Source organism: Grampus griseus (genome assembly GCF_964374135.1).
Source record: "Grampus griseus genome assembly, chromosome: 8".
Lineage (NCBI taxonomy): Eukaryota > Metazoa > Chordata > Mammalia > Artiodactyla > Delphinidae > Grampus > Grampus griseus.
This window is the reverse complement of record NC_139002.1, coordinates 40534453-40606541: the sequence shown is the minus strand read 5'-3', so window position 1 is coordinate 40606541 and position 72089 is coordinate 40534453. Positions and strand designations below refer to the sequence as shown.

The 72089-nt window shown below is 36.8% G+C and overlaps 1 protein-coding gene across 2 annotated transcripts; it reads right to left on the bottom strand.

Annotated features, from left to right (window-relative positions):
* Window positions 1-22685: 22685 nt before the first annotated feature.
* SLC36A4 (solute carrier family 36 member 4) lies at window positions 22686-68566 on the bottom strand. 2 transcript variants are annotated; one of them, XM_082661160.1, is made up of 11 exons: window positions 68456-68566; window positions 57562-57685; window positions 56306-56396; window positions 54763-54851; window positions 53642-53737; window positions 51503-51587; window positions 46430-46657; window positions 44397-44495; window positions 41218-41387; window positions 32831-33000; window positions 22686-26947 (listed from the first exon to the last, which is right to left on the bottom strand). In XM_082661160.1, exons 1-11 carry the CDS (start codon window positions 68505-68507, stop codon window positions 26640-26642), a joined length of 1512 nt encoding a protein of 503 aa, XP_082517286.1. In that variant the 5' UTR covers window positions 68508-68566; the 3' UTR covers window positions 22686-26639. The 2 variants fall into 2 exon arrangements, with proteins under 2 accessions (XP_082517286.1, XP_082517287.1); XM_082661161.1 differs by lacking the exons at window positions 54763-54851; window positions 57562-57685; window positions 68456-68566 and having other exon boundaries at window positions 56306-56341.
* Window positions 68567-72089: the final 3523 nt, after the last annotated feature.

The window sequence follows — 72089 nt, the reverse complement described above, 5'->3', positions numbered from 1 at the left end:
CAAGAAATCCAACATGCATCCACAAAAAACTGGTACATAAATGTTCACAGCAACATTATTTATAATAGCCAAAAAGTGGGAACAAGCTAAGTGTCATTCAACTGATGAATGGATAAACAAAATGTGGTAATTCATATAAGGGAATATTATTCACCTCTAAAAAGGAATGAAGTACTAATGCATACCACAGCATGAATGACTCTTGAAAACATTATGCTATGTGAAAGAAGCTGGTCATGAAAGACAGTATATTGTAAGAGGTCATTTATATGAAATGTCAGAAAAAAGCAAACTTAGAGAGAGAGAGTAGAATAGTGGTTGCTAGGGGCTTGAAAGGGGAGGGGAGACTGGAAAGGAATGGGGAGTCACTGCCTGGGAGTGTGGGGATTCTTTGTGTGGGGACCAAAATGTTCTACAATTAGATTGTAATTATGGTTGCACCCCCTGTGAATGTACTAAACCCACTGAACTGTATGCTTTAAATAGATTAACTTTATAGTATGTAAATTATATCTCAATAAAGCTATTAAAAGGAATTAAGTAGCATTTTTAAGGGCCCTAGCAGACTGTAAAGCACAGAACAGGCATGCAGTAAATTTTAATTCCTTTCCCCTGGGCTGTTGTAAACCATGTTGGCTTTGCTGATCTAGTCCACTTTTGTTCTATTTCAGTAATTTCTGTTCTTGTCATTATTTCTTTTTTTCTACTTTCTTTAGATTTAATTTGCAGGGTTTTTTTTCAAATTTTTAGATGAATCCTGAGCTCATTAATCTTCAGCTTTACTTCTTTTCAAATATATGCATTTAAGAATAAATATTTTTCTTTAAGCATTGCTTTGAGCTATAGTCCAAGGTACTACATTTCTAACTTATCACTTGACATCTTCTTAAAAATTTAGAAATATATTTATTCATTTCTGAACATAAGAGGGTTTTCTAGTTATATTTTATTATTAATTCCTAACTTAATTTTATTGTGGACAGAAAATATAATGTATGATTTCCACTTTTTGAAGTTTGTTTCACACCTTGCTTTATGACCCACTAGAAGGTCTATTTGTGGCTGTCATGTGCAATGTTCTAGATATGTCCATTAAATCAAGTTTATCATGTTCAAATCTTCTATAGCTTTAATGATTTAGTGTCTTTATTCTAGCTGTTACTGAGAGAGAGATGTTAAATCTCCCATTATATTGTTAACTTGTTGATTTCTCCTTGTCGTTCTGTCAGTGTTTGCTTTATATAGCTTAAGTCCATGTTATTTCATTCGTACAAACTCAGAATTGCTATATTATCCTGTTGAATTGAACCTTCTATAATTACGAAGCATCTCTCATCTCTAGTAATGCTTTCAGACTTAAAACCTGTCTTGTCTGATATTGGTATAGTTGCATTTTTTTCTGTCCTTTTGCAGTCAAAGGTCTGTATCTATTTATTTAAGGCATGTCACTTATAAGCAGCCTGTGTTTAGATTTTGTTTTTAATGTCTGAATTATTTTACCTTTTTTATGATATAAAGCTATTTACATTAAATGTACTTACTGATGTATTTGAATTTATATCTATCTGTTATATATTTGTACATACATTTGTATATACTTTCTATTTGTCTTGCCTATTCTATGTTCCTTTTCCTTTCCTTTTTAGCCTTTTTTCAGATTCTTTTTGATGATTCCTTTTGTTTTCTCATGCTCATGTAGAAGTAATATGTTCTTTTACTAGTCTCTTAGGAACTATAATACTAATTCTAGAATTGTTGAAAACAAATATTAATTTATTACTTCCTCTCACTTCCCCAATAAAGCAAGGAGCTTCAAATAATTTAACTTTATTCACCCTCTCCCAATTTTTACACTTTTGCTGATGTATATGCTGTTATATATTTAAATTCCCCCTCACCTCCATCTCTCTCTCTTACTTTTTTCTTTGTTCTCTTTCTGTTTCCTTTCCCTTTCTGTGTCCTTCTCTTTCTAACATATGGATAAGTCACAATTTATTATTATTATTAGCTTATAGAAACAATATTCATTTAAATTTACTGATATGTTTGCCTTCTTCCATTGTTCATTATTTATTCCAATATTTGTAAACTTCATTCAGGGATAATATCCTTTCTGCCTTCAGAGCCTGCTAGTAATTAATTCTTTCAGTTTTGCATATCTGAAATGCCTTTATTGCACTTTCATTCTTGAAGGAACTTTTTGCTAGGTATTGGATTTTAGACTGACAGCTATTCTCTTTCTACAAAATTCTATACTTTGATTTTGTTGAGAAGTCAATTATCAGTGTAATAGTTCCTCAATGAAGGTAATCTTTTCTGTCTACTTTTTTTATTTTCTTTTTGTCTTTGATTTTCACCAGTTTTATTTTGAGGTGTCTAGGTGTGGATTTGTTTTTACTTATCGTACTTGGGGTTTGCAGAACTTTTTCTTTTATCTGTGAATTGAAGATCATTCATATGTTTGGGAAAGTCTCAGCCATTATCACCTCACACATGGTGTCTGTCCTTTTCTTTCTCTCATTTCCTTCTGGAGATCCATTTAAGCATATAGTACACCTTTTCACTACCTCCTTTATGTCTCATACCCTCTATTTGTACTTTTCATCCTCTTCTTTCCCCATGTTTCATTCTGTATAATTTCCTCTGACCTAACTTCCTGTTCTTCAGTTTTCTATTCAGCTGTGTCTAATCTGTTGTCAAACACAACCCCTGAATTATTAAATTTTGTTATTGTATTTTAAAGTTTAAATTTTTATTTAGTTCTTTTATAATATTTTTTCAGTTCTAGAATTAATTTAATTATTTTATATTCCAGACTCTAATGTAAGTTTATATCTTTGCATCTATTTTACCTATTTCCTCCTCTATTTAAAAAATATATTAATCATGTTTCTTTTTAAATCCTTGTCAGCTAACTCTAATCTTTGGATCACCTGTGGGTCTTCTATAACTATTTTTCTCATGGTTTTAGTCATAGTGTCCTGTCTTTGGCATGCCTAATAATGTTTATTTATTGCCAGGCATCGTGTACAAAACCATGTTTAAGCTCCAGAAGAGGTAACCTTCCTCTAGAAAGAATTTACTCCTCCACTGGGTAGAGTGGTCGTTTATCATTTTAATCCAGTTGTAACAGGGAAGAGCCAATTTTGACTCCATGTTGGATCTGTTTCTTTGACTTTAACCTTTGCTTTTCATTGCTTTTGTTATAATCGGACATAATGGCCTGCCTCAGAGAACCTTGCCCCTCTGCCTGAATGTTAAACCAAAGTGCCTTTGTTCAGCTCACAGGGTGACAATCTGACTGTGCCCACCTGTGTGTGAATGGCTGCAGAAAAGAAGAAATTAACACATCCCCTCCCCTGTGCAGGCCATGCAAGGAGATGTTTTGCAAGATAAATGGCCTTTTTACTTTACTTCCTCACCTCCTCCCTCTCTCTGTTCTATAAAAGAAATTGGCATCCAGACCCAATAAGATGGCTTTTGGAGGACCCTAGTCTGCCATCTTCTTGGTCTGCCGGCTTTCCAAATAAAGTTGTATTCCTTACCTCAGCACCTCGACTGTAAATGAAATTGTAAAGAAAAGAAACCCCTCACCATCCCATTATCTTAACAATTCTTGCATTTTCTTTGTCATTCTTACACATACTAAAAAAATAAACAGGGTTGCCATCATTCCATAGATACATTTATTATTAAATGTATTTTACAACTAATTAGTATTTCTCAAGTTACTGATTAGAAGCCCCCAGAAGAAACTCTGGATGTTCGTGGGACAGTCGTGAGAATTGTTCATTATAAAAGAGTGGATTAAAGCAGGGGAAACGTGAAAGCTGCAATGGAACCAAAAATTACTGAGTCTCCACAGTTTGTTAGAAGCCTAACTTACTTTACCTGGTGATTCTTCAGTCCGGCCCCTGGAACACATAGGATCAAATCTGCCACCCACTCACATTGGCTTTATTTTTTATTCTATTTCATATTTTATTTCAGAACAATGTAACTAATTATCTTATCTAATTATTTTTATTTAATAAGATACTTATTCCCATTTCATAACTTTCATTCAGAAAATTACGTGATTCAAACTTGTTATAAACAGCAAAGCTGATATTTTGACTGAAAGACAAAAAGGTGCTCTTGAAAGATTATCGCTTCCTTGGCCCTTATGGTAGACTCCCTCAGAGTGCCCCCTATAGGGTTGCCAGATTTAGCAAATAAAAATACAGGTCACCCAGTTAAATTTGAATTTCTGGTAAATAAGAAATTAGTTTTTAATATAAACATGCTCCCAATATGCATGACCACCTCATCCCCACAGCCCATACTGAGGGAAGGAGCCTAAGTGGCCACATTTATGCCAAGGGACTCCACCCTGACCACAGAGTTGCTGGCTCTCACTAACTAACTAACTAACTAACTGGCACAGGAAGGGTGGTCACAGGTTCTGAGTATCGGAGCTATAAAGTCTTGTCAAGCTGGGATCAATCAGCACCATGGTACAACAAGCCACATGCAAGTTGAACTTATGGGAAGGTAGACAAAGCTGTTTGCTGAGAGGAGACCAGAGCAGAAGCGTGGAAAGAACCCAAGTTAAGGGCTATGTGGTCAAGAAAAATGAGGTGGAGAGGGCAGCTGCCCAGCAACCTCCCAGACCCCATTAGGCACGGTCGTACATGCTACCCTGGGGTCCACAAAGTTCCCCTTTATCTGCACTAGCTTGAGAGAGTTTCTGTTCTTTGTCACCTGAGTCCTGACTGAACCTCCTCCTTGTATTGGTGGGAGTTCATGGCTGGTAGCAGCACGGTTCATCTTTCTGGCTGGGTCTGAAAGGCGGGCCCCTCCCTGGCTTTGTGCAGTGGCACTGTGTCCATGTGGGTGCCATGTGGGTACTGTGTGGTTTGCTCTATCTGCTCCCTTCCTGCTCACCCTTCTAGCAATTTAATGTCCAGGCGACTCAGACCTACAGACCAGATTCTTCAGACAGACAGAAGAAAACTAAGAGGACACACAGAGTCAGGGAACTTTCTGGGTTGTGTCTAGAGGTAGCCCCCAAGGGCCAATCCACCTCTGCTGGTCCAGTCACATCTCATACACACATGTTCACATGCCCCCACGCTCTCCAGCCATTCTTTCGTCTCCTTTCCGTCATGTTCATTATCATCCCTACTCTCCAGCTCCTCCTTAAATATTGTTGAAGGGCAATGAAGAAACCCAGGACTCATGATAAGTCAAATCCTTCTCAGGGCACGAAGTGGCCCAAAGCAGAGAGGTGTGTGCCAGGCCAATAGAGGTGAAGCCTCTGTAAGCGACCCTTTCCCCATGGTCTGGGCTTCCTTTCCCAGGTCAGAGTATTGCCAGACACTTGGCTTAAGCTCTTTTTTTTTTTTTTTTTTGACTCCTGAGATCTCCTATGAGCTTCCTTGCTACAAAGAAGCAGAAACTCAAGTTGTTATTTTCTCTGTGTGCTGAGAATGCCCATCAGCCCACACAGACAGCATCCCAGGCTGTTCTGACCTCCAGGAAGCCCAGTGATTTTGTTCGTCCTCGCTCTCAGCCAAGTTTCTTACAGCCCAGGAGAAAACTACTCGGCCAAAGGAAGAGCTCATACTCAGCCTGGGCACCATTTCAGATCTAACTCCCCAAATAAGGATTTCTTGCTCTAACTGAACACAAACAGGCCTTCACACTTAGTGACTGCCCTTAACTCTAGAAAGAAATGCTCACTCCAGCTTTCTTTTGACTTCTATTTGCATGGAATACCTTTTTCCTGACCCAGTGATCACACTCCTGAGCATATATTGTAGAAATTATAATTCAAAAAGATACATGCACTCCAATAGCAACACTATTTACAATAGCCAAGACATGGAAGCAGACTAAATGTCCATCAACAGAGGAATGGGTAAAGAAGATGTAGTGTATATATATATATATATATATATATATATATATATATATATATATATATATATATATATATATATATATATATATATATATAAAATAGAACACTACTCCACCATAAAAAAGAATGAAATAATGCCATTTGCAGCAACATGGATGTACCTAAAATTTTTCATATTAAGTGAAATAAGTCAGATGGAGAAAGACAAATAAAATATAATGTCACTTATATGTGGAATCTAAAAAAAAAATCATACAAATGAACTTATTTACAAAACAGAAATAGACTCACAGACATAGAAAACAAACTTATGGTTACAAAAGGGGAAAGGGTGGGGAGCGATAAATTAGAAGTTTGGGATTAAAATATACACATTACTATATGTAAAGTAGACAACCAACAAGACCGACAAGGACCTACTGTATAGCCCAGGGAACTATACACAATATCTTGTAATAACCTATAATGGAAAAGAATCTGAAAATTTATATATATATATGCACACATATTCAGTTATATATATATAACTGGATCACTTTGCTGTACCCCTGAAACTATATTTCAATTAAAATTTTTTTTAAAAAGAAATGCTCACAAAATTCACAGCCAGCATTATTCTATTTCTACTCCTGGTTTCATTCAATCACTCCCAGTGATTGATCGCACTTAAACTCACGGTTCCCATACAGTGTCCTCGGGCGACTTAGTGGACATTTATGGGGGTCTACTCAGCACTGGTCACCCCTCCCCTCTTGCTTACAGTACTCAGGTTTCCATCTCTGCCCCTTGCAGACCCTGTACTTGGGGAGACTAGCCTCCCCTCCAGCCTGCAGTGAGCCCTGATACCGAGGGCTGAGCAGCACTTGTGACCATGAGACTGTCTTCTCCATGATCATCTTCTTGAGACTTGGCACATGATCTAATCTAGTCCAATCAGGACTCCACCTGGAATGCTGGGGCAGAAGATGTACCTTTTCTCCTGCAAGTCTTCATTTGGAAGTCAGGCAGCTTCCAACTTACTGGGATGTGCTTGTAAATGGAACTAACATTCTGGGTGGCAGAGCGAAAGACGTGCGAGCAAACTGCACCCTTGGCAATGACATTGTTAAGCTGCTGGATCAGAAAGGCTAATGCTTGCTCTTCTGCTGGACTTTCCAGGCACACAGACCAACAAATCTTCTTTCTCATTTATCCCAGTTTGGATTGCATTTTCTATTATGTGCCACTCAAGACAGGTGAATGCTCTAGCCAGTATTCTAGTGCGTAATGAGAAGTGGCCATTCCAACATTGTTAGTGTGTGTGCATGGTGCCCCGAATGCTTTGTGCTGGTCTCAGCCCATGGATAGTAACATTATCAGCTAGAAATGCCTGGGGCACCCACCTGGGCCCTAGTGAGGTCCCCACAGTCTTCTCCCCTTTCCAAACCAATTTTACCACTGGACCGGCCCTCGTGGTTCTTATGATTGCAAGACATCCTTCAGCAGTAATCATTAGAAAACTTCCTAATAGAGCATGGGGGTGTCTGGTTTAAGTTTAGTGACAAGACAAAAGGGGCCTCCTGTAGAGAGCTCTTTCTTGCAAAGAGCTCTTTCCTGCCCCAAACTGCTTACAGCGCTAAAAACATTAACTAGGATATCTGCTCCATAGTTTTGCCTTTTACAGAATGTCATACAGTTGGAATCAGACAGTATGTAGCCTTTACAGATTGGTTTCTTTCACTTAGTAATATGCATTTAAAATTCCTCTATGTCTTTTCATGGCCTGAGAGCTCATTTCTTTCTAGCACTGAATAATATTCCATTGTTTGGATGTACCAGTCTATTTATCCACCTACTAGAGGACATCTTGTTTGTGAGATTCAGCATTTTTCATGTCTATAAGTCTACCTGCCCACCCAAGAGAGAAAGAAATGCAGGTGGTGCTGCTGTGAGAGGTGCTAGGAAAGAAGGAGAGGGAACTTGAGGGAGTTCCCCTGTGGTGTCACCGTGCCTTCAGTGATGTTAGAAGCAAGGCTGCCTGTGAGATGCAAGTTGGCAATCTAGTTCAGTTCTCCTCACAGAAAAAGGGGCCCTTTCCTGCAGGGCTGATCCCTGCTCTTCCCAGTGGATAACATTCCCTTACCCAGGAAACAGAAATCATAGGAAGAAGAAGGGTCCAGAGAATCCATTCCTCACCCAGGCTATAAGAACCCTGGTTTTTGCACTGGCCTCCTTGGCCCTCCAAGGTGGGATGATGGGGTTGATGTGTGATGGTGAGCATTCATCAACCCAATCAACTTTTATTACTGCTGTGCACAGGTCTCTATAAAAAGAAATAGTTCCCTAGCAGTTCCCAGGCAAGTAGGTAAGGGGCAGAGCTATGAAGGAAAGGAGATTATTTCTCAAACCTCTCCCATCTCTCGCTGTCTCTCCCAATTCCCGGCACTGTCTTTTCCTTCCTGCCCCAAGCTCAGAAACAACATCTCCATCCTTCCCCAGGCTCTTTCATCAGAACTTCCAACACCTTTTTGTTTACAGCTGGGTATCAGAAAGTAATCAGCTAGGTGTCATTTATTGGTGATCCTGTAATCCTTTAGGAGAAGTTTGAATTTTTATAGAGGATGTTTGATAACTCAGAGAAATCTCTAATTGTTCATTTTTTAACAACTTGTTCTTTCTTCTTTCTTTTAACCTGTTAACAAACTTTTTACTCAAAAAAAATGCCTACTATACGCTAGGCACTCTAGGTGCTAAGAACATGCGTATGGTGCCTACCTAAGTACAAGACACAAATCTTGCCCTAGAAAGAACTCAGTCTAGTATGGAAGGAGGAGATGGGGTGGGATTCCGGTAGTGGAAATTAACATGACAAGGTGTGGAATTCTGTTTTGGTACAATTGTGGAAAAGTGAATGAGCATCCTTTTTGTCTGAACTCTACAAAGAATTCTGTGAGGTCTGTGAATTTGTATGGGGTTGTGGGGGGGAGCTGCAGGAGAAACATACTGCTTAGCTCTTAATGTCTTTTGGAAATCCAAGTTAAAGAAGTGAGCATTTTCCAGTGCTGTCTTACCCACTTAGGTTTCCTACCAGTTGAGTTCAAAAATTTTGCTTTGATCTTAGCCTTCCACTTATGGTTGATTACAATTTGATTTAATAATAACATTTTTTATAGTATTGAATGATAGAAGACAAAACTAGTTCGTATGGCTTTAGGCACTTAGTAAAGATATATAATCAATGTTTGCTGAACAAACTACTGTTTGAAAATTAAAATGCACTGAACTTGTAGACAAAAGAATAAATTAATCTTAAATCAAATAAGTCAACCAAATGCCCATAGTTTAAGGAAATTGCTTCTCAGACTCCTTTTGAGGCAGGAAATAGATGGGCCCCATTCTGAACAGCTGAGGTTTGTCCCCTGTAGACAGATACTCTAAGATAGCAGGAGCAAGAGAGGAGGCTTGGCCCTGCCCACATAAGAGATAAAAGACCACATATTCCTCATTCTCGAAGTCAAGGAGACCTTCCCAACTACACATGTGCAGAAAGGCTCCTTGGTGGTCAAAAAGGGAGGGGACACCACCCCACAGTAAGTGATGTCAACCTACCCATAGACCTCTTCGCTAGTATCCATCTTGGCTAAGAAATGTGCACGCACACATGGGAGGACCCTGAGATAAACCAAATATGGACTCAGAACCAGGCAAAGCAAGATGATGGGCCAACGGAAACCCAGAAGAAATGTCCCATAGAAGTGATTCAAACTACCACGAGGGCACAGCTCTCTCTCTGAGCCCGTCCGTGGATCTATCTACAAGTACCCTTTTTCCTCCTAATAAACACTTTATCTGTTTCACTACTTTCCATCTCTATGTGGAAGTTCATTTCTACACAGCTGACAGGCCAGGGCCTTGTCACTGCCACTGGTCCCTGGTGATCCAGTGGCTAGGATTCAGCACCCTCACTGCCGCGGCCTGACTTCAATCTCTAGCTGGAAACCGAAATCCTGCTTCAAGCCACTGCAGGCTGAGGCCACCTGAGATCACTTTGAATGTCACATTTAGGCTATTTACATTAAGCAAGAAGAACCCATGTTCCCAGCTGACTTACTAACATGGGGGTGCATGTTTTTTCATTAAAAGGAAAAGAATTGATTGGAATAATTCCACATCTTAAAAAAACACAAATCTCTATTTTCATTTGTTAGGGTGTATGCCCTTTGTGCATAAGCAAAACACACATTTACCATGAGTTTCTATTTTGCATTTAGTTAATAGTTATTGCATTTTTTATTCATATTTTGGATGACTAAAGTGAAGTTAGTCTTTACAATGTCTTCACCATAATTATTAATATTTATGCTTGCTTTGTTCTTTTTATCTGTTAAAAAAACTAAGCACAAGACATAAAAGAGATGCAATTTCTTCCTCTGTAGTTTTAGCAAATATGTTTTTTATTCTGCCTTCCATAACTGTGCTAAGGAAAACTATAGCTTTTATCACTATAGAGAAAAATTTAAGACTTTGAAATGGGCGAGAGGTTACTGGATGTCCTTTCAATAAAAGGCTGAAGGCCCCGGGAATTATTGATATTTAATTCCATCACCAGGTGACTTTGACTAGGCTATTTTACAACTCTGTGGAGATAGAAGTTAATTTGTTGCAAACTGACAGCAATGCAAACAATTTTTGTCTATGGAAATGTAAATTAGATGTGCCCTGCTGGGATAAAATTGACTATTGCCCTATGCATAGAATAGTTTTCGTAAATTTATTTCAACATTTTTTTACTGCATTATAATTCATGCATATAATAAGTTGAATAAAATCTTTGTTCATTTTATATCTGAAAGTCATGATCTCTTATCAATTTTTGAAAATTATCCTTTGACATCACATTTAATTTTCACAAACTTTTAGTTAATTAGTAATTGTACCGAATTGTTATTTCAGTAATTAGTAAGATAAGGAATAGAAATGTGACCTTTTGCCATCTTGGTCAACACAGCAAGATGGTCACAAAATATTTGCTGGGCCTAAAATTCAATCCAAGTAGAAACAAGTTCCCTTCACCCAAATTTCTAATTCATTTGACAGTAATTCACATGGTCTTGACCAAACCTATTGACAATGGTTGCAACAGTGATGGTAACAGACAAAGCAGGCAGCAATTGTCATGGGGAACTAGAAGGTAGTTCCATAACAGAAAGATCCAACCAGAATAAGACTGGGCTTTTGGTGAAGAGTTGAATAAGTACAGGACACTGTGACAACCAAAACCAAAACCAAAACCCAACTACAAGGAAAGATTGTTTACGGAACATTAAATAGCAAATACCAAAATGGCTTTCTAACACAAAGAAGATTTTTAGAACTTCAGAAAACAAAACCGAAAAAGACCAACTAGGTCCTCATCAGATTTACAAGCTACACACTGATAAGCTGATGCTGGCCAGTGCCAAGAGGAGACATTTCCTACAGCAGCAGAAAGTGATGGGTCAGCTGCGAAACAGCAGTGTCCAGTGCAGAAATCTCTCTGTAACACTACACTTCCCAGTATGTGGACCAGACTAAGGGAACAGTAAGTATTTGTTGAATGAATGAACAAGTGGATGAACCAGTGACCATCCTTAGAAGTCAGAGTTATGTCATGGGATCTGCAAACGATGGTGTACAACAAGTCTTGTTTGGACGGCTGAGGAAATATTTCACACATACACCCATGCTTGCTAATGTCCAAGGTAATTGTGATAACACAATACAGATTTACTTAAAAGCACCACTAAATTCATTGTAGTTTTTTGCTATTTGTATTTTTCCTATGGATGCATATAAAAAGTGTGGAAACTACCATGGGGAGGCCTCTGAAAATTTTTGCTGTTTTAACTCTACTCAGTAATCTATAATAACCTATGCAAGAAAGGAATCTGAAAAAGAATAGACATATGCATGTGTATAACTGAATCACTTTGCTGTACACCTGAAACTAACACATCATTATAAATCAACTATACTCCAATATAAAATAAAAATTTTTAAATAAAATAAAAGAGGGATCTCTTGCTCAAAAAGGTCTAACTTATTATTATCTCCTTCAAATACTCTGAGCCCCACTCTTCCTCTGCTCCTTCTGTGTCTCTGATTATACAAATGTTAGATCTATTGTTATAGTTTCACAGGTCCCTACCCATTTTCTCTCTGTTGTTCAGATTGGGTCATTTCTGTTTTCATATCTTTATGTTTACTGATTCTTTCCTCTGTCACATTCTTTCTGTTATTGAGTCCATCCAGTGAGGACTCATTCTTTATGTCAGTTTATGGAGGACTTTTTAAAATGTCCAATATTGTATTTTTTCCATTCTATAACTTCTACTTTGTTCTCCTCATATATATCATTTATTTGCTGAGACTTTCTATTTTATCTTTTATTTCAAACATGGTCTTAACTGCTCATTTTATGGTGGCTGCTCTAAAATCCTCGCTAGCTAATGCCAACATCTCTGTCATTGCAGCGTCCATGGATTGTGTTTTCTCATTCACGTTGAGATGATTCTTGTTATAAGTGATTTTTTTGGTTGTACCCCACAGTTTGGATAGTATGTTGTGAGATCCTGAGGCAGGAGATAGATGGGCCCAGGCTGAGCAGCTGGAGTTTGTCCCCTGTGCACAGATTCTCCAAGATGAAGATAATAGCAGGAGCAAGGAGCTGTGCCCTGACCAGATACGAGATCACATATTCCTCATTCTCGAAGTCAAGGAGGCCTTCCCGACTACACATGTGCAGAAAGGCCCCTCGGAGGTCAAAAGGGAGGGGGCACCACCCCACAGTTAGTCATGTCAACCTACCCATAGACTTCCTTGCTAGAATCCTTCTTGGCTAAGAGATGCGCGTGCACACACAGGAGGACCCTGAGCTAAACCAAATACGGACTCAGAACCAGGCAAAGCAAGATGATTGGCCAAAGGAAACCTGGAAGAAATGTCCCATAGAAGTGATTCAAACTACCACAACGGCATGACTCTCTCTGAGCCCGCCCATGTGTCTATCCACACGTAGCCTTTTTCCTCCTAATAAGCACTTTACTTGTTTCACTACTTTCACTTTACTTGTCTCTTTGTGGGAATTCATTTCTACAAAGCCAACAGACCTGGGCCTTGCCACTGGCCACTGGTCTAGTGGCTAGGATTCAGCACTCATTGCCTTGGCCTGATTTCAATCTCTGACAGCAGAACTGAAATCTTGCTTCAAGCTGCTGCAGGCCAAGGCCACCCAAGATCAGTCCTGGATCCTATTTCTCTTCATTTTTGCAGGCAGTCACTCAACTTAGGTGTAGGGTACTGGTCTAGGTGAGAGTGGAAGTTCAGCTCCCAGTTTGACCCCATTGATACATCCTGGTGAAACGGGAGCATTTACTCACAGTCTCATTGCCCTGGAGTGAGGGTATAAGTTCTGCTCCGTCTGGGCTTCCTTGATGGGGGCAAGGAACGAGGGATCAAGAGTGCCAACTAGCACCTGCCTTCTTCATTTCCCCCCTACACCCCGTAGGCCTACAAGGCCTGTCCTTGCGCAGCTTCAAGACCGAAGAAAGAGCCCAGAGTCAGCAATAGAGACATCAATGGTTTAATGCAGCGGTCCCCAACCTTTTTGGCACCAGGGACTTGTTTCGTGGAAGGCAATTTTTCCACGGACGGGGTTGGGGGATGGTTCAGTCAATAATGCCAGTGACGGGGAGCAATGGGGAGCGGGAGATGAAGTTTCGCTCACTTGCCCGCCGCTTACCTCTTGCTGTGCAGCCCAGTTCCTAACAGGTCCTCCGCCCGGGGACTGGGGACCCCTGGTTTAATGGATGGAGGAGCTTACACATCTGAATCAAGGTCCTGGAGTTCAAGTCTCCTTCATTTGTTGCCAACTCTCCTGCGATTCTCTTTGCTATAATGTCTTTATTCCCTTCGTATCTCTTCGCTGTTATTTCAGAGGGGTCTGATGACAGAGGACAGCCCAATATGTGCTGATTCCACCATCATGAGATGAAAATCTTGTACTCAACATAGAGATCAATACTTAGAAGATGCTCCATCAATGTTCATGAAACTGAATTCAGTTAAATCCATAGTGTTGGGATTTCAGCAGTTACAATGTGTTGTTTATAGCACAGCTTTCAATTATTTTTTTTATTTGCAACATTTGGGTGTCAGATGTTTTGCTTTTATATCTCTAAACATGTAACTAAAATAAAAAATATATTTTTTAGAAGTTTTCATTTAATTATATAAATACTTTAGAAGAATTTTAATGACATAGGAGTATACACACATTCATCTGCAACACACTTATGTATGGTATATGAGTGTGTGTGTCCAAAATATTTCAGCCATATTGAAGTAACATTGCAATTCTCATTGCAAAGCCAACTCTTCTTTGGAGGTCTTAATCGGTAATAAAATCTTAATTGTAACATTAATCCAAATTAATTTACTAAATTCATACAAAATCTTAATTGTCTGAATAATCCTCAAATTCAGAGAGATTTGGGATTGTTTGGTCTTGCCTTATTATAACCAAAGAGGTTTTAGACATGTTTTCAAGGATCTGAATTTTGGTTCAGAATTTCCTTAATAATGAAAAGACTTTAAAGACTGTAAAGACTTTCTGAATTAATTTAATCAATTCCTCTTGCTCCAAGCTGAAATCTTTAAATCTTTTGCAGACATCTCAAGATAACGCACTCCATCTTTCAATAAAACATTTCCATGCTTATCACACTTTTGGGAACTTCTTTTTCACATCTGACCTGCTCTAATTTGAGCTTGTCTCCTTTTTTTTGTCTCCTTACATTTTTAAGGAGAGTAAAGCTACCTGGCAGCATTCGTATAATCACCTAAAGAAGTTACTACTTCATTGTCTGACTTTTGAAAAATGCTAAGAGCCATTACCATTAAAGCTGAATAATGTCAGAGGATGATAATTAATTTGATCCCTTAACTGTTCAGTGTCATTGTCCTCCACAAAGAAGTGATAAAATATGATATATAGAGTTGTCCCTCCTTATCCATGGGGGATTTGTTCCAGGTCTCCCCCAACCCCAATACCAAAATCTGGGGATGCTCAAGTCTCTTACATAAATGGTCTAAGTGCCATTTATGAAGTCAAGTGCCCCTAAGCCTTGCTGAGCCCTATTGTGAAAACTCTTTAGATGAAGTGCTTGGGTGGCAACTCTCAGCTACCACTGGCAAAGTGACCATCAGAAATAGCTGAAATAATTCCTAGGTTATTTTATTCTCTGCATTGGACTTCCATTAACGGAGTCTAATAGAGACACAAAGCAGCAGGTTAGAAGTAAGGAGCAAGATGCCAAACCAAGGGGTTAGACAGCACCATACTCAGGATGCCAAGTGAGGCAGATTCTTGGGGGTGAGAAGCTGGTGGAAAGGGAGCATGAGGACCTCCATCTCTTTCTGATGGGAGCTATTCTGTGCTCCCACATAGGCGGACAACTACCAGGCTTGAAGACCTCAGGCTGAAACTGGAATCCTCCAGAAAGAAGGGAACACAATTGATGTGAACATAAAATGATTACACAATGACTTCTCACATTTGTTGTTTTTAAAGTTGTAAGCAAATAACTATGCTAAAAAACAAAACCTACTAAAAGGTTTTTAGTGGATACAGGCGAGATTATCCTAAAATTTATGTGGAAAAGCAAAGGAACTAGAAGAGCTAAAACAATTTTGATAATGAAGAATAAAGTCTACCAAACGTCAAGACTTATTCTATAGCTACAATAATCAGGACAGTGTGATATTGGTGGAGGAATAAATTCATAGATTAGTGGAACAGAATAAAAAACCCAGAAATAGACCCACAAATAACCCCAAATGATTTTTAACAAAGGTGTAAAAACAATTCAATGGAGGAACAATAGCCTTTTTATTGCATGGTGCTGGAGCAATTGGACATCGACAGGGGAAAATGAATCTTGACCTAAGCGTCATATCTTAAACAAAAATTCACTCAAAATGGATCATGGACTTAAATGTAAGAGTTCAAAATGTAAAACTTGTTTTGAAAGTAAGAGAAAATCCTTAGGATCTAGGTCTAGGTGAAGAGTTCTTAGACTTGAAACCAAAAGCATGAGCTATAAAATGAAAACTTTATAAATTGGGCTTTATCAAAATTAAAATATTTGCTTTGCAAAATACCCTGTGAAAAGGATGAAAAGGCAACCTACACTCTGGGAGAAAATATTTGCAAACCACATAGGGTTAATCTGTGATTTGGTAGGGTCTGCACTCATTGTAAAGGTTTGGTTATTTTCATGTTTACCTGTTATCTCCAGATGTATTTATTCTAACTGTATTAAATTATGCTTTTTACTTAACAACATGAAACTTACAGTAACTACTTGAAGTCATGTAATGATTACATGTTTAATGCTATTGAAATTCCAGGCAATTAATTCTCAAAACAGCAAGTTTAATGATTGACTTTACCTTTTTAATGAAAAATGACCGGGTGCTATACTCAGGAGCTGTCAGTACTGCAATCCAATTCTTTACCTCTGTTCCTTAATTCATCAAATGTTTATTGACACCTTGCAGTGTTCAGAAGGGACTTTTAAATTTGGTTCAGTGGCTGCATTCCTTGTTTGATTCTTGTGCAGTTCTAACCATTATTTTGAAGAGAAAAATTACATACAAATTTCAGGAGTAAAGCACGTGTGAAACATCATTCCATATTCCTCTCCACTGTGAAGTTTCTCCTCTCCTTTTTTTAAATTGTTAAAAGTCTGAACAGACTGGATTCCTCCACCCCTTTTATAACAGCAATTAATCTTCAATCACCTCCTCCTTTTAGGTTCCCATGTTGAGATCTCTTTGTTCAGATCACAGTGTTAGTAAGATCAGCACCTCAGCTGTTTCCATCTTTCATGAGTCGGTTATGTCCATTAATGGAATGATGGGAGGGAATGTGTGAGAGGAAGCTTTGTGCTAAGTGTACAGATCATGTACCTGACCCTGACTCTCTGATGTCGATTGATCACCAAGATGAAGATGAAAACATGTGGCTTGCTCAGTCTGAGGACATTGCTAGCAACTTCTCAAACTTCGTTACTGAGATATCTCTTCAAACATCAGTGTGCGAATGTGTTTTCTCAGGGGTCCATAGTTTAACTCCATCGAAACCCTTAAGCTCAAAATTTCTTTAAATTATTGTGCTTTATTTTAAAAATTTACATGATTTTTGGATCTTAGTAGTATAATTGTTTTTTGGTGTAAAATAGTATTTTTATTACCATCTCTAGCTGAGACTTACTACATGATTGCCAACCCCATTCCCTCTTCCTGGGCAAACAGAAAGACTCTCTTAGTCCCTCTTGGAATTAGTAACACAGGCCATGTGATGAGGTTCTAGGCAATGGGACGTGAGTAGAAGCGATGTACCCCACTTCTAGGTCTGGCCACAAAGCTCCACTAAGAGTTGTCCATGCTTTCTCTTTCTCTTCCTTGGTGACCTTGGAGGCCATGAGTTTAATGTGGCAGTGACACAAGATGCAAAGAACTTATTATCACTGTATCCCCACATGGGAGAGGCGGGTCCAACGTACAGCACATTGTGACATGAGCAAGAAATAAAATTTTATAATGAGCAAGAAGTAGTAATTTTGTTTTTAAGAAGTAGTAATTTTATAATGTTTACAGCTCCTAGGAGCACATTTCCCCTCTGCCTAAGACTACAGGAGTGATTTGTTAGAGTAGCTATATTACTTGTCCTGACTAACATACCATTAGAACAATTTTTTCCTACCAGCTATACCCATCATGATGCAATTTCATTGAGTTAATCAATTTTGAAAATGAGGTTGAATTGAAGGGTGATAATATTATGAGATTTATAATATTATATATTATATTATAGTATCTAGGGAGTTTCTCTCTTTCTTGCTGTGACAATATTTCTAGACCTAAGACTAACAAAATATGTGGATACCAAAAATATTTGTTCTTTCACCTGTTTCTTTTTTCCGAAAGCTCAATGAGCTTTTTCACGGTAATTGTTGAGAGAAGATGCCCAGAATACCGTACAAAGAGCAATATTGCATTTTGAAATTTTGGCAAGTGAATCTTCTTGTCAGAGGAAAAATTGTTTGCATCATTTGGCAGATTTAAAGCGTTTCTGATCTATTGTCATTCTATCAGTGTCTCAATTTTTATTGAAAAATGGTGACTAATGATGCAATTTATTTTACAAAAATGTGATCATTTCCATCACTTATATTTTAAGTCTCAAAAGATTCAGTCATCCCCATATTCATTGTCGTCACCAAGGGCAAATGCTGACATTTGCACCCGTTTTCAGCACTGATTCCCAATTTTCCATGTCCACAACCAGGAAAAACCACCTGGGGGCGCTCTTTCATTACTGTCAGGTCTTCTGTAACCTAGCCAATTCCCTTAGCCATTCCTTCCACCAACAATCTCTCACCAGCATTTCTCAAATTTTTGTTATCCCCAAACCACCGAATGGTTTACTCAGTGTGCTCGTGGACCATTAATTTTAATTGACTAGAAAGAGACATGATAAGTATTTAAATTATAAAAAGGGAACATAATATTAATGGTAAGATTAATTATTTCATGTCAGTGGGAGAGGGATGATCTCATTGCTAACCTTTTTCACTTTGGGCTCAATAATTCAAGCATTAGGTTCTACTCTACGTGCATTATGTTTCTTTCCTGCCTCTTTTACTGCTGGTAAATTAGAGGATTAAAATGACAATTATAGGTGACTGGGGATGTAAATGTTTGATGGCTCCATCTGATAAACCTGGATATTCAAGTCAAACATGGACCCAGAATTAATGGAGAGATTTAATGAGTAGTACCTTGAAAACTCTAAGTCCACAATCAAATCGAAAGCTGACAGCTTATTTGGGGTATCGACAAACAAATTCTTAATCTACTCTGGTTGCATTGTCTCTGTTAAGCACTTGTTTATATTGTATTGCTGCAGCTTGATGTGGCTTTTAAACATACCCACGGTTTCTTTGTTTTGTTTTCTCTGAGGCATTTGTACCCTAGCTTGTTTTGTCTTGTTTTTTGTTTTTTCAATGAACAATTTGATTGCTATGTGTCTTGGCATGTTTCTCCTTGGGTTTATCCTGCCTGGGACTCTCTGCACTTCCTGAACTTTGGTGGCTATTTCCTTTCCCATGTTAGGGAAATTTTCGACTATAATCTCTTCAAATATTTTCTCAGGTCCTTTCTCTCTCTCTTCTCCTTCTGGGACCCCTATAATGCGAATGTTGGTACGTTTAATCTTGTCCCAAAGTTCTCTTAAGCTGTCTTCATTTCTTTTTCTTTATTCTGTTCCATGGCAGTGAATTCCACCATTCTGTCTTCCAGGTCACTTATCTGTTCTTCTGCCTCAGTTATTCTGCTATTGATTCCTTCTAGTGTATTTTCCATTTCAGTTATTGTATTGTTCATCTCTGCTTGTTTGTTCTTTAATTCTTCTAGGTGTTTTTTCTTTAATTCTTCCAGGTCTTTGTTAAACATTTCTTGCATCTTCTCTACCTTTGCCTCCATTCTTTTTCTGAGGTCCTGGATCATCTTCACTATCATTATTCTGAATTCTTTTTCTGGAAGGTTGCCTATCTGCACTTCATTTAGTTGCTTTTCTGGATTTTATCTTGTTCCTTCATCTGGTACATAGTCCTCTGCCTCTTCATTTTGTGTATCTTTCTGTGAATGTGGTTTTCCTTCCACAGCCTGAAGAATTGTAGTTCTTCCTTCTGCTGTCTGCCCTCTCTGCTATTCTTCTTAATTTCACTTTCCATTTTTAGGTATTTCTACAAAATGATCACCTTGGCAATCACTTTTCCCAACAGTGATAGTTTCTGATTCTTGATTTGCACTGGGGTCCCTCTCTGGCATATACTGTGATGCACTTTGACAAGAGGTAGCTTCTTGGAACAGCCAGAGAATACTCTACTGCGTGAGAAGATTCCAAGAAACTGAATGTATGAGTCTTAGCAGCAAGGATCCATTAGGCATCAAAAGTTCAGGAAAATACCCTCAGATATCAGGACTAGATATTATATTTTAGACAGATACTTTTTTAGGCAGAAATTGTCCACTTGCATTCTAAGTCAGATGTAATCTTTTGTACAATAGGCAGAAAGTGTAACCTCATTTTTTTTCCTACAGAACAATCTGCTTGTATAAAACATGAAGACATAAAGGCTTGCGAAGAAGGATTTTCAATCTTTTCCTACGTATAGACTTCACATTCATTCCCAGAATCTCCTGAATATGTTTTTAAGGCTTGACTATTTCATAGGGTTTTCTATAAGAGACTCAGACTTGAGTGCTTTATAGTTCTGTAGCTGGCTGAGCTCACATACAAAGTGGGAAAAGAGTGTCGTCGGTCACAGTCATTCAATAAATAGACACAGCGTTGGAGGGGCCAGTACAAAAAACTTGACTTGGCCCCTGCACCTGAAGATTTTATTAAGTGCCAGAACTCTAATATGGGTTTTTCCTTGTTATTTTTGTCATTTCATTCATTCATCCCACAAATATTTTTTGAGCTTCTCCAATGTGACTGACACTCTTCTAAGCACTGGATATTCAGTAGGGAACACAAATGACAAAATTGCCTCCTTCATGGAACTTATATTCTCTAGGGGAGGACAGACAGAGAGGGAACCAAAAAATGAATATATGTATCTATACACACACACACACGGTATGCTTGTAGAACTCCCAATTTAATAGAGAGATGGACACAGAAAATGAATTACCACAGTGTGGAAAGTGGGTTAATGAACCCAAGGTCATTTGCTAGTGTGAAGGAAGGAGTACAGAACTCGTTCTGGCTGGGGGAGAGGATAGATGGAAGGCTTCCTGGTAGAAGGCATGCCTAAACTGTATCTTAACAATAACTAAGGATTGGCCAGGAAACAATGGGGGAGGGAGTAGAAGGAAGTAGTTTCAGCACAAAGACATGATGAAGTCATGCAGATGAAAACCAGATGGTGTATGGTGTGTTTGTGGTGCAACCGGCAATTTGGTGTAATTTGGAGGCTGAGGCAGGGAGTGAGTGAGGCCCTTGATATTTGCACAGCTGAGGTTGGGGAAGGAGAGGAGATTTACGGCAGGGGAGTCTGTAGCACCTAGTCTGTGCCCTCGTGGAGTATTGTTAGGTACTGGAGCTACAGCAGTATGTAAGGCACGGTAGGTCCATGATCTGAAGGCACTTGCTTCTGCACTGCCCATTTTTTGTTCACTTTCTTGTTCTACTGAAGACCTGCTCAGCCTTGATCCACACCCAGCATACCTTTCCTCTCCACTCAGTGCAGGCTGGGTGGTCAGTGTCCAGCCCTCGTCCTGTAGCCCGGATCTAGATCCAGGATGGAGGATGGGGAAGTTACTCCCTAATTCCTTGGCAAGATGAATGTATTAACTTTCATGTGAGAAGCATTCTATTTTCTCGTACAGGTGGTCCTGTGCTTCATGGCACCAGGTTAACAGTGAAGATCAAAGACCTTCATACCATTTAAGCCTTCAAACAAATCTGTCTCCATAGGGGAACTCTGAACCAAACCTGTTCTTCAAAAACTGATGTACCTTTTCTAAGAATTCTTTCCCCTGGGGTCTGTGGACCCCTTGAAATGTGAACCCCATAAATGTATATGCAAAATTTTGAGATAAAGTGCGTATCTGTTAAGAACAAACACTAAACATTTTACATTAAAAAAAAACTAATTTTATAAGGTGGCCATATTTAATTTTTCTCCTCCAGCAAGTATTCCACAGGGTATTTCATTGCATTTATACCTGTATGTTATGTACCCAGTCCTATCCCCACTCTGTATTTTTTTGTTTGGCTGTTTTTATTGTTTTTTTTTTTTTTTTTTGTCTTTATGTTCCTTCTGTTGCTTGACAAGAACATGTACTACTACTACTAAAGCTTTATAAACTCCTTGTTCCTCTCTCAAAATCTTCTTTCTTTTTCTCTCACAGCCTTCCTTTAACTAGTCACTTAAAAACAGTAAAACCCATCTCTTTCTCCTACCACTATGGTTCCACTTTCTGCCAATCCTCCTTTCTTGGTCCAAAAGCATATTTTTACACAGCTGCAGTTAAAAATGAATTGTATGTATTTATTCTTTATCAAATTACTAATCTTCAATATAACATTAGTATAATTAATATGATCCCCATTGTATGCTAGGCTAAGATATCAGAATTTATGATTTCCTTATTGTTGAACATTTAGGTTGTTTTCAGTTTTTCACTATTAAACATAATGTTGCCAATGCACCTTTAGGTATAGGGTCTTTCTCTTCTGATGAACTATAGTATGTCCTTTAATTAAGTTCAAAGAGCAGAATTATTGATGTAAAAGTGTAAATACCTTTATGGTCTCTGACTTGGGGTTGGCATAATGCAAGCAAAATATATTAGTGGGACTGGTACATATTCTTGACCTTAAGAGAGTGGTAAATGACCTCATGGATGCAGCATCTGCAGACTGCCCTCCCTGCATTCACTCTGAAGGAAGTTCTGGTCATGGTTTTGAGTACGACCTTTCATTTTCAGTCAACTTCTGCTCTTAAATCCCAGAGGTGCATAATATCAGCTTCCAAGATTGAGGGTCACATGACAAGGAATTAACCGCAAAGACTTATTAAAATGTTATTATGAGAATATACTAGTGCCTTTTCCAGTTTATGACCTTTTTCAATGTCATTTAACCTTATAAAAGAAAAATTTATTTAAAAAGGTATTTGCAAGCAAAATAATATTTTATTGAAAATTCAGAAGTTACAGTACTTTAAGACATTTTTTCATATTATAAAGAAAAATAAGTTAAAAGAGAAAGAATTAACTCAAGTGCACTGATACTTAGTTTTCATTCAAACAAACAGCATTTTGAAAAACCAAAATCCATAGCTTAATTTATTCACGGTATAAACACATATTTTCCTATTTCTCATCAAGAAAACTAATGGAATAATCTTCAGAGTAATCTTTCAACACATCACCTTCCTGGATCCAATTTAAATGGCAAATTAGTATCTAACTCCACAGACTACTGGAGTGTGTGTATGTGTATACATAAGAACTAGGTAACCTTGATATAAAATTTTAAGAATGAGAGTGATTTGTCACTTCATTTTATCATAGGACAATAAACAGCATTTCTAAAGCATGTTTTCTTATCCCCTAGGTCAAAACCAACCACTTTCAGAAAGGTGTTTAGCCTAGTGAGCACTAGTGGCATAAATAAGATTAATTATGGTTAATCATACTGCCAAAGTGTTAGCTATTACAGTCAGCCATTTAGTATTAAGAAGTATCTTGTTATGACTTTTAGATCAAAGTCTCTCAAATTTTCTTATGAAGGGGAGCTAGTTGAGCCAAAAAGATTAAAAGACTCATTTTTTAAAAACTCACTTTATAGTATCAATGGTCTATATTTTTACCAAATTATTTTCTCAACAGAACTTATTCATTGAGCCACTGGTATCACTTACATAATTTTATTTGTTATTTCCATTAGCTCTATTATGTATCCTCTCCCTTTCAAATGAAGAAAGGAGTGGGTATATACTTTTAGTAAACAAATGCAGTACTAAGCTGCTGTACTGCCATCTCTGGCATGTCAATCCCAGAAGATGCCACGGGGAAGCTACAGTAAGCATGTCCACAGCTGGACACTAATGTAGGACGTCAATTAATATTTGTATAGTACTTTACAGTTAGAGAGCTTTTCTGTAACTACTATGAAAACAGTGAATGAAATCACCCCACGTTAGGACATTTACAACATGCACGTTGCATAAAATGCTTACAAAAATGTTAATTGCATTACATAGGCAAAAGGCAGAAATTGTTTTAATAGAGGAGAATCCAGAGAGGACAGAATTAAAACATAATGTAGCACTTGCTAACACAGTGCTTTTTTTCATTTGGTAACATCATACAAATTTGTCTTTAACTAAGAAAAAACTAGGTCTTCAGTTGTGGAGAAATCTGGCCATGGCGGGACAAGAAAATACTCTGATAAAAAATAAAAAAGTCTGAAAGCCACTGTTTTGACAAGTTGACTCTGAAACTGGTGAAACCCTTTTGGCTGTAAGGGAACAGTGATGACTGACTTAGCTCAGAGGTCATCAGAGGTGAATACAGCTTTCCTTCCCCCACCCCCCCGACTCCACTAGTAGAAAAGGCTCGTAGGCACCTGATTAGCTTTCAGAGAAGAGGATGCTTTACTGTGGTGGCAGATGAAATGCTGAAGTCATTTAAGCAATAATGTAATGGACCAAAGATACTGGATACAAAATTTGACAGGTGCAATCACTCTCATTTTTCCAGGTCCCAAAGTAAAATCAACAGCTGGTTTAATCAAAATATCTTCTCCAAGCATCTTAGAAAATGTTGTGACTCATTAAAACTAAATTTTCAGAGGAAAAATACTGCTTGATTTTTTGCAAATAAAACACATCATTAAAAATCCTTAAGTAAGAGTGCATTTATACATCTAAATAGTATTTCTTGTTAAGAATTAAAACCGCTCTCTCCCTTCTTAGCCCCTCTTCCTTTCTGCAGTTCAACTTTTCTCTTGTATTTAAAGTACTGATAATTTAGTGAATTGAGTACTGTATGTCGAGTCAGCACTCATTGCTTAAGGAAGCCTGGTTGATAATGTACTCAACATTTGTTCATTGAATTTAAAATTTATATATTACTATTATCAGCTATTTGAAATTTCATTAAATGTGATAAATTCCATAAGGAAAATAAACAAAGGCTAAAGTATAAAAATAAAATATCACACATAGACTAGAAATACTATCTGAAGACAGCTGACAAAAACCTAATAGTGCTTTCTATTAAATAATAGTCTTCAAGTCATATTATACCAAGTTATACATTAAAAAACACCTAATTTACTCTTAGATTCAAGATTATATAACATTAGTTTCAATGACAATTACTTTGCCTATAACTTCTTCCGCATTCTCCCGTGACTAAAGGTTCAACATAACAGATTTGACATAAAAGTGTCACAATTATTGGTGATTCTCAATGCAAATGTTTTTTAAAAAGTTTTGATTCTTAAGAATCTGTACCAAAATAAAGCTTCTGATATATCTTTGGATTATACTTGATGACTCAATGATGTAAGCAAAAAAATACTCGAGGTAACATTTACATATAAAAATACAGAATATATACACTACTGTGATCTTGGTGATATCTTACAGTATTACAAATTAGAGTATCACCAACCTGACTAAAAAGTTCGATGAATTTTAAAGTATGAATTAAAAAAAATATATCAAGATTCTTAGTTTTAAACTTAACCATTTTCATATTCCATGCCCACTGAGATTCTTTGTTTTGGTTAATAACTGGGCTTGAAGAATATGGAGGAATAAAAGGTATTTCTCTGGAAGAAGCCTGGAGTGTCTCAGTATCTAGCAGAGTTTATTATTGTCTTGATTTTTTCCTAGGCCTGAATCTTTCTCTTATTCTGCCCATTCAGATCAATGGAAGGCTATGATAAGGAAAGCCATGAGGCCGAAAAGAGTACACAAGTCCTGTATTGTGTCAGATCTCTATTTTTTGCCATTAGGAAAGATAGTGCCTACAAACCTAGAAAGAAACAAACAATAAGGAGAGCTGAATCCACACATAGGACAGCTGGGCACCTTCTACCATCCAGCAGTTAAACCAGCAAGCATTTCTATTCTGTTTAAAAAGCATTGCTTCTTTCCCATGTTGAGGCTTACATGGCCACAGTGCAGGCTTTTTAGAGTTCCCTGACTTTCTGCTCAGGTCACATATACTTGTCAAAGATCATGACTTACAAAATACTGAAATATAATTAAACAGACTTAATACTAAAGTTAAACAACATAATTGATTCTTTTTCTAGGATGTGAAGTGAAAGATAAAAAATCCTGGACTGGGAATCAAAAGATCAGGTTCTCTTCATCTCAAGGCTGAGTGGTCTTGACCAAGTTACTTAGCCATCCTGGCTATTCATTTCCTCAGGTAAAAAAAACAAGGGAATATGTATTGGATAACTTTTAAAGTCTCTCAAATTTGGTTGAAACACTAAGTCAGAATCTTGCACAGTGCCTTTTGGTTTTCAGTATGAAGATCAGCTACCATTAAAGAATAGTGTCAAAATAATTCTGGTTTGGGGGATTTTCTGATTCTTACATTATGGCTAATGAGAGTTTTCTAAACTTCCATGGGGAAAACGTAAGTATTTGGCTCTCTAATAAAAACATAATCGAGATATTTCTACATCATATACAAAGTATACTTTAAAATTATTGGGATGGTCAGATTTTAGTCACCTATACTTCTTTCATTCTCTTATTGTTGAAACCCTGTTCTCTCCTCAACTGGGTGGCAACAGAGTAGCATGGAGGTAAAAGAGAGAATCCTAGTTAAAGTATTTGATTGAGAGAAGAATAACAGAAGCATTTTCATTCTTTAATTTTTTTAACATTTTAATTTTTTCAATTTTCAGAACTAAAATTTTTGAAATTGCTGCTAACACGTAAAACCACAAATCTGTCGTAGTTTATCAGTATTGGTAAAGAATTATAATTTATTGCCAAAATATCAATGTTGTGCCGAAAGAAAACGGTTTTTAAGTGTATGGCAATGTGTTCCAATGTTCTTATTTTCAACATTTTCAGACTTGAGACTCATAATTCTGCTTCTACTATTTCAAACCAGATGTAATGCATGTCGAATTCAAATTTAAAGAGGAACTTTGTGGAGTGCCAGCGAAAACTTTGACAGTAGGATAAATAATTTCTTCAACAGTCACATATGCACCTAACAAGAAACCAACAACTCCAGTGAACGCGATAGAAATATTTTTCAGGATCATCCATATACTGTAGTGCTCCTTAGAAAATGTAAGAATTTCAACCAGAGGCGGCAGGATCAAGGCCAATGTGCTGCTGCTCACAGCTCCGACGAAGGAAATCACAATGTCTAAACGAGGAATCAGAATCGCTCCAGCACCTAGAAAATTGAAAATACAAATTTTCCTTATGTAAATATTTAATACTTATATGAACACTAACTGTAGATACATTCACTACATTAAAATTAATTGATGCAAGTAGGCACTACTAAACTATTGCTTGTGGGAGAATCTGTCACATTCTGTTCTGAGCTAAAAAAGAAAACAAAGAGAGAAACCAAAACAGTGAGTGATATTTCTCGGACTTTGACTTATCAACAGAGTTTCTTACATAAACGACTTTTAATTTTTGCTATGAAGTTCTGGGTGAAGAATGTATTTTCATTACTCTGCCATATAGCTCATTCTATAAAGCACAAAACCTGGGGTGGTGTGATATAAATAAATCATTAAATAAATGAGAGAGAAGAGATAGCTATTCCTTACATTAGACTTCCAATTAACCAAAATAGAAGAAACAATGGAAATAGAAAATCATTATTAAGCAAACACCACGGTAATAACTGTTGCAGGAAAAGTCGCTGAAGGATGCTAAAACTGTATGAGAACAGGATATCTCTCTACAAGATATTTATCAATTATAAAGGGAAAAAGAGTACCTTTACAGTGGAGACATCTGACAGACACCACCTTAACCAAGTGATCAACGTTAACATCACCAGTAATAAGAAATATTGATGCCACGATGTGATGTACTGAGAAGTGCAAAGCATCACCTGTGGCACTCTTGTTAAAAATGCTTAACTTCAACCTAATCATAAGAAAGCATCACACAAATCTATACTGAAGGAAATTCTGTAAAATTACTGACACTTCAAAGACATCAAGGTAAATAAAGAAAGATAAAAGAAGATAACTGTCAAGACTGGAGGAGACTAAGTAGACATGACAACTAAATTCACGTGGGACCTCGGATTGGCTCCTTGATCAGAAAAAGGGTATCAGTGGGAAAACTAGCAAAATCAAAATAAGGTCAATTAGTTAACAGCAGTGTATTAATGTTAATTTCCTTAACTATACTGTGGTATGTAAGCTGATAACATTAGAGGAAATTGAGTAAAGGGCTTATGGTAATTCTACTTTCTTTTACAACTTTTCTAAGTGATTTCAAAATGAAAAGTTAAAAAAAAATAATGTACCATTATTGTCAATAGGATTTTAGTCCAAGCTACCATCAAGTCTTCTGCAAGTTTTGATCTGGAACTTTCTTGATCTTTATCTTTATCTTACCAAATACCGACAGGAGGTTTGCAAAAATGAAGACTTATATTCAGGACTTCCCTGGTGGCTCAGTGGTTAAGAATCCGCTTGCCAATGCAGGGGACATGGGTTCCAGCCCTGGTCTGGGAAGATCCCACATGCCGCGGAGCAACTAAGCCCATGCGCCACAACTACTGACCCTGCGCTCTAGAGCCCACGTGCCACAACTACTGAAGCCCGCATGCCACAACTTCTGAAGCCCACGTGCCTAGAGCCTGTGCTTCACAACAAGAGAAACCACCGCAATGAGAAGCCCGCGCACTGCAACGAAGAGTAGCCCCCGCTCGCCGCAACTAGAGAAAGCCCGCGCACAGCAACGAAGACCCAACGCAGCCAAAAATAAATAAATAAAATAAATAAGTTTTTTTAAAAAGACGCATATTCTTTCTCCAAATTGTCCTTAGATGGTTCATTGAATGATCTGTTGAGGGTTGGAGCTGCCATCAGAAATAACAGCTGAGTTTGCTCACATGAAAGCTGTGACAACTATATCACCACTGCCACCAAAGGTGACTACGTAACCACAGTTCCAGCTGTGAGGACTCTAATTATGTATGTGTTGGCTTTCTTTACTTGTCTTCAAAAGGTATCAGCTTTCTCTCCAATCTTTGTTATCCCTCTTTTATTTCTAAGTGTACCTCCTTTTGCTTTTCTTTTTTCTCTGTCTTTGTCTCTTACTGAACTTTCTGTGGTATATATACAATTTAATTCATGCTCTTTGTAATTAAGTCTTGAGTTTGCAGTCTACTGGCTTCTTTGCTTCTTAATTTTCAGTTTATGGTTTTCTCCCCTCCCCTATTCTCTTTGTGGCCCTCGATGTTTTTCAGGAGGATGTGGGATTAATTTGGAAACACCACATTTCTTAGAACCACAATTATTTACCACTTTTTATTTAAATTATTACAAAAGCTAAAACCCTAAAAATTATTTTGAGATCATAAATCTAGCTGCACACTTACAAGGCTGAAGTACAAGAAACCTTCCTAAGTAAAACAACTGAATTTGAAGAAGTTGGAACTCTAAACTAGAAATACTTTATAAAGTGGACCCCTGTTTAATGGATGCGTGCTACATCCTTTTAACATTTCTCTCAAGGGAACTATAAAGTATAACTCTCAAACACAATTAGAACCTTTTAAAACTCATTGACTATATCCATTTTGTGGAAACATGCTTCACCTACTTATAGTAGGTGGCAGTATTTAAAAGGACAACCATACAAACATGACTACAACCTTGCCATCTGAAGAATGGAACCTATTTTTCATCATTAGTGTCTTCCGATAATCCAATATGTTACTAGTAAATCAAGTGAAATGTTGGAAAACCATGCGGAGGAACACTATAGTATTTTAGAATTTACGCATTCAGACTAAAATTCCACTTATCAAACTTTTAATTTTTTTTTTTTTTTTTTTTTTTGGTGGTACACGGGCCTCTCACTCTTGTGGCCTCTCCCGTTGCGGAGCACAGGCTCCGGACGCGCAGGCTCAGTGGCCATTGCTCACGGGCCTAGCCACTCCGCGGCATGTGGGATCTTCCCAGACCGGAGCACGAACCCGTGTCCCCTGCATCGGCAAGCGGACTCTCAACCACTGCGCCACCAGGGAAGCCCTATCAAACACTTTTAAATCATGAAATTTATTGATTAAAGTCATTCTTTCAATGTTATATAACCATTAGATATCTGCAAGTAAAAAATGGCTTGAAACGTTATTTGATAATGTTATTAGTCAGACAAGGAAGAGAAATATATACACTTTAGGCAAATCCAACATAGAAGAACTCAAAAATCACAAAAACAGTAAGTCAAAGGAAAGTTTGGGATAAGGATAGTTTATGCATTACAAATATTCGCTATAGGATTACTATAAATAGGTTGCCCCATGTCATTTACAGACAGTTGTTATGAATATATCTATTAAGTACTAATTAAGCTTATCCAGTATTTCCCAAAACTATATTATAGAGAAAAAGAATGTATCCTTAAGGTACAAAGTTTCCTCTAACATGAAAAAGAAGCCTATTTAGGTCCATTTTTTTGCATCTAAATGGTGAAAGCAGATATATCAGAAAATAAAATAAAATGCTTGATATTGTAACATCAACAACAAAACTGTGAGAAACACTCTAGCACATAAATTTTAATTACACAAAGAGTGAATGGTCCTCTCCATATACCTACTGGCTCTTAAGATAGAATATTAGGGTACAGAATGGTACTTTTTCTCATCTGCAGTGACAACTAACTTAAATGAAGGATTTTAGTATGTCTTCTTAGTATTCTACAACTACCAAAGATTTATGCTTTATGTCGTCATAGTTTACTAAAAGTAGAAAGCACACTCTCAGATCCAAGGGCTTTTCAAATTAGAAATAGTAGAAGGATCAATGAATTGGACAATAACAGAAATAAGCAGTATTTAACATATTTTGCAGGTTCAATTCAAACAGGGAATCAAAATACTCGTGTCAAATCAAAATTTAACAGCTTTTTCTACAGGTCTGCTTTTAAAATAAAAGGCATTTATTGTAGTCCAAGGTGGCCTCTGGCCAGTTTCTATCCACCCTTCTCCCTCACCTGTGCAATGCCTATCTAGCAGGTAAGTGCCTACAGGGAACATGCAGGAAGAGTCTGACCCATCCTTTCAAGCTTCTGAGTTCCACCAAGAAGATACTGTGAAACAGTGATTCAAATACTAAATGGAGACTTGGACATAACCAGTATAACCCAAGCTGATGAGCCCACTACTTTGAAGACCCATCCTGTAAACGTGGATTCAGTACTTGGAAGGGATTATGGAACGCTGAAACATGCAAACCCAGCTGAGCCTCCACTCTCATTGCTAGTGCTGCACTGCCTGCTCTACAGATATGACAAGGTCCCATCAGCTCTCCACGCATTCATCAATAAAGAGCCTGACCCAGAGTCTTATCAAGTGCTTTGGAGAACAGATTCAAAACAGTCCCGTCATGAATATCACTTGGCTTTTACTTTAATTTGGAAGGATGGGCCAAGACGTGAATGAAGCTCAGTGTCCAATGATGTGTTTCAGTGAAGTAGGACAGAATGTGGCACGCTCTGTGTTCTCTTTGTTCAAAGTATGCTGTAAATATAATCCTCATATATGGTTAAGTAGGTTTACCTACTTTTAACTAAAAGAAAGAAGCAGCAAAGAAGAAGCTGCAATCCTCTGTGACATGAACTCAGCTCCTGAGGAAAAGCCCTGGCTTCTGGGAATAAACCCTGGTAACAGATGTGCAGTATGGTCTGTACCTCAGCAGACAGGCAGCTCAACATAACGACAGCAGCCCATGTGCAGAAACGGATGAAGTTATTAAAATTCAGTAACTAACTCTAAAAGGAGACATACTATCAGAATAGAACGGTCTTACATCTACTGATAAAAGGACTTTGACTGAAATAAGTCTTTGTATTTAGTAGTTGTCAAAATGTCAATAAAAGCAATGTGTAAAAAATATTCCAAAATGTTTTAAAGTAACTTTTTCCTCCTGAATGTTTCATTAGTCGTCAAAGTATGGGCTTATTGACGTCATTCCTCAATGTGATTTCCCTTCTTAGTTTACTTATTTCATTTAAGTGATTACTTTGAAAAATAAGTTTTATCTAATTTTCCCAGTTTTGCTTTTTCTTTGAACACAATGTAATACACCCAATTCTTTAAATCTAGGCATAAGCTCCACCCCAAGCTGCTCAATGTAATTGACAGAGTTGCCCAGAATTTCTAGTTCTACCATTCTCTAACCTTGAGTGGGCCAAGATGGTTATTCACATCTTCTATAGAATTTCCAAAGCCGCTTGTTCCCCAAAATCCCCAGTAATCTGGTCTCTGGTATCATTCTAAGCAATCCCGTTAGTTCAGTGTTGCAGTCATCTTTCTATTTGAGATTATCGTAAAAGTGGTGGCAATAAAACAATTATTTCTAACTACTTTGTTAATATTTTTAAATGTCTTATCTTCATTTCACAGTGGAGGAAAGCAGGACTCAAAGGTGGTTTGTAACTTACCTAAAGACACCAGCAAGTGAGTGGGAGGCCTGAGTTTGAACCGTCAGTTCAGTGTGACTGTAAAACTCATACTCTCTCCACTATCCCAAACTCAAGCTCCCTCTCCACGAGCCTCCATCCTTAATTCTACCTTGTGGAGGCATTCTACAATGTGAAACTTTAATAAAAGATTATACACACTCCTTCAAATAACAAGTAAAATAAGCCACTGAAATTATTAAAGACCAAAACAGAAAAAAACCCATTTGTATAGGTAGACATGGAGAGTTAAAATGTTAAATATACAAAAGTTAACAGATACAAAAAAGTTGAGGAAAACTAGAAAACCAAAGTAAAATGTGTATCAACAATATAAGGGGTCTTTTATGCATATGATTTAAATATACTTATATTTCAATCATGAGTGAGGTCATTTCCAAAATAGTAAGTTCATTAGTTGTTTTAAGTGTGATAGGAGCTAGTTTGTGTTTTTCTTCTATAGATATAGAATAACAGAATTTTAAACCAAAATGTATCCCAGCTAGGTGAACAAAATTGTTTTAAAAATATTAAAAAAATACTTTTAAGTAGCTTCATTATAAGAAATTCAACAATAAAAATCATTATGCTACAAATATGCAGTGATACTTACAAGTAATAGTAACCAAGAAGGACCTTATAGCAAATTCACAGATTTGCTTCCATTTAGCTTGAAATTTGGATGTGATCACAGGGATAATTATCTCTGCTGGAACATAGAACTGAATTGAATATGTCACAAAGATGCCGAAGGAATAGAGAATTTTCACTGATTGATATAACCTGTTAAAAAATTTCAAAATTTAGTCATTCTTTTATTTCCAGCTTTATTGAGGTATGACTGACCAATAAAATTATAATACATTTAAAGTCCACAACATGATGATTTGATATATGTATACATTGTGAAAGAATTCCCACAACTGAGTTAATCAACAAACATATCCATCACCTCACATATTTGCCTTTTTTTTCCGTTTTGGCGATAACACTTTGATTCTGCTCTCTTGGCAATTTCAATTATATAACACATATCAACCACAGTCACCATGTTATACATTACATCCTCAGACCTTATTCATCTTTTAACCGAAAATTTGTACCCTTTTACCAAACTCTCCTCTTCTTCCCCATCCACCAGCCCCTGGCAACCACCAGTCTATTCTCTGTTGATTTGAGTCATTAAAAAGAAAGTTAGATTAAGACAACAACATGCATGAACCTGGCAGGCATTATGCTAAGTGAAATAAGCCACAGAAAGACAAATCCTGCATGGTATCACTTAGATGTCAAGATTATAAACAGTTTCCTAAACTGTCGTCAAGCAAGAAGGAATTCGGTAAGTCTCCTTCTATAATGTATTCATCATACGAGTGAAGGAGGAAGGAAGAAAGCTGAGTAGAAATAGATTTGAGGGAGGGGATATGGGGATATATGTATACATATAGCTGATTCACTTTGTTATACATCAGAAACTAACATAACGTTGTAAAGCAATTATACTCCAATAAAGATGTTAAAAAAAAAATGAAGTCCCCAAAATACAAAGTGAAAAAATTGTAAAAAAAAAAAAAAAGAGAGAGAGAGAAATAGATTTGAAAATACTACAAACAGCATAATTAAGGCAAGAAGGAATGCCTTAGGGCCAGCAACAATACTATCTTAATTTTAAAATGATTCAAGATATATTTCTCAGCTTGATGCTTAAATATAAATGGTCAAGCTACTGAAATGTACAAAATAACCAAAAGATTGCTTCATATACTCTGATACGTAATTGTGGAGAATTAAATGAATATTCTTATCAGTTTATTATTACAACATTTCTTTTTTTCTAATTATATTTTAACTTACATGTTTTAAAAATATGATTACCAATATATCTAAAAATATATCATTATGTATATAAATATAATTACTTTTCTATTTATATAAAACAAATTGTATGGGTTAAGAATCTGGTTATTATTAATACCATTCAGTAATAATTATATGTAATTACTATCACTTGGCGCTACACAGAGTAGAAATGGGAAATAAAATGGTTTGGGTCTTTTAGAAGCTGGTATATTTACTAATCATCCACCAAAGAGTAATATAGAAATGAGTGTTTAAGAGAAGCGCTACAGTCTTTTAAAATCAACTCTTCCACTTTTACTTCTTTTTTAAGAACCCACTAATTTCTATGTTTGATATCTACATTTTCAAGTACTATTTTTCTCTACTCAACTTTTCTATATCTTATCAACCTTTGTTCTCATTTTGGTTTTAAGCATGTATCTGTGGTAATTGTCCATAGGTACTAAGTTTTAGAAATGAAGAGTTGAAAGAAGAATCTACCCAGTAAACTGTCTCTCAAAAGGATAAAAAAAACTTGCTTAAAGTGATAGGAATTTGTTTTGATGATATAGAAGAATATAAAACAACTTTTAAATAACATATGGTACACGTTAAAAGGTATTTTAAAACTCAGTGCCAGGGACTTCCCTGGCGGTCCAGTGGTTAACACTGCCTTCCAATGCAGCAGGTGTAGGTATGATCCCTGGTTGGAGAACTAAGATCCCACATGCTGTGGAGTGCAGCGAAAAATTTAAAAGAAAGAAGAAAGAAAGAAAGAAAGAGAAGAAAGGGAAGGAAGGAAGGAAGGAAGGAAGGAAGGGAGGAAGGGAGGGAGGAAAGAAAAAAACAAAGAAAGAAAGAAAGAAAGAAAGAAAGAAAACAAGTCTTCAAAACAAAACAAAACTCAGTGCCAAAGTTCTTGAAAGTTAGAGGCTATGTTTTATTCTTCTCTGTATAACCCCCCATGCACTTGGCAGGGGATAGATACTCATTAAATGTTAATTAAATTAATATTAATGATCAAAAATGGTTATGGATAGGTGATTCTTAGAAACTACGTCTAATCATTATCACAAATAAAAATACTTCAAAAATGAAATGACTCTTGCTTGAAAACAAAGTCTGTTATACTGGTAGCAAAGAAATGTAGTACCTTAGTAAAGAGCAGAAATATACTTTTTAAATAATTATTTTGCAGTCAATATATAGAATCAGATTATGGGGGAGAAAACAACTCAACAGTCCAGTGAAAACATAAGTTTTGAAAACAGAGGATTTCATAAACTGCAATGTTTCTATTCTTTTCCCCACATTGGCTAAGAAATCAATACCTAAACAAAATTCATAGATAAGAATATCTTAATTTTTTTAAAGCTAACCTGGGAAATAGGTGGCTGACTGATTCTCTTTCTCTCAAGGTTGAATACAGAAGCTACTCTTGGAAAGAATCTAGTAAGTCACTTTCCCTGTTGGACCTTTCATGACTGTCAAGAATCTCGAGGGTTAAGATCTGTCAAGAAGTCTTTGTGAGAACTAGCTACAATCCTGTAGCATGTTCACTAGAATGTAAGCACTACGAGGGAGAGATTTTTTTATCTGTTCACTGCTGTTATCACTAGTGCCTGGGAACACTTCCTAGTACAAAAAACACATACAATAAATATCTGTTAGATGAAAAATGAATTTGATAGACGCCCTACATTTTAAATGTAATAATATTCACTGTGAGGAAGAAAATAACAGACAGAGGAAAGGAGAGGCAGAAGCCGTTTGGGCCAGGATTCCTAGATACAGACAACTTTAATATTGGAAGATCATGAAGACTTACTGAGGGAGAGGACAGAGGGAATAGTCCAGAATATACAAACCTTCTTTTTCCAGTTTCCCTAAATTTACTGCTCTACTTCCTTGTTTACTGTGCCTCTTGGTGAGTCTATTCTTGCCTAAATATTTTCATCTCAGGGGACAAATTCCTCAGAGTTCAGCTCCCTGATTGTGTGGTAGGGTCAGTTAAGGTGTAGTGTGGCTTGATTACCTGCCACTATTTGTGAGTTTTATTTCCCAGAATACTCAGCCTCCTATAGCTCCTATATGCTGCAAGCATGAGCTCAGACTGAAGGTTTGTTCTGTTTTGGGGGGGAAATGAAGTCCCAGTTCAATATTCTAAATAAATTAAAATACCTACTCCATACCTTCCTGGTTCTTACATGCTACTTTCCTATTTTTGGTTGAATCTCCCCTATCCATTGTGTGCTTCACGAAGAATGCCACGTGTGAGGCAGCAGACGTCACCTAACTGCTTCTCAGTGTTTGTCTATATGAAAACCTAATATCCTTGATATCTGTTAGTGGAAGTGTGTCTGCTATTTGGGTTACTTTAGTGGAAACCTTGGAAAACCTCTGCTAAAACATCATTCAACTAAGACTAGTAGTAATAAGAGAAATGCTTTTATGCCTAGAATACTATTTAACAAACGTTTACTAAGTGCCTCTTAAATGCTGAGTTATGCGCTAGATTGTGGAGATGCATCACAAACCCAGAAGATGCAGGGTTCCTGCCCTCAAGGTGCTAATGTTCTAGCTCAGAATTGTGAATTTACTTCATTATCATCTTTAAAATACACCCTTTACTTCAAAAGCTAAATGCAATATATTGAACAATATTATTCGTAACTAGTTTTAAAAAATGATGCCTCACTAAGATTGAGGGTAATAAATAATAATAACTTGGAGCCTCTCTAATCCATACTCGCTTTATTCTGGGGCTGCTTTCTAATTCAATCTTTTCTTGTAGAACTACCCCATATGAACTCTGAGACTTTAAGTCAATGTGGCATCAAAAGCCCTTTACAGCTTCCCATAGCTAGCGGCTATGAGTTCCCTAGGCTCTTGTGACAGTCATTGGATTTCATGCCCAGCCGACAAAGAGTACACTGTATGTTCTCTAAATTGCTAGGCCTATGGCCTGAAGCATGGGTGGGTTGCATTTCAAGAAAGGAACATTAGATATAACCCCATGACTGTTCTAGTCCAAACTTCTCATTTTGGAAGACTATCACTATAACAGACAAGCATCTCCTCTCCAGCATCCCCCAGCCATGGCTAGTATTTTAACTGTCCCAGCTGAAGACCATAAAGAAATAAGACTATAGGCCACAGAAGGCAAATATACACAATGAGAAGGTGTTACAAGTTCTCTAAAGGAGAGTATCTTGACTTGCTTTCCTGTTTTTTCCAGATTTTTGTTTCTTAGGATACAAGGCTCTCCTCTTCTAAATAAAAAAGCAGGTGTCTAGCTAGGCTTTCTTGAATAGAAACTATGCTCTGATAGTCCCTTTTTAATCAAGGCTTGCGACTAGTTCTGTTCTAACTGGGGAGCCACAGCAATTAGGGATAAGGCAAGAGGTGGGAAGGGGATGCAGAAAAAGGGAAGGATTAATTAAAGCTACTGCAGGGACAGTATCACTCGCTCAGGATTTAGTTGTAAATACCAAAAGCACTCCCTCCACAGCCTTGCCCACTGCTCCTTCACCATGTTCTTAATTCCCTGCGGACAGGAACATCTCAACTTGACATGCATGCACTCTCACCTTCGCCCTTAAGACTTTCGGTAAATACTTTCGTGAGTAAGAGTAGGGAAGAATTCTGAGATTGTTTCCCCACCTACATTTTATAGTTGACATTAAAAGTACTTGTCAAATTTATTTATAAATTTGTTTTCAGGATTTAGTCTGAATATTATTCCAAGTGGAGAAAAATACCATCCTATTTTCTAGACATTATATTGTCTTTGAAAGAGGAACTAAGCTACCATAATTTTTAGCCTTGATTCTCTTATATTAAGCTACTTAAGTTTCTACTCCACATTAAACTGTTACCAAAAAAAAGAAGCACATTTGAAGGAAACAAAATTACATAATCAACTATAAAATAGGTTAATGAAATAAATGCTGACCAACCGTATATCTTGTTTGTAGTCATGTCTCCAGCTTGAAACAAATGTATGACATTAAAACATGTTCCATCTTGAAATACCTTTGTAAATATGTCATAGCTAAAGTAAAACTATAATTAAAAATAAATAAATAAACACACTGCATGTATGCCTCTTGTGCAACCTGGAAACTATTCTAGGTACTTTCTCTCTGTCATAAATAGTTCCCTACATACCTTTGTTCTAACAACATTCTGGACTCCAGTGAAGACCCAGGATTCAAATGATTACTGAATAGCAGTCAAACTCTCATTAGGAAGCCAGCCAAAATATATACTATTTATTTTATTTATTTTTTTAATGGGAAACAATGCTTTATTTTTTCTTAACATCTTTATTGGAGTATAATTGCTTTACAATGGTGTGTTAGTTTCTGCTTTATAACAAAGTGAATCAGCTATACATATACATATATCCCCATGTACGTACACCCCCTTGCATCTCCCTCCCACCCTCCCTATCCCACCCCTCTAGGCGGTCACAAAGCACTGTGCTGATCTCCCTGTGCTATGCGGCTGCTTCCCACTAGCTATCTATTTTACAAAATATATACTATTTAAACTTAAGGTTTCACAGACTTCTACCCAAGCAGCTAAAGGAGTGGTGTGATTTCAATTAAATCAGCATTTATTCTTTGCATTTATCAAAACTAAGGAGTTACCTTCCATTTCATAAATAAGGTAGCAAGTCTGCATTGTAATGACTGCCAATATCTTTTTTAAATCTCCAAAGACCAATCTCTGGAAGAAGAAAAAACCCTGTATATTGCTTCATTTAGCAGAATATGGTTCTAATATTAAAGAAAATATTAAGATGTATATAATATTAATATGAATATTAATACTATTTACTTACAGTTGACCCTTGACCAACATAGAGGTGAGGGGTGCCAGCCCGCACAGTTGAAAATTCGCATATAACTTTTGATTCCCCCCAAAATTAACTACTAATAGCCTACTGTTGACTGGAAGCCTTACTGATAAACAGTCAATTAACGCATATTTTGTATGTTATATGTATAGCTACATATATTTTATAGATTTATGACATACCTAACTTCTTAATTTTTTTGATATTTCTAGGCTATGTAGTTTCTGAGTTTTTTCAAATTGTCGCAAATCTCAACAAGTTTTTCAAGGAGGTGGGTCAAAAACATCTTGCTGCAATTTATGTCAAAGAGTGTTCTACCTGTGTTTTCCTCTAAGAGTATTATAGTGTCTGGCCTTACATTAAGGTCTTTAATCCATTTTGAGTTTATTTTTGTGTATGGTGTTAGGGAGTGTTCTAATTTCGTTCTTTTACATGTAGCTGTCCAGTTTTCCCACCTCCTAGAGTAATGCAAATAAAAACAAAAAGAAAACCATAAAGAAGACGAAAAGACAACCCTCAGAATGGGAGAAAATATTTGCAAATGAAGCAACTGACAAAGGATTAATCTCCAAAATATACAAGCTGCTCATGTAGCTCAATACCAAAAAAAGAGACAACCAAATCAAAAAACAGGCAGAAGACCTAAATAGACATTTCTCCAAAGAAGATATACAGTTTGCCAACAAACACATGAAAAGATGCTCCACATCACTAATTATCAGAGAAATGCAAATCAAAACTACAATGAGGTATCACCTCACATTAGTCAGAATGGCCATCATCAAAAAATCTACAAACAATAAATGCTGGAGGGGGTGTGGCGTAGGGAACCCTCTTGTACTGTTGGTGGGAATATAAATTGATACAGCCACTATGGAGAACAGTATGGAGGTTCCTTAAAAAACTAAAAATAGAACTATCATATGATCCAGCAATCTCACTACTGGGCATATACTCAGAGAAAACCATAATTCAAAAAGACGCATGCACCCCAATGTTCACAGCAGCACTATTTACAATAGCCAGGACATGGCAGCAACCTAAATGTCCATCAACAGAGGAATGGATAAGGAAGATGTGGTACATATATACAATGGAATATTACTCAGCCATAAAAAGGAATGAAATTGGGTCATTTGTAGAGACGTGGATGGACTTAGAAAGTGTCATACAGAGCGAAGTAAGTCAGAAAGAGAAAAACAAATATCGTATATTAACACATATGTGGAATCTAGAAAAATGGTATAGATGATCTTATTTGCAAAGCAGAAATAGAGACACAGACATAGAGGACAAATGTATGGATACCAAGGGGGAAGGAGGGATGGGAGGAATTGGGAGATTGGGATTGACACATATACACTATTGACACTATGTATAAAATAGACAACTAATGAGAACATACTGTATAGCACAGGGAACTCTACTTAGTGCACTGTGGTGACCTAAATAGGAAGGAAATCCAAAACAGAGGGGATATATGTATATGTACAGCTGATTCATTTTGCTGTACAGTAGAAGCTACCATAACATTGTAAAGCAACTATATTCCAATAAAAATTAATTAAAAATTTTTTTCTAATATGTTAATTGAAAAAAATCCACGTATAAGTGGACCCATGCAGTTCAAACCCATGTTGTTTGAGGCTCAACTGTACAATGTGGCCTAATTGTGTTCAGAAAGGACTTGGGGCACATACAGTATTAAAGGTGACCAGTAAAACAGTGAGGGCCATGAGTGACAGGTTGTATTATTTAATCAGGAACCCAGAGTGTTGTATTTTTGACAGCAAGGATAAGTATTAAATTTTTTTAATAAGGTGAGTGTACATTAAAAGATTCATGTTTTGTATGGACACCAAGGGGGGAAAGCAGCGGGGGGGGGGGTGGTGGTGGTGTGATGAATTGGGAGATTGGGATTGACAATGTATACACTGATATGTATAAAATGGATAACTAATAAGAACCTGCTGTATAAAAAAATAAATAAAATTAGAAAAATCCAAAAAATAAAAATAAATAAATAAATAAAAGTCATGTTTTACTCTTATATGTTACTCAAATTTGGAACACCCTATAATTCTGAACCTTTTAAAAAAATCCCACAAGAATATGTAAAATCACAGGTGATCTCTTCTGAAGATTATGAAAAAAATTTAGATTACACAAATAAAGAAATCACAGTAAAGATTTTAAATGTTTAAATCATAAAACCAAGAATACACCTTTATCATGAAATATTGGTAAATTATACTACAAAATACACAAACTAGGTTAACAAACTCTTGTCTACCTACCACACATCTTGGGGAAGATTTAAAGTTATGCTGCCTTTGATTTCATCATGGAAACACATATATCCTAAGGTAGCTAATGTTACATATAGAGTTGTAACAATTCCCATGCCAATATTCAATGCTTGGGTGAAGCGTTTTGATTCTTTCATTTGGTTTTCCAGTGGAAGGACCTAAGAAGAGAATGCAAATAATTTAAAACAATCTAATATCCCGTCTTATATGTACACAAATTAATCTTTCTATAGTTTATATGCAAACATAATTGTTGATGTATTTTTCTACATGTTATATATTTTTTCACACTACAGATTTTTTTATTCTTAAAATAAAAAGATTTGAAATCAGCTCTTAGTAGGCAAAACTATGTTAGGTTTTTTAAAATAAACTTCTTACTCTGGAATAATTTTAGATTTACAGAAAAGATGCAGAGATAAACAGAAGACTCCCATATATTCCTGACCAGTTTCCGCTATTGTTAACATTTCACACTACCTAAGTACCTGTGTTACAACTAAGAACCAATATTGGTACATTACTATTAAACTCCAAACTTTATTTGCATTTCACTAGTTTTCCCACTAACGTCCTTTTTCTGCTCCAGGGTCCCATCCAGGACAGCACATTGCATTTTGCTGTCCTGTCTCCTTAATCTCCTCTGGTCTGTGGCAGTTTCTCAGTCCTTCCTTATTATACATTACCTTGACAGCTTTGAGGAGCATTGGTTAGGTATTTGGTACACTGTCGCTCTATTTGGGTTTGTCTGATGTTTTCTTCGTGACTAGACTGGGAAAATAGGTTTCAGAAAAGGATACCACAGAGGTGCAGTGCCCTTCTCATCACCCATGCTATCAACGTGATTTATCACTGGTGAAGTTAATTTTGATCACTTGGGCAAGACAGTGTTTGCCAGGTTTCTCTGCCTGTAGAGATTTTTCCTCCTGCCTCATCATACTCTATTCATTGGAAGTAAGTCACTACAGATAGAGGGGATTAAATTAGAGCTCCTGGAGGGGGGGTATCTACATAAGTTATTTGAAAATCTGCCCTATGTATTTATTTATTTAATCATTTATTTGTATAAGTATGGATTCATGTATATTTGTTTTATACTTTGAGTATGAATCCCAAACACTTATTTATTTTGTTGCTCATATCGTTCCATCTTTGGTCTCATGAATTCTATCAGGTTGGGTCCTGTGTCCCTTTGACATGCATCCATTCTTTTGTTTTTTGAGCACTTCCATACTTTCTGGCACTACAAGATGCTCCAGACCCACATTGAATTTCCTTGCTTCAGCCCTACAATCAGCTCTTTCTCCAAAGAACTTTGGTTCCTTTGTTGGAGAACTGTATTTAGAACTCAGGATCTGGGCGCTGAGTGTGCTCATTGCTACTGGGTGCCACTGCTTCCAGTTCTCTCAGCAGACAGAGTTAGAAAATATATGTATGTATACTAACCCATGTATATACATGTCTATAACTGTTCCTATATCTATCCATCTGTATCTAATGTCCGTCAATTTAATAAGATGAATATTTTCATTATGGGGAAAAAAAAAACCTTTAAAGGAAAAAAGGCTAACTGAAAGGTTAATTTTTTAGGCAAATATTTGGAGATTTTGACCATACAATTTGACCATGCAGCAAAAGACACTAAGTAATAATAATAACAAGTATTTACTGAGTGCTTACAATGTGCTAGGTATTTTTCAAAAGCTTTGCATGTAATACATCACATCGTATTTACAATAACCTCATGAGATAATAACTAATTTCATCTCCACTTTTCAGGGGCGTTAGTCAGGTCTACGTGGAAATTTTAAGTGATTAACAGAAACAGAACAGTGAACAATCTGTATGTTCCGGAGATAATCCAGACCTGAAATAAGAAGCTAAAGCCAAGAACGGTGTCAATGCAGCTAGAAAAGGAGGAAGAGAAGGAAATGAACATTTACAGAGGCTCCCTCAAGCAGCATTAAGTGTTTTACACATAATCTCCTTTATGGAATAGATTTGGGGAAATATGAAAAGAAGACTCAACATGTCTTAATTACGGACTGGAATGGGGAAACCAGGGACACAGTGAAAAGAAATACTCCAACATTTCAAGCTTAAGTGACTGGAAGTAAAACTAAAATAAATAGAGAAATGAGAAAGTGAAACTGGTTTTAGATTTAAAAAAAAAAAGGTTATCTGTCAGACTTCGGAGTTGTTGAATTTGAGATGTCAAAGGAACAACACTTAACTGGAAATGTCCAACAGTTAACTAGAGCTTACTAGTTAAAGCAGAAATGAAAATCTACACTTATGTCTGTAACACAGATAAGTGGAGCTGTAAGAATTAGTGAGAATTCTATAAAGGAGAATTCAGAGAGAGCAGAAACCCAAGTAAAATGGCATAAAATTGTCTTTTAGTTCTGTTTTGTCTGCGGTTCATATAAATAGATGTTTATGAGTGGTTTTGCTCCCATACCAAACCATCAGGCTATGAAACATAAGCTGTGGAGTAAACAGCAATATTCAACTTTCCCCAAATCTACATATTCTAGGCTTGAAATGAACTGGAAGCATCTTTAATGGAAATATTTAGGATCTCAGAATTCTCAGGATGTTTGTATCTCTTGGTATTAGCTTTATGATAACATCATTTCTCAAAACAAGTATGATACGTATAAATCTAAGAAGAGAATTTATATTTGACTCTTCTTATGCAATAGTAACTTTGTAACAATTTCAATTCATTTAAAATCATCTAGTCTATAAAATATGATGTTTGGGATTTGTCTGAATATAACCCAGACTTGCTAGAGTAGACAGAATACAGATCAAACAAAATTAGCCATAAGTTAATGGTTTTTGAAGCTGGGTGATGCTTACATAGGCGTTCATCACACTATTCTCTAAGTTTTGTATAGGTTTGAAAATTTCCACGATAAAATGTTAAAAAATCATCTATTCAAGTGTTCTCACTTCACAGATTAAGAAAAAGTGATACATCTAAGATAAAAGTCTTGGTAAGTAGAAGTAAACTATAATTCAAGTCTATCGTGCCAAAATGCAAATCGTTTTCTAGGAATAAAAAAATAGAAACAAAAGAAAAACAGGCATTTTTAAATGTAAATAAGTCCTTGTGTTAACTTAAGATTTTAAAACAACAGTAATAAAGACTAAATCCTTACCACTCCTATGCCTTCAAAAGCAAATACAGCAGTACCAAAAAAGAGAGGGTATTTTTTCCAGCCAGCCACTACTGGAAGGTTGTGGGGATCTGGCATATTCTGGAGAAAGAAAAAATAAGATGTCAATAACTTACATCTTTACTTACTTGAAAGAATTTAAAATGGAAGAGCGAAATCATATACTTCTGAGCTTCACAGCAGCAAACGTGTATTATAAATGTGAATAACTCTTTCAATAAAAACTTTAAGCATCCTATGTTAAACGTAGCCAAGCCGTTAGGATTTCACTGCCAAAAGCAATTGTTTCCCTCAAGCCCATACATTCCATCTGAGCTAAATGCTCCTGATTACCTGTTTCCACCTGTAAGTCCCAGGCTGTTCTCACTGGGTATGGCTCCTGCCACAATAGGAAATACATAAGCATATTCAACGTCTGAGCTGAGAGCCATATAGTCAGTTATCAACCACTGCTGACGGTGTCCAATGAAATTCATTCCCCACTCTACTTTCCTTGCTCTTTTGGTCTCTAAGATTTCCCGACTTTGGCTTTCTATCTCAATAACGCTGTGCTGTTCTCTAGAACAGGTCTCCTCGTGGTTTCAGCATCTTACTCTTTGACCTGACAGCTGCCATTACCCTTATTACTTGTGCCTATGCCTTGACTCTGGCTTTGATTTCTTGGTCCTGACTCATAGCATTCTTCTAACTCTCATTATCTGGAAGCTCACAGACTGTGCATCTTGTTCAAGATCCCTGGGTCCACACTGGCCACTTCTTCCAGCTAGCCCAAGTCTCCTCACCAGCCTGTGTTCTCTGCCTTTACCTGACTAGAAGTGGAATTCAAGGCCAATGAAAGAGGATGAACAAAGAAACTGAAGTGTGACAGCACAGGGAAAATTTGGGGAATAGATTTAGAAGATCTGAAGCATAGGTAGAACTGTGTGATATAATGGTGAAACATAAGCTAGGGTCAAAATGAAAAAATTATTAAAATGTTTGGATTATTGGATAATGCTAAACTGTACTTCAAGGCTCACATGGTTCCCTCTACCTAAGGAGCCTCCTTTTCTGCTCCACTAACTCCTACATGTCCAGCCAAGGGGTCACAAACTCCAGAAAGCCTTGTGAGATCTTCCTGCCTGTCCCCTTTCACTCTCACATGCTATAACAAAGAGTCTACAGGCTTTGGAATTAAGATGGGGCAAAAAGGAAACATACATCCATCATAAAAGAATTTGTAATGAATTGCTAATGGAGATTTTAGGACAACTGCTTTGGCAGCAATGTATAAAATGGACTGTATCAGGAAAAAATAGGATTCTCCACCTTTTTTGAGTCACTGGCTCCTATGAGAAATGAAGGCTATACAGCTGCTCAGTAGAAAGATGCATATATACATACAGAAACACGAAATCTTATAAGTAATTTTAAGGGATTTGCAGATCCCCTGAATCCCATCAATAGAATATTTTAAGGAAACTTGGCTAAGGATCTCCAGACTGCCGACAATGAAATGAATTGAGGTTACTGCATACATCAGATAAAGAGGTTACAGCCTAGTGTAGTGGCAGTGAGCTGAAGTGGTGGCAGCAAATAAAGGTTCAGAAGTGAAAGAGAATTATAAAATCACGTCTATATTCCCGTCTCTTGTGATTGGTTTAAATCTTAAAGGAATAAACAGAACACTAATGAGTTCTTTGTTTCACGTTAGGTAGTGCACTAAGGCATGATCCTAAATCTCACAGTTCTAATAAGTCAGGTATTACTATCTTCTGAAGCAACATCATACAACCCAGAAACATACCAGGATTCAAAACCAGATCTGACTACAAAGCCTATGCTTTCAATCTCTATGTCATATATTGCTTATTCAACTAAACAGTGTCCCCGAGAAGGAAACCAGAGTTCCCTGATTATCTCCTGTGTGACACATATGAAGTAGAGTCTTTACTTATCATTACTTTTACCTCCAAAGTGAAAAATATTTACTTGTTAAGAAACATATGACACGGTTAAAAACATGTTATACTTACCCTAACGATGTACTGATAAATTATCACAAGACTCACAGCCATGGAAACGTTGGCAAGGAATGAAAGCACAAATAGATTCTTGAGCTCACGAATGAAGACCAAAAGAATCAGAAATGGAAGGAAGCAAAGCATATATATCCTTAGGTCAATAGTTCTTCTCTCACATGGATCTGATGAATTGGTACTATTCAAAACAAACACTTTACTCTCCAGGAACCCTTCATGAACCTATACAGGATTACCAGGAGAATAAGGAAGAGGGGGGAAAAAAACTTCCATCAACTTATAATAATAAAGGAGAAATATGAAGAAAATTATGATCTATATACACTCTATGATAAATTCATTTACAATAAATAAAATACACAGTTTTAAGATACTCTAGTGTCTTAGAAATATATATATCCAATTTAAGGATAATTAAAATAGGATAATCTTCTTTGCAAAATAACTTTATCATACTGTGAAAAGAAAGTTCACTAGAAAATTATGAGGATGGATTTACTAATTTATTGTGAAGCTTTGTGAATGTGGTGCTCATGATGCCTAGAAAGGCTCAACCTGCTTCTCAGATAATCAGAAGTGGAAGCATGCTTGTCCAAAACGGCCACTGGGTATTCTACTAACATACTTTTTTCAAAGTAAGAAACAATCTCTAAGTACCTCTTAGAAATGTACAGTACTCAAAATTAAATTTAGAAATCAGAGCCTAACTTTAAAGGTATTTTATAAAGCAACTGCTGATGAATTATCATCACTGTCAATAAATATTTGTTAAAAATCAACTATCTTCATGCATGCTAGACACTAAATAAATTTTTATTAGAGCAAAAAACTTCCACAAGTTAAATCAACTTTGCCTCAGAATTTATTTAGCCACGTCTATAAAACTATATTCAACTTTCAAGAGATTCAATGATTATAGGCTCCATTTATTAAAAATTGCCCTTGATTCAATTAATCACATAATCCAACTTACAAAAATAGAAATGAAATTATAGAGGACTTTAAAAATAATCTTTAAAACTCACAGCACAGGCAGATCAAACTATAATATAAATTCCAGTGAAAATCTATTTGCCCCAAATACTGTACCCTCCTTTGAACACAATGGAACGCAAAGACTTATCAAGTCTCTGGATACATAAATTCTTAAGAACCAGACCCTATAGTAATAACAGCAAGTATTTTCTGAGTACTTTCTATGTGTCAGGTACTGAACTAAATGTTATACAACATCTCATTTAATCCTCAAAACAACACTCTGAGGTGGGTGGTAGTATTAATATCAATTTATAGCTGAGGAAACTGAGGTTTAGGGAGGGTAAAAAAAAAAAACACCCTATATAATATCAAGCCAGTAAGTCCTGATTCTAGGATTCAAACCCAGGCCTGAGATCCCAGAATCTAGCTTGTGACAGGTACATGTTTACCTGACCAAAATGCTGCAATCCTTAAAGAGGGGCCCTGCCCAAGTAGCCACCTGGCCTCCACCTTGACATCTCTCTCTCTCTCTCTCCTTAAATACAGTAACAAAAGGCCAAAAAGTCAGAAGTACAGAACAAAATCCTGATATGAATAATAATTTAAGTGTTTAATTTTACACTTATCCACAATAAGCAATGTTTAGTGTCACTACAAATGTACATATCATCTTAAACTGCAGGGAATATATCTACTAGTTTTAAGTTATATTGGCAATTTATAACTCACACAGGACTAACAAACTCTCAGGTTACACCATGTACCATTTAAGAAATGCATAGCTCTCATTTATATTGTAATTGTCCATTAAAACTTTTAATTTTATTTTCTATAATTTGAAATAGAAGCAAATTTGATAATTCACATTACTTGGCTTTTAAGAATGTATTTTATTTGTTGACCCAATTTCCTCTGTAATCAAACTATTTACAGCCAAATACTTCTGTATCAAAGAAGTACGTCCAATAATCAGATTAGATAATGATCAAAGTTAAGCTCTAACAAGGATACCTGGTAAGAGAAAAGCAGTTATATAACCAATTTTAGAAAGGACTGTTTGAGTCTTTAGGTGCTTGGGAATTTGAAATCAATTCTACCACAAATCTCTCATAATAATTAGTATTCTTTGGCAGAAAGATGATTATAAAAATTCTCAAGATTAAAAAATAAAGTAAAATAAAAATGTAGATACATACCCAGAGCAAGATTCAGGTAAACATTTGAATCCTTTGGTGCCCTCTAGAGACAGAGACTGGCTATCTAATAGGACTTCCTATGATCTCACATGTTTACCAAAATGCAAAACACTGAAATAAATATTATAAAATAAAATTACTAAATTCAGTTGTTTCCATTGAGATCTCAAATTTACTAAATTCTACTATTTATTAACTTTTCAATTCAGTAATTTAATGGTTAAAATTCCAAAGGCAGATTATGTTCTTCAGCAAAGCTAAAAGGTAGAATTAAAGACACAATACGCTACATTTGCATACTGCATATAAAATGCATAATGCATTTTATAAAGGCTTTTGCAAACCTTTGTCAGCTGAGCCTCACAATAAATTTATGAGGAACATGGGGAGATTCTGCTACCGTTCCCATTTTACAAATAAGGAAACCGAGGCTTGACGAGGCACAAGAGGGTCTTACCCAATGTGTGAGTTAAAACTGAGAGCACGGATTTGAATTCAGATCTTCTGACTCTAAAGTCCATGGTCTTTGGTATCACAACATTTTTTTTCCTCTGAATGTAAAATCCCTTCCCAACTCTTCATGCTCATATACACTATTTTGTCTACCTGACATTTTCTTGAGTGTCTTAGAGTGAGAACAGAGAGGAGCTACTATAACCACCACGGACTAGAATCACTGGAAGCACCACAGTTCTTTTCCCCCTGTTGATTGTCCACAGTGGCTTAACGGGATCAAGAACAGCCATGTGACAGTTACAAAGCAGGAGATGTATACGTTTGTATGCGAACTAAACTCTTAATTCTTTGATTCCATGAAATACTGAAACTTTAATTTTATGTAGATTAAGGAGGTAAAAATCTTACAAATTTTAACTGTAAAAGTAGTAGCAATTAGTAAGGTTTAATCAAACCATGTGTCTTTTATTGGAGATTGCTATCAAGTGTGAGAACACCTCTGCAGAGAGGGAAAATCTCTGATGATGCTGTTTCAATGACCATCTGTCTGCTCTGCAGAGGTGAGGTGCTCAGCGTTGCGAAATCAGCTTTTCAAGTCTCAAGTCTGACTGAATGTCTTTTCCCATATTGCTCTTCATGCCTCAAAAGATCTTTCATCTATCTACAGCAAGCTTCTCCTTACCTTCCAGAGAGTCACTTTTTCTACCTGGTCTTCTTAGGATATGTGCAAATGAGTTAAATTCTTCCATTCAACTTTGGAAGCATCTGATATCATTTCATAGGAGAAAGTCACCAATCCTAAGCTTATATTTATTTTATGTACTTAACACAGTCTATGTCACACACATACACATACACACAACTAAAATCAGACAATGTCCTGCCCAGTGATGAACAATTAATATACTGTGTGGCAGCTATGTCAGGCACCTAAATTTCTGCCCAATTCACATGACCTAGGGGACACTGCTCATGCTCTGTGAGACTAGGTTTCCTCATTCATAAAATGAGCGTAGAATTTATATTACAGAGTAGTTGTAAAAAATTAAAGGATATATATCATAGCTTATAAATATAATATTATAAGGCATTATTAGCATTATTTATAACTTTAAATCAAGCTTGTTGGTAGCTCTCTTAGGAGATGATAGAAAAGCTATAGTACCACCATGCTGCACAATCCTAGAAAGGCACCATTTCCACTGTATTCTATGTAAATGACTGCTAAGATGGTATGTCTATCTTGCCAATAAACAGCCTCTTAACTTAGTTAGCAGCCCTAAAAATATGTGACTTGTGGAACTAAATACTTGTAAACTCAAAGGCACATCATCTATAATGAGTCGTGCTGATAAAACCATCAACTCTCTTATTTATAAGAGAAAGACTCAGTGACCCTTTCCAACATTAAAAACCTAAGCTGGTGGCTTTATTAAACTTTGGCCTGCAGACCAAACCCATTCTACCACCTATTTTTGCAAATAAAATTTTATTGGAATACAGCCATATCTAATGTATTGCTGTCTATGGCTGAGTTGAGACAGAGATCATATGGCCTGCAAAACAGAAAATACTTATTATGGCCCTTTATAAAAAATGTTGCCAAATCTTGGTCTAAATATAAAATGAAGCAGTTCATAACTTAGAAAAATGAGTCAAATATATACTTAGATATATAGATTCTGTAGAACACATATTCTGCATTAAAATACTTATGAGAAGTTCTACATATTACTATATATAATGCCTACTACTGCACCATGCACTTGTGTATACTAATAAATGTTATTGATTAAAATAAAGAAGAGCAGAGGGTGAAGTAGGAATAATAGGCCAACTACCAGTTAAAGCACATAAAGAAATGTGCTTTGGCATTATTCTGATAGGGGAGCTTTTTTATTTCAGTGCTTTGCATGTTTGTTCAAATTGACAGTCTCTACCAAGACTGCAAACCACTCTTAAAACAAACCTTTATAATATGGAGAGAACTACTGTACATTTCTGGACACAGTATCTTTTTAGACAATGGCAATAATTATGAGATTTTAATAATGCCCACTCTTTAACTTCACTTTTTAGGCTGCTGGCTAATGCCTTATATACTTTTTTATAAAATATCAATGTAAAAAATATGCTACCAAAACATCCGTGTATCTGCTTTTGAGGTCTAAATTCCAAATAGCCAAGAATCAGTAAATTATGCCTGTTTTGATCTGAAAGAACAAGCATTATTGATATAATAGCAAGAAACGTAAAATTCAATTATAGCAGAATCCAACTTGCAAAAAAAAAACGACTAAAGGAAAATCTGGAAAGATACATGATTTATGAAAGAAACACATTTTCATATTCAACCACAGCTTACTCAGAGGAAATATGATGCCATAACCATGGCATCAGAAGAAAATGATTTCAAAAACTGGAGAAAAATACTTACTTGTTTCACATTTTCAGCTAAGAAGACAATATAAACACTACAGAATCCCAGCTGTGTTATCACCAGAAAAAAATCAACCACACTCCTGAAAAGAGATACCCACAAATAAGTATTAATAAGAGATGCTAAGATGTCGATGTATTTTTTCTCTTTTTAACTATTTTAAAACATTTCATAATAGTATTTATTCTTTTTACTTCATTACAATAAGAAATAGGCTTAAAGCATTTATTTTCTACAAAGAGCACATATTTATGATCTGTTTATCACCAGAAATATTATTAAGCAAAAATATGTTACATAAGTTAAAAGCCCATATTTTCCCATCATTTCCTTCTGAAATTCAACAGTTTAAGAGTATCTGTCTAGGGCTTCCCTGGTGGCGCAGTGGTTGAGAGTCCAGCTGCCGATGCAGGGGACGCGGGTTCGTGACCTGGTCTGGGAAGATCCCACATGCCGCCGAGCGGCTGGGCCCATAAGCCATGGCCGCTGAGCCTGCACGTCCGGAGCCTGTGCTCCGCAACGGGAGAGGCCACAACAGTGAGAGGCCCACGTACCGCAAAAAAGAAAAAAAAAAAAAAAGAGTATCTGTCTATAAAATGATTTCATGAAAACATTTCATCAGTTACTTTAAGCCCATCTCTCCTACTTCTCAAGATCTTTTTCAGATCAACCCAGTATTTCCCAGCAAACAGGATGAACATATTCCCTACTATCCAAATCACTAATAAGAACAGGAATGGGAGAGGACTGGGGGCATGGCCCTAAGTCATTCCATCAGAGACCTCTCCAGGAGCTTAGCTCTGTTAATATTCTTTTAGATACTCTAAAAAATTCCAGCTACATAAAACAGCACATGGGTGTAGGAAAGGGGAATCACCGGTCAAATGAGCTTTATTTGGGTATTATTATAATCAAAAGTCGGCCTACATGTTATTAGTATACAGCCCATACCTTTCCCTATTGTTCTGGGAACAATTAGTGACACAAGAGCTTGCATTTACTAATTCGTTATAGTCTCTTGTTTGACCATTAATGTCAAGCTGTCAAGCAACCTAGTCTAAAAAATCTACAGACCCTCCTCCTCCCATTTGAAACTTGAAGCGCCCGTGCCCATCTTCATTCTTGCCATAACTCTCTAGTTCTCTATCGTTCTTCAGGGATCTCATTTAGTTAGTAATTTTGGTACCTTGAAATGAATTCAAGTTTCTTCTCACTGATGAATTACATATAAGGTATTCCCTTAAGATCTCTTCATCCACCTTTGATTTTAGTATCCTTATCAACAATCATTCCAGCCACTTCTATCTGAAAGCCATTCTTTTTGATAGAAAAAAATAGACAAAGTTGCCTATAGACTGGGGGCAAAGAAGGAAGAAGACAGGGTTCTGGGGGCAAATCCCTAGGGCATTAGGCTCTGTTTTCTTCCTTCTCCTACACAGCATATCAGGCTGTGAACTCTGAGCAGCTCATAAACACATCTAACGTCCTGAAAATCCCCAGAAAGGCCATATTGAACCATAAACTACTCTACTAACACTGCTCTTTTCCTTCTTTTAATTTCCACCACATGTATCATTGGTACCATAGCCAGCGTGTTGTGAATTGCCTGTGCTTATTTTCCAGTCCTGTATTTACCTGATTTTGATTAGCCATGTCCACCAATAATAAAGTTACATTTAAACAATACAAAAATAAAAACAAGATTATGCTAAAATACATACTTTGGATGTCTTAAGAACATGTAGCTAAACACCACAATTTTATTTGAAATAGAGATAGCAACATTTCTCTTGCTCTTTTTCCTTTACTTAATTATTGATCATGATTATACCAGAGGTTAGCTAGGTGCTTTATAAATATCATTTTATTTAGACTACCATAATAATACTTCACAGGATTACTCATTTGATAGTGAAAAACTAAAACAAAATAAAAATACTTGGACCCAGGTCATAAATTCGTAAGATGGTAGAGTTGAGATTTGAATCCAAGTCTGTCTAACTCTAAATATTGTTTCCTCCCAACTTTATCACACTTTTGTTAATGTATCTTGCCAGGTTAAAATACTTAAAATTAATGTAAGTTTAAATATTATTAATACTTAAAATAATTACTAATAACATAGCAAGTACTTACCGTCCCCATGCTGCTTGCTTCTGCAGACAACTCCAAGGACTTACTTCCATAGCAAAACTCACAGTGTCACTATACCCTAATGTTGACCTTTTAAACCTGAAATTTAATGACATACATGCATATGAAAAAGAAAAATTTTTAATTGGTCCATAAATCCATTTCTTGAAAAGAACATCAGATAAATGGGCTATACACTGACAGAGGAGTTTTTGAAATTTTGAGATCTGCATACTTCTAAAGTTATCTCATGAAATTAAAAATTTTTGTATACCCTTCTTACCAGTATATTAGTTTTTATCCACCGTTAAAGTTTATGTATTTGTTGAATTCATATAACGTAGTATTTGTGTTTCACTGATCTAAATGTTTCAATTATCTAAAAACATCAACTACACTGTTCATGCTTAAATTATTCCATTCTTATAACGGCATTATTTAATACATCTGTACAGGGCTTTATAATATATTGTTACACAAACTACCCTATTTAATCATCAAAATAGCCATGTTGTCTCTCCTATTTTTTTTAAGTATATATTGTTATTTAAAGATCATAAATGACGTGCCCGAAGTTTTAAGAACATTTAACAACAACAAAAAAGAGTTAAGATTAGAATGTTAGTTTATCAGAATAGACAGTATTTGTTTTTTTAAAAAGTTGGTTCACTATCCAATAGAATCATTTTATGATGCAAAAATAAAGAAAACAAAATATCGTTTCATTGACTATCTACCAACCCACATATCAGCAAAGAGCAGCAAAGGCATTACACCCAAAATGAAATTACTAACAAATTAAAGACCATTATTCTTTAACTAAAAGTAGCCCTGCTGCCTCCACTTTCCCCATATAACTTCCCTGAGTTTTTTCACTTACACTAAATAAAAGAAACCATTCTATTTCACTTCTTTTAAAAGAACTATATATATTCTGACTAGATTGCAATCATATGAAATCCTACGTTTTCCCATATTCATTATCCTAGACTTGTCTATGTAACAGATTATAGGAAATACAACTTCTAGTTGCAAAGCACAGTAGAAATATAAGACTATCTGATACTTTAAATAAATATATAGATTTAAAATAAATTAAATAGACTTGACAAATCCACATTTACCTCTGACATAGAAAGTGACTGCAACGTACCAAAATGTGCATACAGTGAACAGAAATAATTCCTATAAACACAAGGCTGATTGGTCCAAGCTGTGAGGGAAACATTTTATAATATTTAAATATTTCAGTTTAATAAAAATCAAGTTACCTTATAAACAATGAGACAACAGACTACTAATTTGCAGTGAGTAAATATTTGTTAGACAAAATGATTAAAGAGTCATTTGCATAAGGGAAATTAGTGAATCTGATACAGAAAGAATTTAGTAATATTTAAGACAACCACATATGATTCTATCTTATCGACTTGGCTATCCAAAGCTATGAATGTAGAGTAGAGGTATGCAACAAAGTAGAATAGAATACAACATCATACTTAACATCGCATGGCAAATCTGTGACTATCAGTGTCTCACCATTATAAGTATATGCAACTATGAATCATTATCTAAATGACTAAAAAGCACTGTATCATCTGGCATTGTGGGCAATCTACTTCTTCCATAGATTGCTTGTTGAGAATTACGTGTGAGAAACTGTGCCTAGAAAATAATTATTTGAAAAAGTGGTACATAAAAATTTTCAAGTACTTATTTACTAAAAATAAAATGATGCCTGATTATTGAGAGATAGACAAAATGCTGCCAAAGTTTATTTTTATAATCAGAAACTTTAAAGTTTCTCTAAATTAGGGTGGACAAAGTCCAATGCAGAGAAAGATGATAGTTACAACTGTTGTTAAGAAAACTGGTCAGTTAAAAAAAGTTAAATATAATTTCACTACTTCATAAGTGAATTCTCCCCTACCAGGATTCTCTATAATTACAATAATTGGTTCTAACAAAACTTTGAATATTTGTTTTCAAAAGATATTGTTATTCCTAGGGGCTTCCCTGGTGGCGCAGTGGTTGAGAGTCCACCTGCCAATGCAGGGGACTTGGGTTCGTGTCCCGGTCCGAGAAGATCTCACATGCTACAGAGCGGCTGGGCCCATAAGCCATGGCCGCTGAGCCTGCACGTCCGGAGCCTGTGCTCCGCAATGGGAGAGGCCACAGCAGTGAGAGGCCCACGTACCGCAAAAAAACAAAAACAAACAACAAAAAAAGATATTATTATTCCTTTTCTTAACTATTATTCTTTAAGTCTGAAAACTACATATTTTATTTGGAATCTAAAAAACTATAAAATTTCACCAATACAAATACTCTATAAATGTTTGTTGATATGAACATATTACTTAAATTCCTGAAAATCCAAAAGAATAATAAGATATAACCATATCTGGAAAAATCAAATAGTGATTTAGGATCTTTCTGTCAAATATTATAAATAAGTAATTAAGTAGAAGTGAAAAGAGTAATTAACTCTCATTTTTAGATATTATTATCACAGTTCACATAATTTTATCAGCAACAGCTAAATGATTATCTAGTTGTCACCTGACCAGGTTATATTTGACTAGGTCAGATGTTAACTTGTAATTTTTGCTGTAAATTAAGACTGATAACTGTATTTTAACTAGAGATTACAAAGATGAGTCTTACCACTATGCCTGCATTTTTTATTGCCAGTGGAAGTCCTAAAAGACCAGTTCCAATATTTCCCTTAAGAAGATGCATAAGAGTTTGTACAAATCTGAAAAGTAAAAGTTGTAAGATTTAAACATTTTAGAACAAAAGCTATTAAAATCACATGACCATGGTTTTAGCATTAAAAGGGAACTAAAAATTAATCTAGGCAAGGAATCAAATTAACATTTCCATTCAACCAGAAGTTGAATGAGCCAAAAGTTATATTTGGTTCAAGTCCTATCTTTGCTACTTAAAAGTGGAATACAGAGGGTTACTATGGAGATTAAATGAGTTATTTAAGTGAAAGTATTTTTGTATTTATTAAAGTAATAAAGAAAAGGTAATTTTCTCATAAGATTCTTTGCTGCTATGATATTCAGAACAATGTTGAAGACTATATACAGCTAAGCTGGTAAAACAGCAATTTGTTGCACTATCTATGTAATCATGATATTAAACATTGTTGATCTATGATTATCAACCTCAGAGGAAGTTAATTAAAAGAAAAAACATACAATTTCTAAAACTATGTGTATCATCAGGTAAGATAAATACTAATTAACTTTCAGACAACATGAACTCCCAAGGGATTTCACCTAAGAAAAGTTTCCAAGAGGCATTTGAAGGAGGTCTCTTGACCAAGAAAAAACAAATTAAACTAGGAAGAATAGCACAAATTTTTATCTTATGAAACAAAAATGCTTGCCTAAAAATTTTTTTACTTTATTCTTTTTTGATCAATTAAAATGTTACTTTGCTTAACTGTTAAATCACTATTAGAATAATACCTTATTCAAATCTATTCATGATGACAAAATAACAAAAAAAGTTTAAAAAATGTTCCACTGCTTCCCTGGGACCATGACTTTGTTTCATACCATTCACTCAACATAAAGAAGTGTTTACTACCTACTTCCCACGGTCTAACTCCTAACCATTTCAGAAGCCCCTTCTCTTAAAATTTCTCTTCCTCTCAATCTGATCTCCCTTCTTTCAAGATCCATAGCATTTGATACATATCATCATTTTAGTAATTCCTACACACGGCTCTGTAATTTAGATGTGTTTCTTCCTTCCCAAATAGACTATAAACGCCTTGAGGGTGAGAACCGTATCTTATTCATCTTTGTGTCCTCTGTAGTATCTACTTAAGTGCCTGGTCCATAGCAGATGATTACAAAATATACACTGAGTGAAAAGAGAAAATGACATTTAACCTTAACACTTACGAAATACCCTCTTGACCATCAAGCTGGTAACGCTTCTGAACAGGCAGGAGTTCTTGCTCGTGTTCTTCATCTGATGTCCCATCAAAGTTTTGCTCATTTATTAAGGGTCTCATTATATCCATATCTTTAAAAAGAAAAAGTGCTTCACTACCATTTTAAAACTTGGCTTAAAGCTGGTATAAATAACAGTTTTAATAGGACATGCCATTTGTACGCATCTTTACTATTTCCACCCTAAGTTAATTCACATTAATACTTTTGAGTTCTACCGTATTTAGAAAGAAACAACTAGACTCATTTGCTGGATATTTGGTTTGGACTAAGCAGTGCAAAGTGAAAAGCATAAGTATTCAATGCAAAATGTTTTCTGTTTTGTCTACCTGAGGTTTATAGTAAATGATGATAGAATTACGGGGTGAAAAATGTGAAGAAATAATAAAATGAACTTCCATCTCTTGTTAGCTTCAAATCATACTGAGTACATAAATGGTAATCATATTTTTATTTATTTTTATTCTTAAAAATTAAAAAAACTTTTTAACTGAAGTAGAGTTGTATAATATTATATGTTACAGGTGTATGTATAGTGGTTCACAATTTTTAAAGGTTATACTCCATTTATAGTTATAAAATATTGGCTATATTCCCCATGTTGTACAATATATCCTTGTAGCTTATTTTATATCTAATAATTTGTACCTCATAATCCCCTACCCCTATATTGCCCCTCCCCACTTCCTTCTCCCCACTGGCATCCACTAGTTTGTTCTCCATACCCGTGAGTCTGCTTTTTTGTTATACTCACTAGTTTGTTGTATTTTTTAGATTCCACATAAGTGATATCATACAGTATTTGTCTGTCTGATATAATACCTTCCAAGTCCATACGTGTTGTTCCATACGGCAAAATTTCATTCTTTTTTATGGCTGAGTAGTATCCCATTGTGCATACATACTACATCTTCTTTATCCACCCATCTGTTCATAAACACTTAGGTTGCTTCCATATCTTGGCTATTGTAAATAATGCTGTTGTGCACATTGGGGTGCATGGAGCTTTTCAAATTAGTGTTTTGGGGTTTTTTGTACATATACCCAGGAGTGGAATTGCTGGCAAGCATAATTTTAAATGCTTTAAGAAGATTATAAAGCCATTCCAATCTTTAAATTTTTAGTACCACAATCTATTCTTATATCTAGCAATTTTTAGCATGATTTTGCTCCTTCTGAGGAGAAAGATAACACTAGTCATCACTGTCTGTCTTGTTCTCGTAAAATTCACTAAATTCAAATTTATTGAGATGACTGACATGCATTAGTAAGGTCTGAAGTATAGGATATTTTAAAGAAGTGAAAGTTTGTTCCATTCAAATACATACAATAAACCTACGTAACAGGGAATTGGGGTAACCTAAACGATTTAGTTGGAAATGACTGATTGACATAACTTTCTAAAACTTATTTTGTAATAATTTCAAACTTACATTAAATTTGCATGAATAGTACAAAAAACCCTCCCATGTACCCTTTACAGGCTCAACAAATTTTAACATTTTGCCATGTTTTCTTTTTCTCTCTCAAATGTTTATCACTTGTTATTAACTATTTGAGAGTACATTACATATATCATGCCATTTTACCTTATCACTAGCATGTATTCCCTATGAACAAGAATATTTTCCTGAATATTCACAGTAATCAAGTTCAAGTAGTTTAATATTGATCAATACTTTTACTTAATCCACATTCTATTTTCCAGTTTCATCAACTGTACTAATAAGGTTCTCTTAGTAGTTTTTTTTTTGGATCATGTATTGCATTTAGTTGAGCTATTCTACTAGCTACCTTTGCCATTTTATCTTTTATGGTGCCCTTAATCCTCTTTTTTTCTTATTCTTTTTTTTTTTTTTTTTTTTTTGCGGTACGCAGGCCTCTCACTGTTGTGGCCTCTCCCGTTGCAGAGCACAGGCTCCGGACGCGCAGGCTCAGTGGCCATGGCTCACGGGCCCAGCCGCTCCGTGGCATGTGGGATCTTCCCGGACCGGGGCACGAACCCGTGGTCCCCTGCATCGGCAGGCGGACTCTCAACCACTGCGCCACCAGGGAAGCCCATTCTTATTCTTTTACTATCTTGTTTATCGGTTTTAAATGGTGTCCTCTGACTTCCACCTATACAACAATTAATGGTCTAATTCTAATTTGCCTTTCTGTGTCTCTTATTCTCTCATCTTTCAGTTGTATTCTTTCTATCTACTTTGGCAATTTACAAAATGCTTTACATACTGTTGTTCAATCATGTCACCACTCATGTCTTAGACTTAAATCTACAATCAATGTGTTAAATGCTTGTGATCAGTCCTCTGCCAAAGTTTCCTCAATCATCCCTTTGCTGGAAGAAGTTCATTCTCCTGTAGAATGTGCATCAAAACCACCTGCAGGGCTTGCTTAAACACAAATTGATATACTCCATGCCAAAGCTTCTGATTTTAGCAGGTCTGAGGTGGACCTGAGAATATACATTTTTAACAAGGTCCCAGGGGACTCTGATGTTGCTGGTCTGGGGACTATACTCTGAGAACCACTGCTCTAGTAGATTGCTCAGGAAGGACTCATGAGCTCAGTATTCCCTGAATTTTTGTATGTTTTAAACTATATTCTATAGCCTTGATATGAAGGACAGCTAGACAGAATATCCTTGGCTCACACTTTCTACCCTTGAATTTCTTGGAAAATGCTGCTCTACTCTTACTTTACCTTGTATGCTATTCTTGAGAAGTCTTATGTCAGACTAATTTTCTCAGCCATTACATAATTTGTTCTTTTCGCTTGAGGTCCTGGGGAATCTTCCCTTGTTTTAAAAGTCTAATGGTTTTATTATATGTCTTAGGGTTGAGCAGTCTGAGTCAAAAGGGTACAAAGTAGGTCTGTTTGATATACAGATTTAGGTTTTCTTTATTTCTGGAAAATTTTCTTGGATTATATCTTTAAGCATTTGTTTGGTTCAAATATTTTGTTTTTCTTTTTTAGAGATTCCAATTACATGTTGGATCCTTGTTGTCTGTCTTCCATTTCAACTACTTTCTCTAGAACCCTTTTACTGTCTTTCTTTACCTCATTTAAATTCTTCTTTGAAATTCAATGACTTAAATTTTCATTTCAATATTTCCCTTAGGCACCTTGTAATTTATTCTTTATTTATGATTTCTCCTATTGCTAGGCATTTCATTGACAGGGATCCTAGTTTGACAGTATTTCCTTCTGTTAGCACAGTGAAGTTCAGTTTATTTAATGGATGATGTTGAGTTATCAGGGGTCATAGGGAGTAACTGGCATGTCTTCTGGTTCTTTTCCATTTCTGCAGAATCTTCAATTTCCCCCGTTACTTTCCTTCTTCTCTTTACTTCCAGGGATCTGAGGGGCATTTCCACTGCTTTTTTATCTCCTTCTCCTCCAGAGGCAATGTTTTGCTAAGGCTGCCTCCTCTATGCCTGCTAATGTTCAAATTCCTTCCCTGTATTCCTGGAATACAGGAATACCCTGTGTTCCTTCCCTGTGAATTACCAACTCCCCGACCTGACCTCTGTTTAGACTTTTAACACTTTAGTTTAGATTTTCTCTTTCTAAGGGAGATTTTCACTGTGCTTCTTCCAAGCCTCCTGCTCCCCCTCCTCTTTTCCACAGAGATTCTAAAGACTCCTCCTCCATTCTGCATATTTGCAGCAGTGACAGGAGCTCTGTTTGAAATTTTGTTTATTTTTCTATTTACATATTATTTGAAGTTTGTGGTATCCTTGGTCTCCTATTAATGCTATAAGAATAATTTCATGAATGTGTTTACTTGTGCTCCTTGTTGAATTAACAGGTTTTGGGGGAGGATATGTGAAGAGATTAGGATTTAGGCAGCTGCCATTATCCCAGTGCTATTTGGAACTCAGCACAACAGTTTTTCACAAGAGTAAAGTTATGCTTTAAGATACTGAAAGATTCTTTAGCTTTGTAATATATTTTGAAATCAAGAAGTGTGATCAGCTTTGTTGTTTTTCAAAATTCTTTGGGATATTTAAGGTCTTCTGTAATTAAAGCATTATGATATTGGCATAATGACAGACATACAGACCAACAGAACAGAATAGAGAGCCCAGAAATCAGTCTATGCAACTGATCTTCAACAAGGGTGCCAAGAATACACAATGTGGAAAACACAGTGTTTTCAACAAATGGTGCTCAGAATACTGGGTATCCACATACAAAAGAATGAAATTGGATTTTTATCTTGTACCATACACAAAAATCAACTCAAAATGGATTAAAAACTTACATGTAAACTTGAAACTGTAAAACTTCTACAAGAAAACATAGGAGGAAAGGTTTAGATGTTGGTTTTGGCAATGATTTCATGAATATGTCACCAAAAGTACAGTTAACTAAAGCAAAAATAGGTAAGTGGGACTACATCAAACTAAAAAGCTTCTGCACAGCAAAGGAAACAATCAACAGAGTGAAAAGTCAATCTAAGGAATGGGAGAATGTATTTGCAAACCATATATCTGATAAGGGGTTAATTTCCAAAGTACATAAGGAACTCCTTCAACTAAAGAGCAAGAAAAACAAAAACAAATAAAAAGAGAACCTAATAACCTGATTAATAAATTGGCTAAAGATTTGAACAGACATTTCTCCAAAGAAGACATACAAATGGCCAACAGAAAAAATGCTCAATATCACTAATCATCATGAAATGCAAATCAAAATCACAATGAAATGTCACTTCATATATGGTAGGGTGGCCATTATCAAAAAGCAAAAGGCAAAAAAGCAACAAGTAAAATTAATTTTAATAACATTTTATTTAACCCAATATATCCAAAATATTATCATTTCAATGATAATGTAATCAATATAAAAATTATTAACAAGATATTTTACATTCTATTTTTCATACTAAGTCTTAGAAATCCAGAGTGTATTTTACAATTACAGTATATTTTAATTCAGACAAACCATATTTCAGATCAGATACACATATGGCTAAAGGCTACCATGCTGGACAAAGTAAAGTTTTGTGCAGAGGCGTGACATGATCTGATTTATATTTTACCCAGGATTCCTCTGGGCCTATCTTTTCATGTAGAAAATGAGAGTAGTAATTTCTACCTCACGGGGGTTTTGTGACAGTGAAATGGGATAATATATATGAAGCATAGAGCCTCGTCCTTGGCACATAATAAGTAATCAATAAATATTAGTTTTCTTCCCCTTCCTACATAATGAAATATTGGAAAAAAATTTTGCTTTACAGGATTTTAAAATATAAATCTGACGTGAATTTAATTCATTTACCACTAATAATAATTCTGAGCACTTATGCGCTACAAACGGTGCTATAATATTGAGTATGCATACAGACAAAATATGTTATACCAGACAGAAGGAAATTGAGACTAGTGAAGGAGACAAATACTTAAAAACCTAACATTGGATAAGCTTTAACAGAGGTAAGAACATATGAAATAAAACAGGAATACTCATGCAAAGTAATTAAAAATTACAAAATCCAACTTACATTACACATAAAGTCTATTAGTTGCCAATGTCTTGCCTTTGGCCAAATATTGAATTGGACAGCTCTGAAAAATGCTTGTGATTACTATAGTTAAGAATTAACAATGCTTTATATGGTGTTAGAGAATGTTCTGATTTCATTCTTTTACACGCAGCTATCCAGTTTTCCCAGCACCACTTATTGAAGAGACTATCTTTTCTCCATTGTATATTCTTGCCTCCTTTGTCACAGATTAGTTGTCCATAAGTGTGTGGATTTATTTCTGGGCTCTCTTTCTGTTCCATTGATCTGTATCTGCTTTAGTGCCAGTACCATACCGTTTTAATTACTGTAGCTTTGTGGTATAATCTGAAGTTGGGAACTGTGATTCCTCCTGCTTTGTTCTTTTTTATCCAGACTGTTTTGGCTATTTGGGGTCTTTTGTGTTTCCACACAAATTTTAAATGTAATTGTTCTAGTTCTGTGAAAAACGTCATTGGTATTTTGAAAGCGATTGCACTGAATTTGTAGATTGCACAATGGAATACTACTCAGCCATAAACAAGAATGAAATTTTGCTATTTGCAACAACATGGATGGACTTGGAAGTCATTATGCTAAATGAAATAAGTCAGACAGAGAAATGTAAATACTGTATGATATCACTTATATGTGGAATCTAAAAAATACAACAAACTGGTGAATATAACAAAAAAGAAGCAGACCCACGGATATGGAGGACAAACTAGTGGCTACCAGTGGGGAGATGGAAGGGAGGAGGGGCAATAAAGAAGTAGGGAGTTAAGAGGTACAAACTATTAGGTATAAAATAAGCTACAAGGATATATTGTACAATGTGGGGAATATAGCCAATATATTATAGTAACTATAAGTGGAATATAATCTTTAAAAATTGTGAATCACTATATTGTACACCTGTAACTTATTTAATACTGTACAGCAACTATATTTCAGTTAAAAAAAAGAATTAACAATGCCTTATAAAATAATTAATCAATGGATATCAAACTACCTAGACAAAATTATTTCTATTTACAAATAGAAAAATATAAATGAATAAGAAGTACTAGCTTCATTCAATATTATAAACCATACATTATACACCATATGTATACATTAATGGTGCATACAATTGGAACATTCTTAGGCAGTGCTTTTTATGCTCTCTTATGTTGCCCAGGCAATTGTTTCAACCTGAATTTTCTAACCTAAAATCAACCTAAATTTCCACCTGTTGTCAGAATAGAGAAAAATCACATTCATTTAGCAATATGTATTGAAACCTTTAAAATGTTTATCCTTTTCACCAAGTAATTCCACTTCTGCAAATCCAGTATATGGAGAAAAGGATTTCTGCACAAAGATCTTAATCAAAACACTATACTGGGGCTTCCCTGGTGGCGCAGTGGTTGAGAGTCCGCCTGCTGATGCAGGGGACACGGGTTCGTGCCCCAGTCCGGGAAGATCCCACATGCCGCGGAGCGGCTGGGCCCGTGAGCCATGGTCCCTGGGCCTGCGCGTCCGGAGCCTGTGCTCCGCAACGGGAGAGCCCACAACAGTGATAGGCCCGCGTACAGCAAAAAAAAAAAAAAAAAAAAAAAAACAAAACCACTATACTGAAAATTTGGAAACAACCTAAATGTGCAACAATCAGGAAACTGCTAAATTCACTACAGCAGTGGTCCCCAACCTTTTTGGCACCAGGGACCGGTTTCATGGAAGACAATTTTTCCACTGACTGGGAGGGGGAGGGTGCAGCGATGGTTCAGGCGGTAATTCAAGCGATGGGGAGTGGGAGATGCAGCTTCACTCGCTCACCTTCCAGAGGTCCCCATCCTCTTTGAAATGATGTGCAGACCTTAAGGAAACCTGTATCTTAACAACTCTACCAGTGCTTTTCACACAGACACCCCATTTTTTAAATTCTTTTTAAAATTAAATAATATTTGGTCATTGTAGAAAATCAGAAAATATAAAGATAAGCAACATTTTTGAAAATAAAATGACCTCATCACCTAGAAACTACTGCTGGCAACATTTTAGAGTATACACAAACACATACACTCACTCCAGTATATTTTCATTCAGTCCATGGCTTTAAATATTATCTTCAGGATGATGACTTCCAAATTCATATCTCCAGCCGAGACATCTCCCTAACTCTAGACATAAATCCACCTGCCTACTCGACATCTACACTTTCATATCTAATAGACATTTCAAACTCAGCATGCCCCAAACTGAACTCCTCATCTTCACCACCAAACCTGCTCTTCCTGGCTTAACCCATCTCAACTGGCTATGGATTACTGTATAACAACTTATCGCTCACATCAGGATGCCTCAGTTCTAGGCAATGTGGGCCCTTCCTTACAATTGCTTGAGTATCCTTGCAACATGGCAGCTGCCTCTCCCCAAGTAACTAATCCAAAAACGAGAGCCTGGCACAATGCCTTTTAGGACCTAGCTTCGAAGTCAAACATCATCACTTCCACCATAATCTATTCAATAGAAGCAAGTTACTAAATACAGCCCACACTCAAAAGGAAGGAAATTAAGTTCCTCCTCTTGACGAGAGAAACATCAGAGAATCTGTAGACGTATTATACAACAACCACAACATCTCATCTGATGGCAATTTCATTCTTCTAGACACTCAGGTCCCTGGAGTTATCCTTGTCTCTGTCTCACTCTCACCCCTCATCTAATCTGTTAGGAAATCATTCTCATTCTACTTTAAATATATATCCAGAGTCTAACCATTTCTCTCCACTCCCACTGCTGCTACCACTACTGCTGTGAAGGACATGTACACCTGTCTCCTGAATTGCTGAAATACCCTGCTTCTACTGTAGCCCCGTACAGTGCACTCTTCACACAGTATGATCCTTTTAGAATTTAAGTCAGATCATGTCTCTCCTCTGCTGAAACACTGCACTGGCTCCCCATTCTCTCAGAGCAAAAGCCAAAGGCTTCACATGGAACTGCAAGACCCTACATCAGAGGCCTCCAACCCCCAGGCTGTGGACCGGTACCGGTCCACGGCCTGTTAGGAACCAGGCCGCACAGCAGGAGTTGAGCGGCAGGTGAGCAAGCAAAGCTTCATATGCCGCTCCCCATCGCTCCCGTTACTGCCTGAACCATCCCCCCACCCCACCCCCCTCACTCACCGGGTGGAAAAACTGTCTTCCACGAAACCAGTCCCCGGTGCCAAAAAGGTTGGGGACTGCTGTCCTACATAATCTGGCCTCATCACCACCTTGATCATTCTGCTTCAGCCTCCTTGCCCTCCTCACTACTTCTGTCTTTACTCCAGCTGTTCTTTCTGCCTAGAAGAGTCTTTCCTCAGATATCCACTTGACTAATTCCCTCACCTCTTCCAAGCCTTTGCTCAAGTCCTACCTATTCAATAAGGTCCATTCTGACTACTTTATAAAATGCTATAAACTGCCTAACTCCCACGCTCTCTCCGGATTTCCCTTACTCTGCTCTTTTTTCCATAGCACTTTTAGCCTAATGTACTTTAAATTAACTGATAATTGTCTTTACTGTTCATTGTCTGCTTCCTCTTACTAGAATATAAGTTCCATGAGAGCAGGAATCTTGATCTGTGTTGTTCACAAATGTATCACAGTTGTATCCCAAATGCCTAAAGCAGTGCCTAGCACATAGGAGAAGCTCAACAAATATGTGTTGAATTAATGAAGAGACATAACTTTAAAAAATCAAAATAATTTAGAAAACTTTTTCAGTTAGTAAAAATACATACGGCGAACATCTTCCCACATGACTTTAAAGGGCTATTCAGTATATGACTACATGGCTATATCACAATTTACCTAAACAATTTCCTTTAATTGGACATTTAGATAGTCACCAGCTTTTCACATTTATAAATAACGTAATGAACATCTATTGATATGTTACATGACTTATTTCCTTGGGAAATATTTCTAGAAGTAGAAATGCTGAGTCAAACGATGTGTGCATTTTTAAGGATAAGTATATTATACTGCTTTTACCAGCAATGCATGAGAATGCACATTTTCCCACCTTTAGCATTCTGCAAGGCACCTTGAAGAATGCAAAGTAGGAGGGAATTTGCCCCATCCATGTTGGAGTTCTGGTAAATTCCCACCTCGAATTTAAAACAGATAAACCTGGATTCCTATCTGGGTACTGCCATTAATGAGCTTAAAATTATTCTATCTATAAAACAGGGATAATAATTGCACCTACCTCCCCATTGTTGTGAGGATTAAAGGAAACAAAACATATGTCAAGCATTTACACTGCTCGACACAGTAAACATTCAATAACATGTTACGTTTATTTCTACCATTACTGTGACTTGAAAGAAATCAACTGCAAAGTGCCCTGCACATTATTACAGGACAGCAATCTGTTACTATAATAAAGTATTTCTTTAAAGCTCAACTTCTTTTTTAATCATTTAGCAGCGAATTACAAATATTCCTAACACAATGCATCTAACTGGGAGGAACAATATTATTACTACCTCGATCTCTATTTTTGTTTTACTTTTGACAGCTGGAAACCATAAACAAAGTTTCGCATTCCCTGTCGCCAAGGAGACAAGACACCAGAGGAAAGCAGGAAAACAAACTCTGCCAAGTGAGCCAACTACACGTCGTATCTCAGTCTGGTCAGCACGTCCCACTCGCCACTCCTGGGGTGGCAGACGGTAAATTAAGGATTCACCAGGGATTCCGAACAGGGCTGCCGTGTCTGAAAGGCCAAACCATGGCAACTTCCTTAAAGCATCGTTGGAAAAAAAAAACAGTGAGAGTCTGCGAAGGCTCTGCATTGCCTTTGAAACGTACACCAACGCACGACAACCGTCAGCGCGCGCTCGCGCGCGCGCGCGCACACATACACACACGTACATTTTGACGCCCTCTGTAGGGCCTAGCTTTTCGCCTGACCCAGCTCTCATATCGGACAACTCGTTCCTGTGCAGGTGCTGACTCGGAGGTCAGTCACCTCCTAAGCCTCGGCTCAACCCAAATGTCCCAGGGAGGTCTGCTTTGATGGTTTTACATTCAAACCTACGCCAGACCCACAACCCCAAGAACCCTGACCCCCAAGAAACCCCAACAACGACCGGAAAGCCACTCCGCGTTTCTCCCTGTCTAGGGACAGGAAACGCGAACCCTGACGCGTGAGGCAGGGTGGGCGGCCGCGCAGGCGCCCGCACCGCCCCCAGACCCCCGGTCGAGGCCGAGTGCGGGCTCGGGGCCTCGGCGCTTCCCGCGGACGCGCATCCCTGCGCCACGTCGGCCAGCGCCCCCGCCCGCGCCCAGCACCCACCGAGCTCTTCGTGCCCAGCCGCCTCGGCCGCCGCCGGCGCCGCAGCTTCCATCTCTCGGGGGTCTCCAGGACGCCGCCGCCCCGGGACGCGCGCTCCTGCCGCTGCGTGGCCAAGGCCTTCCCGGCTGAGCGGCAACCGCGCCCGGCCCGGAGCACCGCACCCGCTCGGCGGGGAGCATGCGCAGTGGGGCGGCCCGGCCCGGCGGAGGCGCCGGGGCTCGAGGAGCCTTCCTGGGGCGTTGGGTTGCGGCCAGTGAGCAGCGCTCGGGGTAGAAGACCCGAGTGAGAGGAGGTCCGGCTGCAGAAGGGCAGGGTAACGGGAGAGGAGGGACGTTTTGGAGATAACGGGGGGTAGTAACTTAGAGCTGGCGGAGACCCAGGCCTATAGCTCCCTGGTGGGGATGAGGGTGGGGAGGGTGTCTTTACAGATGACCACGAGCTCAAATTCCAGGACGCCATCTACTTGCAAGGCTTTAGCATTCTGCAAGGCACCTTGAAGAATGCAAAGTAGGAGGGAATTTGCCCCATCCATGTTGGAGTTCTGACTACTTGTTTTTCCGTCTCTATGCCTCTATTTAGAGATAGAGGGTGCCCTCAAGTAGCGTTTCATTTAGTCAGATAGTTTCACTTTAAGGATTTTTCAGTGCCCTTCAGATACTTGACGTTAGCCGCAGTGTTGAAAGGAAATTAAGGTTAAGAGTAATTATACTGATGCAGTGTCAAATATTCTTAAGCACTGTACATGCATTGTCTTATTTAATTCAGATGACAAGCCTGTGCGATAATTCTAATGTGTATATCCATTTTACAGATGTGGGAACTAAACGCACAGAGCTAAGTAACCTGTCCAAGGATAATAAAGTAGTAAATGGCAAAGATGGAATTCTGTCTGCAGCCAGAGCTGGGGCTTACAATATGCAGCTGGCCCCTCAGGTGGGTACATCTGAAGCAGGCTTTTGGATAGAATGAAAGTGCTTTAATTTTGAAATTGCTCTTTTTTTTTTTTTCATTTCATAGTTCTTTAAAGCCAGGACATAAGACTTTTTCTTTTTGTCCGTTCTATTTCAGTAGGGTCTTCTGAGGAAAGTTGGTTTGTTGTTGTTGTTTTGATGGGGGGTTGTGTGTCTGATTTCTAGGATCACTGATATAACTACATGGTGATAGTGATAAATATTTAAAATGCTAAGATTTAAAAAGTACGCAGTTACGTAATATCTGTACCTTTCCTCCTGTTGCATCTTTTGTGAGTTTTACTAGTGGTTTGCCAAAACCCTTTGTTTTCCTTAAATCAACCCCAGTCATTCACAAACATACACTTGCAAACCCCAAAGAAAGGTTTTCTGTAAAATGTTCCTGACCCATAACAAAGATGTAGGGAAGATAGAGAAAAAAGAACTCTATCGTGGTGGATCATAACTAGAGGAATAGTCCCTAAGCCGTATTGGGGTGGGGTACCTAGTTACAGATCAGTGGGAGAGAAGACAGGCATCGGATAGGTAACTGTCCAAGAAACCACCCATTGTAGTGAGAACACTTGGGACAGTGTCTTGAAAGAGCAACATTATCCTTTGAGTGTTAAAAGGGATTAAAAGCCATTGTCCTCTAATCTCAGCATCAGGAAAAGCAGATCTGGCAGTGTGGAAGGGAAAAAGGTCTGACCTGTAATGGAGGCCTGGGCCGAGGCAGGCAGCCAGGCTCAGTGTTTTTACAGACTGATATGGAGATAAGCCAAGTGATAGGGATGATCGTAAAATTCAAGACAATTATATGGTTTCATATTGCACTACTTGAGAAGATATTTACTGTGACTTCTGCTCCAGATCTTGTAAATTGGAAGAGGGTATAGGGAAAAGCTATATTAGAATAAAGGCATTATAAAGAATCTGACTATTTGAACCCTGGCGATTCCTTTCTTTCTTTTCCTCACTTTAACTTCCTGGATCATATGTCAATTACTTCCTCCTTTGTAACTACCATACTTTGTTCATATCTCTGTTGTAACATCTCTCCCTGTGCCTTATAATTATTTCCCTGTCCGAGTCTTATGCTATACTGTGAATGCCTGCAGGAGAGAAGCTGTATCTTTGTCTGTGTCTCAAAAGGCCTAGCAGAGTGCCCTGCATGTATCAGTGGTTCAGTAAATAGGTGTTGAAAGTTGTTGAATATAGCCTCATGGATACATGAAGGGAAATATTTAGAAAGCTTTAATTTATCCAAACACATTTATGGAGCACCTCCCCTGTGCCAGGGACTATGCTAGATGCAGGGTCTGTAATGGCAAAGAATATTGGTATGAACTGGAGTTCATAGTCTAGTATGGGAGGATGCAAAAGAAAAGAACTAAACAAAATATTAACTATGTAATTACAGTGTTGGTGAAGAAAATAGTAATAGGGTGCTACTGGAGAAACTACTTCAGATTGAGTAGGCAGGACAGTCTTCTCGGAGAACATTTAAGCTGACACCTCAAGATTAGAAGGAGTTAGATGTATGTAGGGAGAAAAGCAGTTCAGGCTGTGAAAATAGCCTTCACCATTTCACAGATGGAGAAACGGCTGTGTTTCAGACATGTTGATTTGAGACACCTGTGGAACATCTAGATAGCATCTTTTATACAGTAGTTAGATCTCAAAAGTTTCTTCATGTGTAAAATAATATTTTCAACCTCACAGTTTGTTGTGAAGATTTAATGAGATAAAGTATTTAGAACATTAGTCCATTGCCTAGTTCACAGAAAGCATCAAGTAAACTGAACATATTAATTAGGAGTTTTTTATTGTACTAGAGAGAGGGACCAGCTTAAACTAACTTAAGACAAAGGGGGACTTTTACTGAGATCCCCAGGACAGAGATTTGACTGGGGTCAGGAACAGCTGATTTTGATGCCTCTGAGACTCTGTCTCCTTCTCCTGCCATTGCTTTTCTCTGTGCACCTGCTTGTATATCTGTGCAGTGTTTTGCTGCAGAGGTCCTCTGCTTCTAAGGTTTACCTGGCAGGAAACATGGTTCCTAAACCCTCGCAATTTCTATAGTTTACAGTTCAGGTGTCCAGAAAGACACTAGTTTCTTTTTTTTCAGTTTCAGTTTTTAAATTTCTCAGGAAAGAATTGTGATTAGATCAACTTAGATCAGGTTCTCACCCCAGACTGGTAAAGTGAGGGGTGAACAAAGTCATATATGTGGTAGGTACTGATGAAATTATTGCAGATGACAGTGTGAAGAAGGTAACAGTTTCCAAAAAAGAAAAGCTGAGTGGACCAAATCCTTAGCATTTACTCTATTTTGATTCCCTCTGTGTAAAATATTATTTATTATGTATCTTAAATATGTTTTACCCTCTTATGTTTTCAATGTATATAGTGATAATTTCTCACCATCTTCTAATTAATATCCACTTTAATGACTTCTGTATTCTGTTGAAGAATTTAGGAAACATGCTGACCAGCACTGGTCCTCTTAAGAGTTTCTTTGTTGGAGTAATTGTTGCTGATAACCATACTTTTATTACCAATAAGTTTGTTTTATTTAACTCTTTATGACTGAGTTAGTAGATTAAAATTAACTGAAAACTGTGCCTAGGGGAAAGAGAATGCAAGTAGTACAAGATAACTAAAAAAACCTGATATTCTCAAAT

Excerpts from the sequence above, each read along its gene's own strand:
- SLC36A4 (XM_082661160.1), bottom strand. The coding sequence starts at position 68,507 with ATGGAAGCTGCGGCGCCGGCGGCGGCCGAGGCGGCTGGGCACGAAGAG. Across the intron at positions 33,001-41,217 it reads AATCTTCCCCAAGATGTGTG|GTTATATCAATCAGTGAAAA; the intron begins GTAGGTAGACAA and ends ATTTTTTAACAG. Across the intron at positions 26,948-32,830 it reads CTTCTTGGTTACTATTACTT|GTGCTGGAGCGATTCTGATT; the intron begins GTAAGTATCACT and ends TCAATTTTCTAG.